The sequence below is a fragment of the Oncorhynchus gorbuscha genome, linkage group LG03 (assembly GCF_021184085.1).
Source record: "Oncorhynchus gorbuscha isolate QuinsamMale2020 ecotype Even-year linkage group LG03, OgorEven_v1.0, whole genome shotgun sequence".
Classification (NCBI taxonomy): Eukaryota; Metazoa; Chordata; class Actinopteri; order Salmoniformes; family Salmonidae; genus Oncorhynchus; species Oncorhynchus gorbuscha.
Genome location: NC_060175.1, coordinates 37756179 through 37821445, shown reverse-complemented (window position 1 = coordinate 37821445; position 65267 = coordinate 37756179). Strand labels below are relative to the sequence as shown.

Genomic DNA, 65267 nt, shown 5'->3' with positions numbered 1-65267 from the left:
GGTAGAGTCTAGTGAGTGTGTGAATGTGGCATCAATATGCATGTGTGTTTTGTGTGTGTGTCAGTGTAGTATGTGTGGGTAGAGTCTAGTGAGTGTGTGAATGTGGCATCAATATGCATGTGTGTTTTGTGTGTGTGTCAGTGTAGTATGTGTGGGTAGAGTCTAGTGAGTGTGTGAATGTGGCATCAATATGCATGTGTGTTTTGTGTGTGTGTCAGTGTAGTATGTGTGGGTAGACTCTAGTGAGTGTGCATAGAGCCAGAACAAGGGAGTCAGTGCAAAACCATTAAGGTAACAAATAATTAAGTATGTCAATGTAAATTGTCTGGTTAGCTATTTGATTAACTGTTCAGCAGTCTTATGTTGGGGTTAGAAGCTGTTCAGGAACCTTTGATCACAGACTTAGTGCTCCGGTACCACTTGTGGTCACTTGGGTGGCTGGAGTCTTTGACAATTTTTAGGGCCTTCCTCTGACACCGCCTAGTATAGAGGCCCTGGATGGCAGGGAGTTCGGCCCTAGTGATGTACTGAGCCGTACGCACTACCCTCTGTAGCGCCGTGCTGTCGGATGCCAAGCAGTTGCCACACCGGGGGTGATGCAGCCAGTTAAGATGCTCTCAATGGTGCAGCTGTAGAACTTTTTGAGGATCTGAGGGCCCATGCCAAATCTTTTCAGCCTCCTGAGGGGAAGAGGCGGTGTCGTTCCCTCTTCAGGACTGTGTTGGTGTGTTTGGACCATGATACCTCCCTAGTGATGTATTGCCCATGTTGTCTTGCCCATGTTGAGTGAGAGCTTGTTGTCCTGGCACCACACTGCCAGGTCTCTGACCTCCTGCCTATAGGCTGTCTCATCGTCGTCTGTGATCAGGCATACCACCGTCATGTCATCGGAAACTTAATGATGGTGTTAGAGTCGTGCACGGCCACGCAGTTGTGCGTGAACAGGGAGTGGAGTAGGGGATTAAGCACACACCCCTGAGGGGCAGCGTGTTGAGGGTCAGCGTGGCGGATGTTAGAGCCAACCCTCACCACCTGGAGGCGGCCCAACAGGACGTCCAGGATCCAGTATGGCCAAGACCAAAGAGCTGTCAAAGGACACCAGAAACAAAATTGTAGACCTGCACCAGGCTGGGAAGACTGAATCTGCAATAGGGAAGCAGCTTGGTTTGAAGAAATAAACTATGGGAGCAATTATTAGGAAATGGAAGACATACAAGACCACTGATAATCTCCCCCGATCTGGGGCTCCACGCAAGATCTCACCCCGTGGGGTAAAAAATGATCACAAGAACAGTGAGCAAAAATCCCAGAACCACACGGGGGGACCTAGTGAATGACCTGCAGAGAGCTGGGACCAAAGCAACAAAGCCTACCATCAGTAACACACTACGCCGCCAGGGACTCAAATCCTGCAGTGCCAGACGTGTCCCCCTGCTTAAGCCAGTACATGTCCAGGCCTGTCTGAAGTTTGCTTGAGAGTATTTGGATGATCCAGAAGAAGATTGGCAGAATGTCATATGGTCCAATGAAACCAAAATCTAACTTTTTGGTAAAAGCTCAACTCGTCGTGTTTGGAGGACAAAGAATGCTGAGTTGTATCCAAAGAACACCACACCTACTGTGAAGCATGGGGGTGGAAACATCATGCTTTGGGTCTGTTTTTCTGCAAAGGGACCAGGACGACTGATCCGTGTAAAGGAAAGAATGAATGGGGCCATGTATCGTGAGATTTTGAGTGAAAACCTCCTTCCATCAGCAAGGGCATTGAAGATGAAATGTGGCTGGGTCTTTCAGCATGACAATGATCCCAAACACACCGCCCGGGCAACGAAGGAGTGGCTTCGTAAGAAGCATTTCATGGTCCTGGAGTGGCCTAGCTAGTCTCCAGATCTCAAACCCATAGAAAATCTTTGGAAAGAGTTGAAAGTCCATGTTGCCCAGCAACAGCCCCAAAACATCACTGCCCTAGAGGAGATCTGCATGGAGGAATGGGCCAAAATACCAGAAACAGTGTGTGAAAACCTTGTGAAGACTTACAGAAAACGTTTGACATCTGTCATTGCCAACAAAGGGTATATAACAAAGTATTGAGATAAACTATTGTTATTGACCAAATACTTATTTTCCACCATAATTTGCAAATAAATTATTTAAAAATCCTACAATGTGATTTTCTGGATTTTTTTCCCATTTTGTCTGTCATAGTTGAAGTGTACCTATGATGAAAATTACAGGCCTCTCTCATCTTTTTAAGTGGGAGAACTTTCACAATTGGTGGCTGACTAAATACTTTTTTGCCCCATTGTAGGTGTTCCTTTTGTCCATGTGGGAAAAGGCAGTGTGGAGTGCAAAAGAGATGCCGTCATCTATGGATCTGTTGGGGCAGTATGCAAATATGAGTGGGTTCAGGGTTTCTGGGATGATGGTGATGTGAGCCTTGACCAGCCTTTCAAAGCATTGCAGATATGAGTACTACGGGGCAGTAGTCATTTAGACAGGTTACCTTGGCGTTCTTAGGCACAAGGACTATGGTGATTTGCTTGTAACAGACTGGGTCAGAGAGAGGTTGAAAATGTCAGTGAAGACACTTGCTAGCTGGTCAGCACATGCTCTGAGTACTTGTCCTGGTAATCCATATATACTCAAGTATCAAAAGTAAATGTAAACATATAAATAATTTTAAAAAATCCTTATGTTAACACAGGTGTGAGTGTTGACGAGGACAATGCTGGAGATCACTCTGTCATGCTGATTGAGTTCGAATAACAGACTGGACGCTTCAAAAGGAGGGTGGTGCTTGGAGTCATTGTTCTTCCTCTGTCAACCATGGTTACCTGCAAGGAAACATGTGACGTCATCATTGCTTTGCACAAAAAGGGCTTCACAGGCAATGATATTGCTGCCAGTTAGATTGCATCTAAATCAACCATTTATCGGATCATCAAGAACTTCAAGGAGAGCGGTTCAATTGTTGTGAAGAAGGCTTCAGGGTGCCCAAGAAAGTCCAGCAAGCACCAGGACCGTATCCTAAATTTGATTCAGCTGCAGGATTGGGGCACCACCAGTACAGAGCTTGCTCAAGAATGGCAGCAGGCAGGTGTGAGTGCATTTGCATGCACAGTGAGGCGAAGACTTTTGGAGAATTGCCTGGTGTCAAGAAGGGCAGCAAAGAAGCCACTTCTCTCCAGGGAAACATCAGGGATAGACTGATATTCTGCAAAAGGTACAGGGATTGGACTGCTGAGGACTGGGGTAAAGTCATTTTCTCTGATGAATCCCCTTTCCGATTGTTTGGGGCATCCGGAAAAAAAGCTTGTCCGGAGAAGACACTGTGAGCGCTACCATCAGTCCTGTGTCATGTCAACAGTAAAGCATCCTGAGACCATTCATGTGTGGGGTTGCTTCTCAGCCAAGGGAGTGGGCTCACTCACAATTTTGCCTAAGAACACAGCCATGAATAAAGAATGGTACCAACGCATCCTCCGAGAGCAACTTCTCCCAACCACCCAGGAACAGTTTGGTGACGAACAATGCCTTTTCCAGCATGATGGAGCACCTTGCCATAAGGCAAAAGTGATAACTAAGTAGCTCAGGGAACAAAACATCAATATTTTGGGTCCATGGCCAGGAAACTCCCCAGACCTTAATCCAATTGAGAACTTGTAGTCAATCCTCAAGTGGCGTGTGGACCAACAAAAACCCACAAATTCTGACAAACTCCAAGCATTGATTATTGCAAGAATGGGCTGCCATCAGTCAGGATATGGCCCAGAAGTTAATTGACAGCATGCCAGGGCGGATTGTAGAGGTCTTGAAAAAGAAGGGTCAACACTGCAAATATTGACTCTTTGCATCAACTTCATGTAATTGTCAATAAAAGCCGTTGACACTCATGAAATGCTTGTAATTATACTTCAGTATTCCATAGAACATCTGACAAAAATATCTAAAGACACCGAAGCAGCTAACTTTGTGAAAAGTTATATTTGTGTCATTCTCAAAACTTTTGGTCACGACTGTTTATATACTGAGATCATGTGACAGATCATGTGACACTTAGACTGCACACAGGTGGACTTTATTTCACAAATTATGTAACTTTTGAAGGTATTTGGTTGCACCAGATCTTATTTAGGGGCTACATACCAAAGGGGGTGGATACATATGCACACACCACTTTTCCGTTTTTTAAAATTATTTTAGTTATTTTTTAAATTTCACTTCACCAATTTGGACTATTTGTGTATGTCCATTGCATGAAATCCAAATAAAAATACATTTAAATTACAGGTTGTAATGCAACAAAATAGGAAAAACTCCTAGGGGGTGAAAACTTTTGCAAGGCACTGTATGTATGTATGGTCACTGTTGGGACAATGTCGCCAACATACGTATTAATGAAGCTGGTGACTGATGTTGCAAACACCTCAATGCCATTGGATGAATCGGAACATATTCCAGTCTGTGCTAGCGAAACAGTCCTGGAGGTTAGCATCCAATTCATCGGACCCCTTCCGTATTGAGCGCATCACTGGTACTTCCTGTTTAAATGTTTAGCTTGTAAGCAGGAATCAGGAGGATAGAGTTATGGTACGATTTGCCAAATGGAGGGCGAGGGGGAGGTTTGTATGCATCTCTGTATGTGGAGTAAAGGTGATCTAGAAATCTTATCCTCTAGTTCACGTCTCCACCTCTTTCTGTGGAGGGCTGAGAGTCTGCAGGTTTTCACTCTACCCTTGTACTTGATTGATGCATTTAGGTCACTAATTAGTAAGGAACCCCTCACCTGGTTGTTTAGGTCAGGGTTTCCCAAACTTGGTTAAATCAGTTTTGAGTGCAAGTGCAAAAACCAAAATGTGCACCTAGGGTGGGCCCCCAGGAACGAGCACACGCTTTTTCAGTTCTGCCCACAAATGTTCTAAAGGACTGAGGTCAGGGCTTTGTGATGGCCACTCCAATACCTTGAAATTGGAAGTATGCTTTGGAAGTTTGCTTGGGGTCATTGTCCATTTGGAAGAGCCATTTGCGACCAAGCTTTAACATTCTGACTGATGTCTTGAGATGTTGCTTCAATATATCCACATAATTTTCCAACCTCATGATGTCATCTATTTTGTGAAGCGCACCAGTCCCTCCTGCAACAAAGCACCCCCACAACATGATGCTGCCACCCCCGTGCTTCATGGTTGGGATGGTGTTCTTTGTCTTGCAAGCATCCCCCTTTTTCCTCCAAACATAATGATGGTCATTATGGCCAAACAGTTCAATTTTTGTTTCATCAGACCAGAGGACATTTCTCCAAAAAAGTACGATCTTTGTCCCATGTGCATTTGTAAACCATAGTCTGGCTTTTTATGGCGGCTTTGGAGCAGTGGCTTCTTGTTGAGCGGCCTTTCAGGTTGTCGATATAGGACTCGTTTTACTGTGGATATAGATACTTTTGTACCTGTTTCCTCCAGCATCTTCACAACGTCCTTTATTGTTGTTCTGGGATTGATTTACACTTTTCGCACCAAAGTACGTTCATCTCTAGGAGCCAGAACGCGTCTCCCTCCTGGGCGGTATGATGGCTGCGTGGTCCCATGGTGTTTATACTTGCGTACTATTGTTTGTACAGATGAACGTGGTACCTTCAGGCATTTGGAAATTGCTCCCAATGATGTAGCAGACTTTTGGAGGTCTACAATTTTTTTTCTGAGGTCTTGGCTGATTTCTTTTGATTTCCCATGATGTCAAGCAAAGAAGCACTGAGTTTGAAGGTAGGCCTTGAAATACATCCACAGGTACACCTCCATTTGACTTAAATTATGTAAAGCCATGGCATAATTTTCTGGAGTTTTCCAAGCTGTTTAAAGGCTCAGTCAACTTAGTGTATGTAAACTTCTGACCCACTGGAATTGTGATACAGTGAAATAATCTGTAAACAATTGTTGGAAAAATTACTTGTGTCTTGCACAAAGTGTATATCCTAAACGACTTGCCAAAACTATAGTTTGTTTATAAGAAATTTGTGGAGTGGTTGAAAAACAAGTTTTAATGACTCCAACCTCAGTGTATGTAAACTTCCGACTTCAACTGTAGCTGTACAGCATCGTCTGGCTATATATTTCATCAATACAACTTCACCTGTGTCTGTTTGATAGCCATGTTTTCTTTGATTGATTTAAATCTCTCTTTATGTAGTGTTGTGGTGTCTCTCTTGTTGTGATGCGTGTTTTGGCCTATATTTTTTATTTTATTTTGTATTTTTAATCCCATCCCCCATCCCCGCAGGAGGCCTTTTGCCTTTTGGTAGGCCGTCATTGTAAATAAGAATTTGTTCTTAACTGACTTGCCTAGTTAAATAAAGGTTAAATAAAATAAAAAATTCAACAATGATGTTTTCACAGTAAGCAGATAGAGATGCAGTACATAGCTCAACCAGGAGAGGTCACTGCTCCATTAGTAACAGGTCTGGTATGGAGTCATGGAGGTCCGTTCACCAATCTGGGCTTTGCTATCCGCAGCACTGCCTTTTCTCATTCTTCTTCTCTATTCAGACCCTGATTCAGATCAGAGCTAAATCTCAGCTTTGACAGACTGCCAAATATACAGAGAGATGTGTGTGTGCATATCCCTCAGCAGTAGATCAATAGCCTGATCAGGTGAGCTCAAACTCTGTTTCAAGTGTTTACAGAGACTTTCCACTCTGTTGTCCCAGAGAGTTATAGAAGTCCCCTCTCGATTCCTCTCTGGTCTGTTTGTAGTCTATGTCTATCCTGATGTAAAAGTGGAGAGAAAACAATAAGATAAATCAGCATTAGAAATTAGAAATAGCGTAAGCTAAATTCAATGTAAATCAATGATCAGCACTTGGCTATTCCTACAGGAGCATAGTGTCTGTATATTTAGAAATAAACTGTAAACATTTCACATTCGCATCACGCCAGAGAGGCAAAATTACCCTGGATGTTACACAAGTGTTTTCTTTCTCTTTCAGCGCGTCAGAAATTACAGAGGCGCAGGCAACGAGCGAGGCAATTTCTTCCTCATTAAAAATCTGCAGAAATGAAGCATCTGGGTGACACACACAGATGCAGAGCGACGCTGGAGAGCTTTACTCACTAACACAACCTGACGAAGTAATCATAGTCATGGACATTGATTCCCTTTCTCTCGCTTTCTTATATATCTATCATATCTTTCTCTATATCATTTCTCCTTTTTTTGTTTCAACAAATTCACTCTCATTTTCCATCTCCACTCTCTCTTCTCTCCCTCTCTCTCCTCTCTTATCCCCTCTCTCTTGCTTCTTCTCTCCCCCTTTCCCCTCTCGTCTCTCTCCCTCCCCTCTCTCTAGCCTTCTCTCCCTCCTCTCTTTCTTCATCAATCTCTCCCTCCCATCTCTCTTCATCCTTCTCTCTCTCCCATCTCCCTCTTCCACCTCTGTGTTCACATCAGATGCTGTAAGCCTATACACAGGGCATTGCAGCCCAACCCAGTTTCAGCAGCCTTCTTGTTTGTTCTTTGTTTCCTCCCTCTGTCTCCTTCTCCCTCATCCTCTCTCTCTGTGCTGTTTTCTGGGTGGGGGTGGAGAGGTAATGCGATGCAGATAGAGAGAACTGGAGCGAGACTGAGCCCTATCTCAGTCAGAGAGAACACAGAGGTTCACACAGGGCTGGGTTACACCTCCCTGAGCCTGCTCGCACACACACGCACACACACATATACATTACATACTGTATAAATATACAGACACACATTCATTGGCGCTAGCAATTTCCATTTTCCTTTTGTGTGGATACAGTGCATTCCGAAAGTATTCCTACCCCGTGACATTTTCCACATTTTGTTTTGTTACAGCCTGAATTCAAAATGGATTAAAAAAAAAATAATTCTCACCCATCTACACACAATCCCCCATCATGACAAAGTGAAACATGTCATTTTTAAAAAGTTTTACAAATGTATTGAAAATGAAATATAGAAATAGATAATTTACATCAGTATTCACACCGCTGCGTTACTACTTTGTAGAAGCACCTTTGGCAGCATTTACAACTGTGTGTCTTTCTGGGTAAGTCTCTAAGAGCTTTCCACACCTGTATTGTATAATATTTGTCTATTATTCTTTTCAAAATTCTTCAAGCTCTGTCAAATTGGTTGTTGATCACTGCTAGACAACCATTTTCAGGTCTTGCCATAGATGTTCAAGTAGATTTAAGTCAAAAGGAACAAACACTGTCTTGGTAAGCAACTCCAGTTAAGATTTGGCCTTGAGTTTAAGGTTATTATCCTGTTGAAAGGTGTATTCATCTCAGTGTCTGTTGGAAAGCAGACTGAAACAGATTTCCTCTAGGATTTTGCATGTGCTTAGTTCTATTCAATGTACTTTTTATCCTGAAAAACTCCCCAGTCCGTAACGATTACAAGCATACCCATACCAACTTATTATGTGACTTTTTAAGCACATTTTACTCCTGAACTTATTTAGGCTTGCCATAAGAAAGGAGTTGAATACTTATTTAGTCAAGACATTTCAGCTTTTCATTTTAAATTAATTTGTAAAAATGTAGAAAAACATAATTACACTTTGACATTACGGGGTACTGTCAGTTTCATCATAGCCCTTGGTTGTTTTTGCGGCTGCACTTGAAGAAACTTTCAAAGTTCTTGAAATTTTCCAGATTGACTGACGATCATCTCATAAAGTATTGATGGACTGTCGTTTCTCTTTGCTTATTTGAGCTGTTCTTGCCATAATATCGACTTGGTCTTTTACCAAATAGGGCTATCTTCTGTATAACCTGTTAATTTAAATGCATTGCAGGTTACAACCTCATGAAGCTGGTTGAGAGAATGCCAAGAGTGTGCAAAGCTGTCATCAAGGCAAAGGCTACTTTGAAGAATCTAAAATAAAAAATATATTTAGATTTGTTTAACACTTTTTTGGTTAATACATGATTCCATATGTGTTATTTCATAGTTTTGATGTCTTCACTATAATTCTACAATGTAGAAAATAGTCAAGAAAGAAAAACCCTTGAATGAGTAGGTGTGTCCAAACTTTTGACTTGTACTGTGTGTGTGTGTGTGTCTGTGTGTGTGTGTGCATTTGTTTCTGTGTGTATATATTAAACACCTGCTGCAGTTCTGCCCATCTGTGAAAAGGTAAATTGAATTTTACAGGCACAAAGCAGAGTTCCCTGTGGTCCTTTGGAAAAAGCCCACGTTGTGAGTGTAAAGCTTTCTAAAGCTTTTCTCTCTCTGGAAATAGGGGTGTGAGAACAGCTGATCGATACGCTCATTAAAGAGCTCTGTCTTTCTAAGGCTCCGTCTCAATGCAGCTTGGCAGGAAACTCAACACACAGAGGAAAGAGAGGGAAAAATGACCACAAAGAGCTTTAGAAAAAGTTCCTTATCTTAAAACTTCCCCATCACACCTCTGATGATGAGTTCCAAATAACTAGTCAAAAGGAGTTTCTCGTCTAAAAGGACGCCAACACAGTTCAGAGTTACCAGTGTAAAACAGGTGGCAGGTAGCCTCGAGGTTAGAGTGTTGGACTAGTAACCAGCAGGTAGCCTCGAGGTTAGAGTGTTGGACTAGTAACCAGCAGGTAGCCTCGAGGTTAGAGTGTTGGACTAGTAACCAGCAGGTAGCCTCGAGGTTAGAGTGTTGGACTAGTAACCAGCAGGTAGCCTCGAGGTTAGTGTTGGACTAGTAACCAGCAGGTAGCCTCGAGGTTAGAGTGTTGGACTAGTAACCAGCAGGTAGCCTCGAGGTTAGTGTTGGACTAGTAACCAGCAGGTAGCCTCGAGGTTAGAGTGTTGGACTAGTAACCAGCAGGTAGCCTCGAGGTTAGAGTGTTGGACTAGTAACCAGCAGGTAGCCTCGAGGTTAGAGTGTTGGACTAGTAACCAGCAGGTAGCCTCGAGGTTAGTGTTGGACTAGTAACCAGCAGGTAGCCTCGAGGTTAGAGTGGGGAATTGAAAGACAGTTGGACTAGTAACCAGCAGGTAGCCTCGAGGTTAGAGTGTTGGACTAGTAACCAGCAGGTAGCCTCGAGGTTAGTGTTGGACTAGTAACCAGTAGGTAGCCTCGAGGTTAGAGTGTTGGACTAGTAACCAGCAGGTAGCCTCGAGGTTAGAGTGTTGGACTAGTAACCAGCAGGTAGCCTCGAGTTTAGAGTGTTGGACTAGTAACCAGCAGGTAGCCTCGAGGTTAGAGTGTTGTGCCAGTAACCAGCAGGTAGCCTCGAGGTTAGAGTGTTGGACTAGTAACCAGCAGGTAGCCTCGAGGTTAGAGTGTTGGACTAGTAACCAGCAGGTAGCCTCGAGGTTAGAGTGTTGGACTAGTAACCAGCAGGTAGCCTCGAGGTTAGAGTGTTGGACTAGTAACCAGCAGGTAGCCTCGAGGTTAGAGTGTTGGACTAGTAACCAGCAGGTAGCCTCGAGGTTAGAGTGTTGGACTAGTAACCAGCAGGTAGCCTCGAGGTTAGAGTGTTGGACTAGTAACCAGCAGGTAGCCTCGAGGTTAGAGTGTTGGACTAGTAACCAGCAGGTAGCCTCGAGGTTAGAGTGTTGGACTAGTAACCAGCAGGTAGCCTCGAGGTTAGAGTGTTGGACTAGTAACCAGCAGGTAGCCTCGGGGTTAGAGTGTTGGACTAGTAACCAGCAGGTAGCCTCGGGGTTAGAGTGTTGGACTAGTAACCAGCAGGTAGCCTCGGGGTTAGAGTGTTGGACTAGTAACCAGCAGGTAGCCTCGAAGGTTAGAGTGTTGGACTAGTAACCAGCAGGTAGCCTCGAGGTTAGAGTGTTGGACTAGTAACCAGCAGGTAGCCTCGAGGTTAGAGTGTTGGACTAGTAACCAGCAGGTAGCCTCGGGGTTAGAGTGTTAGACTAGTAACCAGCAGGTAGCCTCGAGGTTAGAGTGTTGGACTAGTAACCAGCAGGTAGCCTCGGGGTTAGAGTGTTGGACTAGTAACCAGCAGGTAGCCTCGAGGTTAGAGTGTTGGACTAGTAACCAGCAGGTAGCCTCGAGGTTAGAGTGTTGGACTAGTAACCAGCAGGTAGCCTCGGGGTTAGAGTGTTGGACTAGTAACCAGCAGGTAGCCTCGAGGTTAGAGTGTTGGACTAGTAACCAGCAGGTAGCCTCGAGGTTAGAGTGTTGGACTAGTAACCAGCAGGTAGCCTCGAGGTTAGAGTGTTGGACTAGTAACCAGCAGGTAGCCTCGAGGTTAGAGTGTTGGACTAGTAACCAGCAGGTAGCCTCGAGGTTAGAGTGTTGGACTAGTAACCAGCAGGTAGCCTCGAGGTTAGAGTGTTGGACTAGTAACCAGCAGGTAGCCTCGAGGTTAGAGTGTTGGACTAGTAACCAGCAGGTAGCCTCGAGGTTAGAGCATTGTGCCAGTAACCAGCAGGTAGCCTCGAGGTTAGAGCATTGTGGCAGTAACCAGCAGGTAGCCTCGGGGTTAGAGCATTGTGCCAGTAACCAGCAGGTAGCCTCGGGGTTAGAGCATTGTGCCAGTAACCAGCAGGTAGCCTCGAGGTTAGAGCATTGTGCCAGTAACCAAAAGGTTGAATCTGGGGTTTGAATCCCAGAGCCGACAAGGTAAGAAATCTGTCGCTGTGCCCACTTAATCCTCTATTGCTCCAGGGGTGCTGGACAATGGTGACCCTGGCCGTGACCCCACTCCCTGCAGGTGTCTCAGGGTGAGTTGGGATATGTATGAAACACATTTCCATGAAACACTTTTACAAGTGTTTAACAGGATCAATATATTAAGCACCCCATAAATGATGATTAAACTACAATATACTAAACAATGTAGAGATGAGATGAATTGGGGAAGAGATACCAGTAGTGATTCTTTGTTCCAGATTGGATCCACCTGGGATATTTCCTGCATATTGTCATTGTGCTGAGGGTTTCTACAATCTGTTAATAACATATATTTTTAGCAGCCTGTATCTTCTGTTGTGCTGTAACATGTCACTCCACTGAATTAACCCACACACGGCACACGCACACACACGGTTTCGTGATGTGTTGTTCTTTCTCTTCTAGTTGTTATTATAGGCTCATACAGCATGGTGTGTGGTAACACTCAGAGGAGGTCAACAGCGGGGCAGAGAGTCTGCCCACACAATTAACTCACTGTGTGAGGGTGTCAGGTAGAACACAATTAACTCACTGTGTGAGGGTGTCAGGTAGAACACAATTAACTCACTGTGTGAGGGTGTCAGGTAGAACACAAGAGAGAAACTCACTGTGTGAGGGTGTCAGGTAGAACACAATTAACTCACTGTGTGAGGGTGTCAGGTAGAACACAATTAACTCACTGTGTGAGGGTGTCAGGTAGAACACAATTAACTCACTGTGTGAGGGTGTCAGGTAGAACACAATTAACTCACTGTGTGAGGGTGTCAGGTAGAACACAATTAACTCACTGTGTGAGGGTGTCAGGTAGAACACAATTAACTCACTGTGTGAGGGTGTCAGGTAGAACACAATTAACTCACTGTGTGATGGTGTCAGGTAGAACACAATTAACTCACTGTGTGAGGGTGTCAGGTAGAACACAATTAACTCACTGTGTGAGGGTGTCAGGTAGAAACACAATTAACTCACTGTGTGAGGGTGTCAGGTAGAATAATATAATAATAACACAATTAACTCACTGTGTGAGGGTGTCAGGTAGAACACAATTAACTCACTGTGTGAGGGTGTCAGGTAGAACACAATTAACTCACTGTGTGAGGGTGTCAGGTAGAACACTAACTCACTGTGTGAGGGTGTCAGGTAGAACACAATTAACTCACTGTGTAAGGGTGTCAGGTAGAACACAATTAACTCACTGTGTGAGGGTGTCAGGTAGAATAATATAATAATAACACAATTAACTCACTGTGTGAGGGTGTCAGGTAGAACACAATTAACTCACTGTGTGAGGGTGTCAGGTAGAACACAATTAACTCACTGTGTGAGGGTGTCAGGTAGAACACAATTAACTCACTGTGTGAGGGTGTCAGGTAGAACACAATTAACTCACTGTGTAAGGGTGTCAGGTAGAACACAATTAATGGATAAGAGCGTCTGCTAAATGACTTAAATGTAAATGTAATTAACTCACTGTGTGAGGGTGTCAGGTAGAACACAATTAACTCACTGTGTGAGGGTGTCAGGTAGAACACAATTATGTGTGTGTGTGTGTGTGTGTGTGTGTGTGTGTGTGTGTGTGTGTGTGTGTGTGTGTGTGTGTGTGTGTGTGTGTGTGTGTGTGTGTGTGTGTGTGTGTGTGTGTGTGTGTGTGTGTGTGTGTGTGTGTGTGTGTGTGTGGAACAAAGTTATGGCAGGTACTCAATTCTTGACAGTCTTGCAGAAGAGTTTTCAACTAGATTTAACCTCAATTAGTGGAGATAAAGGAAAGGTAACAATTAGAGGAGAGGAGACCACTATAGACTGTTGAGATACACCCTAGTACACCCTAGTAGGAGTCCTGTTATTTTGCTTGGTTCAGTGGCTGGACTGACCAGTTCTGGTTGCCAGGGTTACCAGGTCCATATTGAGGGCCAGTGTTCTTTTGCTATGCTAATGTGACTGGACCAAAGTGACCAGTATTAGCCGGTTACTTTGATCCTGTGTGTGTGTGTGGTGTGTGTGTTTGTGTGTGTGGGGGGTATGTGTGTGTGTGTGTGTGTGTGTGTGTGTGTGTGTGTGTGTGTGTGTGTGTGTGTGTGTGTGTGTGTGTGTGTGTGTGTGTGTGTGTGTGTGTGTGTGTGTGTGTGTGTGTGTGTGTGTGTGTGTGTGTGTGTGTGTGTGTGTGTGTGTAAATGTTGATTAGAGATTGGTCAAGATACACATTTAAAAGGTAGGTATCAGCCTTATTCTAAAATTGATTAAATAGTTGTTTTACCCTCACCAATCTACACACAATACACTACAATGCCAAAGCAAAAACTGTTTTTTGCTAAATTTTGCAATTTACTGTTCATAAAAAACCTCTGAAATATCACATTTACATAAGTATTCAGACTCTTTACTCAGTACTTTGTTAAAGCACCTTTGGCAGCAATTATAGCCCCAAGTCTTATTGGGTGTGACGGAAGAAGCTTGGCACACCTGTATTTGGGGAGTTTCTCCCATTCTTCTCTGCAGATCCTCTCAAGCTCTGTCAGGTTGGATGGGAGCGTTGCTGCACAGCTATTTTCAGGTCTCTACAGAGATGCTTGATCCGGGCTCTGACTAGGCCACTCAAGGACATTCCAGGACCTGTCCTGAAGCCATTCCTGCGTTGTCTTGGCTGTGTGCTTAGGGTCGTTGTCCTGTTGAAAGGTGAACATTCGCTCTAGTCTGAGGTCCTGAGCACTCTGGAGCAGGTTTTCTTCAAGGATCTCTCTGTACTATGCTCCGTTCATCTTTGTCTCGATCCTGACTAGTCTACCAGTCCCTGCCGCTAAAAATCTTCCCACAGCATGATGCCACCACCAAGCTTCACCATAGGGATGGTGCCATGTTTCCTCCAGACGTGACGCTTGGCATTCAAACCAAATAGCTCAATCTTGGTTTCATCAGACCAGAGAATCTTGTTTCTCAGGGTCTGAGAGTCTTTAGGTGCCTTTTGGCAAACTCCAAGTGGGCTGTCATGTGCCTTTTACTGAGGAATGGCTTATATCTGGCCACTCTATCATAAAGGCCTAATTGTCCTTCTGGAAGGTACTCCCATCTCCACAAAGGCACTCTAGAGCTCTGTCAGAGTGACCATCGGGTTCTTAGTCACCTCCCTGACCAAGGCCCTTCTCCCCTGATTGATCAGTTTGACCGTGCGACCAGCTCTAGGAAGAGCCTTCCATTTAAGAATGATGGAGGCCACTGTGTTCTTGGGGACTTTCAAATGCTGCAGAAATGTTTTGGTATCATTCCCCAGATCTGTGCCTCGACACAATCCCGTCTTGGAGTGCTACGCACAATTCCTTCAACATCATAGCTTGGTTTTTGGTCTGACATGCACTGTCAACTATGGTGTTGTTGTTGTGTGCCTTTCCAAATCATGTCCAATCAGGTGCATCCTGTTTCTGTTGATCATCCTTGAGATGTTTCTACAACTTGATTGGAGTCCACCTGTGGTAAATTCAATTGATTGGACATGATCTGGATTCAGACTGCTGGACTTTTTCCACATTTTGTTAGGTCAAAGCCACCCACCCCCCATCAATCTACATACAATACACTATAATGAAAGGAAATTATACTTTCTTTTACAAATTATACATTTTTTTTTTGCTTTGTCATTATGGGGTATTGTGTGTAGATTGCAGAGGAAATAGTTTTATTTAATCCATTTTAGAATAACGTAACAAAATGTGAAAAAAGTCAAGGGGTCGGAATCACTTCTGAAGGGACTGTAGTATGTCTGGATGAGGGTAGGACTGACGTGGGTGTGGGTGGGTGATTATGTATCAGTTTTCAAGGTCTGTGCCGTTTGCGTGAATCGAGGGTGTGAAGTAAGTTGAGGGTACAGTGTTATCTGTGTCATCACCATGCTGCTTATGTGATTATCACAGGGTCACATAGAGGTAAGAGGTCTTAATGGGAAGTGTTGAGGCATCCATCAAATTGTGAAATTTACCAAATAACAGCAACTTAGCATTTAGTTTTATAGGATGGAGAATAATTTAGCCTAAGGGCTCTCGATTGTGTTCACTTGATTGGTTCTGCTTATGTTTCCTTCTCTTTCTATACCTGCCTCTCTTCCATTCTCCTTTGTGTCTCCAGTCCCTCCCTCATCTCTTCATATTCCCATATTTCCATCCCTTATATATCCTCTCCTTTCCTCTCCCACCCTTAAGCTCTTTTTCTTTTTCTTTCTTTCTTTCTTTCTTTCTTTCTTTCTTTCTTTCTTTCTTTCTTTCTTTCTTTCTTTCTTTCTTTCTTTCTTTCTTTCTTTCTTTCCCCTTGCCCTCTCCCTCTCTCCCTTGTTCTTGTTGTATGAACTCTTGCCTTGGTGAAGCAGTGTGAGTGCAATCATCTGCTTTAGAATAGAGGAGAAGGAGGGCTGTATATTTAGAAACAGAACAATTTTATAAAAGAATCTCAGAGCAGTTGTGAAAAACCATACAAATGCAAACATCAGGGAGTCTCAGCGCAAAACAACAGAGCTTTAGATTTCATTGACTGGAACAGAAACGGGAAAGAAATTGCAAGAAGAAAAAATATCTGTTTATTCATCGGAGAGGCATGAATTACAATATAATTTCATCATGGGTTCCTGGCAATATGGCTTCTTTAATAATCAGAGTGCGTAGGAATCTATTATTTATTCATAAGCACAGATTTAAAAGGCACACATATACACCATAGGCAATCTCCGCGGAGTTGACACAATCAAATATACATGAATAGGAGAACATAGTTTAAGGACAAAGGAAAGATCATAGAGGACAAGAGCAGAGAAACATTCACTCACACTCAAACGTTGTGTGATACCACAGCAACCTGAGAAAGATTCTTTATATCGTATTTCATATGTGTGTCTGTGTGTGTGCTTTAAGTGTTCCTCAGTGTCTCCCTCAGCATCTCCCTCACTCTCTCTCCCTCTCTCTCTCTGTGTGTGTGTGGTCTGGTCTGGCTGTAGATAGCTGTGTTAAGATGAGCCTACACCTCTTTAATGAGGCTTTTCTGCAAATAAAACTCCACAGACCTCTGACGTGCTCCGCATCCCAAGCATACAGCCCACTACCCTACACATACACACTACTCACCCCTCCACGACACACACAAACTCTGTGTGTGTGTGTGTGTGTGTGTGTGTGTGTGTGTGTGTGTGTGTGTGTGTGTGTGTGTGTGTGTGTGTGTGTGTGTGTGTGTGTGTGTGTGTGTGTGTGTGTGTGTGTGTGTGTGTGTGTGTGTGTGTGTGTGTGTGTGTGTGTGTGTGTGTGTGTGTGTGTGTGTGTGTGTGTGTGTTTGTGTGTGTTAATGATGGGTGTCAGACAGTGTCAGACATAACTGGGTGTTTGGGTTATAGCCTGTCAATATTTTCTGATCCGAGGACCAGTCTCTCTCTGAGGATCCATACCCAGCCCTTCCCTCTCACTGTCTCTTCTCTCTGCCTCACTCCAGGCATCTGGGTGGGCATTTAATACAATTCTCAGGTTAACTAACACCTGTATGTTTAAAACATAAATCTGCCTAATACTCTGTACTCAGAAATATCTGAGATCTCTCCCATGAAGGTCACTTTGATTTTCTAAGCTGGGTTTTAGAAGATAATCAGTGTAGCACTCTCTTTTCATCTAGAAATTATGTGAATACAAGCCTTCTCCTCCAATCACAAAGCAGCTGGTCTGTGATTGCCATAGACACCTCGTTAGGCACCAAGAGCCTGTCCAATCAACTCCATCCTTCCCCTGCATTGAATGCGAGTGTGTGTTTTATATGTGTGATGTCTGGAGACGGACACAAATTGGCAATCAGGTAATCCTGCCATGGATATAGGACTCTCCTCAGAGGGATCCTGACTCCAATCCCCTATTTCATTCCTCTCCTCCATCGCCTCCCTCGCTCCGGAGCCGCTTCAGCTCGACCCTGACAGGTGCTCCTGACAAACCCTATTACCATCACAATTACACCATCTCTCTCCCTCTCTCTCTCTTAACCTATTGCTCTTTCTCTCCTGCTCTCAAAATATCTCTCTAACTTTACTCATCCCGTCTCATCTCCCATCACCCTATCTGTCTCTCAGTCACATAAAAGCTCCTCACTTTCTCTCACTTCCTTTCCTGCTCTTCTTTCTACCTCAAATCCTGCCTCTCTATGCCTCTCTATATCTTAATCCTCACTCCCTGTCTGTCTCTCCTTTCTTTATCACTATATCTCAATCCATCTCTATCAATCTCTATCAGTTCCCATCTCTTATTGCCGAATTAGAGTAGAAAGATCACTTTAGTCTTCATTAGGAAAGAGAGGGGGATGAGGAGAGGAGAAGGTTTTCATCTTCTTTTCCCCTTCCCTCCCCCTATATTGCAGGTGTGAGATAGTGAGGTATTGAGTAGAGAGAGCAAGAGCGAGAGAGATGGGGGGAGGGACAGAGGGATAGAAAGCGGTAGTGAGACAAAGAGAGAGTGAGAAAGGAAAAGAGATGAATATCGTCCATATGTAACACCCTCTGCCCCACTGGCTCTTCCCTCCTTTTCTGACCCAAATCTAATCTGACAGCACTCCTTTTCTCTCCCTCTCCCTTTTTCCTTTGCTCCTGCTTTCATAGGAGTCGCCAGGCCTCGATTTTCCCGGGGGCATTTGACGGCCATGCCCACTTGTGTGGCCGTAATGCCCCCTAAAATAATCCATGCCTTGTGGACAGTTCCCGTTGTGCCCTTGGGCTGAATATAATAGGCTAATTACAATTCCCTTCTCCCAGCTGCCAATTGCCGTACTCCGGAGCACAGGTCCGATGCACCTCTCACATATGGCTCGCTCAGATATCTTCATTCTTATTAGCCAATGCCTTTCACATGATCGGGTCCTTCTTACAACCACCGCAACTCCAAAGCAGGATAAACTATTAGGCTATTTCGTCACATTATAAGCACAGCAATGCGCACATGGCAGTGGGCTATAAAGGTGAATGTTCCAAGTTCCAGGTGAATGTTACTAGTTTCAATGACATATGGGGAAATGTTCATAAAATAATCCCCTTAACATTCATATGGTTGGGACATGGTAAGACATGCCTCATAGAATGACAAAAAACTTCCAGGTTTTAAACAATTATGTTTATGGTTCAACAGTTTCAAAATGTTGACTGCCTCCACTCAGATTGCAAGATGGGTGATGCAGTGTGCATCAGGAACTGGCCATTCTCTTCTATCTGAATGAACAGTGCCTCAAGTATGTCGACAGAATCAATCCTTTTCATATTAATAAGGATCCTACGTTATATTCGTCAAACATGACTGGCGTTTAGCCGATATATGTAAGTAAAAGTCATACATTTACCTGCGACTCCCTCGTGTCAGCATCTGTCTAGACTTGACAGGCTGCAGCCAATATGCATAGGCTATCACCTACACTATTCAATTGCCTATTTTGGTTAATGGCATTGGTTCCCTAGCAGATGACCTTGTTGCCCTGGCAGATTGGGCACCTCTTGAAGGAAAAATGGCTTAGCCCCTAAAATCAGTACATTTCCAGGCCTGGGAGTCACTATATAGTCAATCCCATCTATTTTCAGCTATTTGTCTTTGATTAAGGCTCCATATGCATGGTATGGATATGATCCTTAGAAGACTGTATCAGCTCTCACAGTCTCATGTCAGAATTAGACGTTCATTAATGTTTCTCAAACATCAAATGTCCAATTGTTTAAGGTTAAGTTCAGGCAATAACTTTACATTCTTAAGGTTAGACGTTAACTCCAAATGGTTAAGGTAAGGGTTAAGGCTGGAGATATCAACTACAAAAATATCAACTACTTTTTATTACTGGATTTAAATTTGGAATCAGAGGCAGATGCTTACACCCATCCACAATGTCCTTACAAAACCGAAACCTACTTGAAGATAACAGCGCTCACTGTTGCCCCTAGTGCCCGTTTCTATGTCATCTCCCAACGTCCTCAGACATGGATGGACGTCGAATACTGACTTGTATCACGGGTGACCTGGCTGAGAAGACGACACATAGTCACTCAGGTGAAAAACAGCCCTCCCACTGCTAATAACACCCTGTTATTCATTTCAGCTTCTCTGCATTATTCAAGCGAATCGTATCTTTAAACAAGTGTAATGCCGGGATCAGTCTGTGCTTCTTTAAACCTCCTCTCGCCTCACAGAGTTAGCAACTGTAGCCAATTAGCATGAGTGCCGAGTATTAGCTTCCTCTTCCATTTCCATCCCTCTCTCATTAACTGTTCTCTCTCTGCCCCTCTCCCTATCATTTTCTCTCTCCCTTTCTTGTTAAAAAGCCTTTCTGTAACATGGTGGCTCATAATAGCTGCTCATCTCTGTGAAATGGCTTAGCTTTATCCTATTTCACTGTTCTCAATGGTAGAATAGGAAAATACTCAACCCTATCGCTTTATCTTTTCTTATAAACTCACACGTATACACACACATGACCACCACACACACACTCATGCACACACACTCACGCGCATGTAGGTGCACACACACACACACACACACACACACACACACACACACACACACACACACACACACACACACACACACACACACACACACACACACACACACACACACACACACACACACACACACACACACACACACACACACACACACACACACACACACACACACACACACACTATCCCTTCATCTGTTGTAAAGCAGCTTTTGTGGACTTGGCGAGAGGGCTCCCTGAGCGAGTGCTGGTGTCAATCTATGGAGGTGCCAGCCAGGCAAGGCCATGCTCACTGCCCAGAGAACGTGTTTTACTGAGAGATAAAGAGATGAACAGAGGGAGAGGGAGCAGGAGAGAGAGGGATGTGGGCAAGGACGTTGAGAAAGGAGAAATAGGAGACAGAGACAGTCAGAAGGGAAGAGAGAAAGAGGTTTGTGTAGCCAGACACAGACAGACACAGAGACATTGAGAGTGAAGGAGAAAGAAAGTCAGAGAAGGAGCTGGGGACAAGAAGAGGGAGAGAGAGAAAGGGTGGAAGATAAAGGGAGAGGAGAGGTAATCTGACATTAATAGTTTAAACCTCGGATGTAAATATGCGTGAGGGGATTATCATTGAATGCCAGACGTCGTCTTTGACGCTCTATTTCCGTGACACCAGACGTGTGTGTGTGTGTGTGTGTGTCAGACGTCCAGACTGCTGTTTCCTGCAGGAAAAGGTTAATTACATCTCCACTGGCCAACTGGATGTGCCATGCATAATTACACAGGCTAATGAGAAGGTGTGTGTGTGTGTGTGTGTGTGTGTGTGTGTGTGTGTGTGTGTGTGTGTGTGTGTGTGTGTGTGTGTGTGTGTGTGTGTGTGTGTGTGTGTGTGTGTGTGTGTGTGTGTGTGTGTGTGTGTGTGTGTGTGTGTGTGTGTGTGTGTGTGTGTGTGTGTGAAGGCCATTCTGCAGCATATGAATATCTAGGTGCTGAAACTCTCTATGCTCCAGTTGCAATGAAGTTTCAATGCTCACACAATCACATTCACTACTTCCATATTAAACAGGTGACAGGTGACAGGTGTCCCAACGCCACTAGTGGCATTTATAAACCGTTTCAAGAAGCTAGGCGTATGTTGCACGTCACTACTTCACAGGAGAGGCATTAGGCATTTAAAAACAAATCGAAATGCCTTCTGGAACATAATAACTTTCATGTGCCTTAATAACATAAACGGCATGCAATTGGTAAATACGGATAAAATTGTTAAATTAGGATCCTAGTTGGTTTCGCCATGGAAAAAGGACGGATTGGCTTAGATAATGGATAGGCAGGACATGCTGAGAGATGAGATCGGATTGGTCAGCCATGTAGCGTGCTTCTGTTTATAACATGAGCTGCTTCGTATGTGAATCCTGGCTACCGCGGCTTTTTTGAAAGATATAATGTTGGACTGCTCTCAACAATATTGCTGCCCTGAATTATAGCAGGCGCTATTGACAAAGATCAGTGGAAAAAAGTTTAGATGGACTACTACTACCTACAGTGTGAACTGGAGTGACTTGACACAACGCAGGCCAAACAAGCTGTAACTACAAACAAAACAGAGTTAAAGGGGTAGCAGTCTGCCATGAAGCGATATTCTGAGTTTCTAATTTAGCTAGAAAGTTGTATTCATTGCAAGTTAAAGCGAACTGTTAGGAGGCTAGCGAACGTTAGCTTGTTGGCTCACTAGCTAACGTTATGTGTATGATCTGTGTAGGAATATTATTAGTATATCAGAAATCCATTTGCATTATTAGTTATAGGCCAATGTTAGCTAGCTAGCTAACATTGAACATAGTTGATTAGCTTTACTTACCTGCAGATTCATGCATGGTGGCTAGCTATGACAATCAGTTTGTATTGCTATTACTGTATGGGCTGGGAATTATGGTTCATTGCGGAGTTACAAGTTTATCTACTTTCAAATATCATTACTTTCCCATTGTTCCTCAACTGCAGTGTATGATATACAATTTTCTACCTCTGAGACTTTTATCTAATGTAAAAAATATATACAGTGGGGCAAAAAAGTATTTAGTCAGCCACCAATTGTGCAAGTTCTCCCACTTAAAAAGATGAGTGAGGCCTGTAATTTTCATCATAAGTACACTTCAACTCTGACAGACAAAATTAGAAAGAAAAATCCAAAAAATCACATTGTAAGACTTTTAATGAATTTATTTGTAAATTGTGGTGGAAAATAAGTATTTGGTCAATAACAAAAGTTTATCTCAATACTTTGTTATATACCCTTTGTTGGCAATGACAGAGGTCAAACGTTTTCTGTAAGTATTCACAAGGTTTTCACACACTATGGGGTTGAGATCTGGAAACTGGCTAGGCCACTCCAGGACCTTGAAATGCTTCTTACGAAGCCACTCCTTCATTGCCCGGGCGGTGTGTTTGGGATCATTGTAATGCTGAAAGATCCAGCCACGTTTAATCTTCAATGCCCTTGCTGATGGAAGGAGGTTTTCACTCAAAATCTCACGATACATGGCCCCATTCATTCTTTCCTTTACACGGATCAGTCGTCCTGGTCCCTTTGCAGAAAAACAGCCCCAAAGCATGATGTTTCCACCATCATGCTTCACAGGAGGTATGGTGTTCTTTGGATGCAACTCAGCATTCTTTGTCCTCCAAATACGACGAGTTGAGTTTTTACCAAAAAGTTATATTTTGGTTTCATCTACCATATGACATTCTGCCGAATCTTCTTCTGGATCATCCAAATGCTCTCTAGCAAACTTCAGACGGGCCTGGACATGTACTGGCTTAAGCAGGGGGACACGTCTGGCACTGCAGGATTTGAGTCGCTGGCGGCGTAGTGTGTTACTGATGGTAGGCTTTGTTACTTTGGTCCCAGCTCTCTGCAGGTCATTCACTAGGTCCCCCCCGTGTGGTTCTGGGATTTTTGCTCACCGTTCTTATGATCATTTTGACCCCACGGGTGAGATCTTGCATGGAGCCCCAGATCGAGGGAGATTATCAGTGGTCTTGTATGTCTTCCATTTCCTAATAATTGCTCCCACAGTTGATTTCTTCAAACCAAGCTGCTTACCTATTGCAGATGCAGTCTTCTCAGCCTGGTGCAGGTCTACAATTTTGTTTCTGGTGTCCTTTGACAGCTCTTTGGTCTTGGCCATCGTGGAGTTTGGAGTGTGACTGTTTGAGGTTGTGGACAGGTGTCTTTTATACTGATAACAAGTTCAAACAGGTGCCATTAATACAGGTAACGAGTGGAGGACAGAGGAGCCTCTTAAAGAAGAAGTTACAGGTCTGTGAGAGCCAGATATCTTGCTTGTTTGTAGGTGACCAAATACTTATTTTCTACCATAATTTGCAAATAAATTCATTAAAAAATCCTACAATGTGAATTTCTGGATTCTTTTCTCATTTTGTCTGTCATAGTTGAAGTGTACCTATGATGAAAATTACAGAAATTACAGACCACAGTTTTAAGTTAAATTGAGTAAAAATCAGTGGTACTGAGTATGTTTGGTGAAAATATCCTGCCTTCATTCCCAAGGACTGAGGTACACAGGAAGGGGTTTCAACCACTTTTCAACTATGACCAAAACAGTCTCTGAGAAGATGAAGAGGAGGGTGAAGTCCCTCCAGACTTCCTTCACACCTCTGTCTCCTGATCCCTCTGTTTCTCCTCCATCTCCACTTGTTCCTCCCTTTTCTTATTTTTATTCTTTGTCCGTCTCCGGCAGAAGCCGTGCAGACCACAGAAACAGGCAAAGGTGAACTGGGGCATGGTTTGATTGAGACACATGTAGTACCTGCAGAGAGAGAGAGAGAGACAGAGGCCCAGAGAGGTGGTGTTAAAGTAGACTGAACACAAATACAAATGCAACATGCAACAATTTCAATGATTAATACACGGAAATCAGTCAATTGAAATAAATAAATCAGGCCCCAATCTATGGATTTCACATGACTGGGAATACAAATATACATCTGCTGGTCACAGATACCTTAAAAAAAAAGCTAGGGGCGTGAAACAGAAAAATAGTCAGTATCTGGTGTGACCATTTGCTCATGCAGTGTAATTAATCTTCTTCGCAAAGAGTTGATCAGGCTGTTGATAGTGGCCTGTGGAATGTTGTCCCACTCTCCTTCTATGGCTGTGCAAAGTTGCTGTATATTGGCGGAAACTGGAACACACTGTCATACACATCGATCCAGAGCATCCCAAACATGCTCAATGGGTGACATGTCTGGTGAGTATGCAGGCCATGGAAGAACGGGTTCATTTTCAGATTCCAGGAATTGTGTACAGATCCTTGCGACATGGGGCTGTGCATTATCATGCTGAAACATGTGATGGCGGCAGATGAATGGCACGACAACAATCACGGTATATCTGTGCATTCAAATTGCCATCGAGAAAATGCAATTGTGTTTGTTTTCCATGGCTTATGCCTGCCCATACCATACTATAACCTTACCGCCACCATGGGGCACTCAGTTCACAACGTTGACGTCAGAAAACCGCTCGCCCACACAACACCATACACGCTGTCTGCCACAGTTTCATCAGATGTCCGGGTGACTGGTTGCAGGCAATCCCACAGGTGAAAGGCCGGATGTGGAGGTCCTGTTCTAGCCTGGTTACACATTGTCTGCAGTTGTTGCACATACTGCCAAATTCTCTAAAAACGGCATTGGAAGTGGCTTATGGTACAGAAATTAACATAACATAACATTCACTGGCTCCCTCAAATCTGTGGCATTATGTTGTGTGACAAACCTGCACATTTTAGAGTGGCCTTTTATTGTCCCCAGCACAAGGTGCACCTGTGTAGTGATCATGCTGTTTAATCAGATATGCCACACCTGTCAGGCGGACTGGATAAGCTTGGAAAAGGAAAAATGCTCACTAACAGGGATGTAAACTAAATTTGAGAGAAATGAGCTTTTTGTGTGTATGGAACATTTCTGGGATCTTTAATTTCAACTCATGGAGCATAGGACCAACACTTTACATATTGCGTTTATATTTTTGTTCAGTCTAGAATCAGATTTTTATGTCAGTAAATATTTCTGCACTTAGTCAGTAGGCAAACGTCTTATCCTGTAGACAAACTTCTATTCCAGAAGGCAAAAACACTCTAGAGATTTTTAAACATTAAAGCTCAAATTAAACTTTTCAAGGGGATGTTGAGCCGTGAAAAGTTTAGAACATAATAGATTCCTGATCTGTTGTGTGGGAAACTCTGAAAGTTACTGAGTGGCAATCCATAGGTCAGCCTATAATTCTGCCAACGTCCGCACACACACACACACACACACACACACACACACACACACACACACACACACACACACACACACACACACACACACACACACACACACACACACACACACACACACACACACACACACACACACACACACACACACACACACACACACAATGCGGTAAAGAATAAATAGACAGTTTATCGATCTCTGGGACTCAAGCCTATTTTTTATCCCACTCCAAATACCAGCTATTCTCCCTACAGCATTACAGGAAAAATGATTATCGGGAGTTAAGCCAGAAATAATGAATTATGACAGACTGAAAAAACAAGTGATATGCAGCACTAAACACTGGTTTCTTGATTGACATTTCAGTCTGTCTATTATTTGACAGCCTCTTTGTAGACCGTGTAGCCCATGGATATGTCATGGGGAATGCGTTCGCACATCTTGGTGAACATTTTAACTGTCAGAATTCTCTTACTCTCACACATGGATTGACAGTCACAGTTACAGTATGGTTTTTTGTTGGGATAGAGAAAGTACCACGTTAACAGTTCTTCCTCCCTGTCGTTAGCCAATCACATGCTGCTTTGAGATTAAGAGCCAGGTGGTTAAACTGAGAGCTTCATTAGATACCAGAGTCAGCACGAACAAGCGTCAACTAGCGTGTGTGTGGGGTGGATGTGTGTGTTGTGTGTATGTGTCCTAAGGAAGTGTTCATCTAGAACAGTTATCTCTGACCCAGAGCCAGGGCTGCCTACAGGCACACTGTGTGCACGTGTGTTGACTTTCGCAGTTTAGTTGCAACTTCTCCTTCCTCAAGCCCTGACAACCTCACCCCATTCCTCTCCTCCTCTCCCCTTCTCCCCCTTCGTTAGCAGATGTTCCACTTCGGAGCCGATGGCTTTAGTCCCTGCAGTGTGAATGTGTGTGTGTGTGACATAGCAGAGGTTCCACTCTGTACCCAATGACTTTGGACCCTATGTGACAGTAGAAAAGAAATCACATAGGAATAGAAAGCCATAGAAAACAGCAGCGAGTTAGTTAACGAGACACCCACCTCCCCAACCCCCATTTGGACTGTGTGTGTGTTCTGTGAGCATCCTGTCCTCTTAACCTGAGCGTTTCTGTCTATATAAATGTTGTGTGTAGCGTTCTCACTCTCTCTGAAATTAAAATGTTCAGCTTGTCTGACAGCTCATAACACCACAGCAGGGAGTTACAGTAATACTGGAACAACACTCTATCGCCAGCCAGGTCACCCGTGATATGAGTCAGTATTCGACATCCACCCATGTCTGAGGATGTCGGAAGATGACGTAGAAACCGGCCACTAGGGGCAAAAGTGAGTGCAGCTACCTTCAAGTAGGTTTCGGTTTTGCTAGGGCATTGTGGACAGGGATGGGGGATGGGCACAATAATCTGCCTCTGATTCCAAAGGTTGCCAGTTTTAATCTAGATAGAAAGTTGTTTTTGAGATTTTAGTTTTAAGCCTATCCTAAACCTTAACCCTTACCATAACCATTCAGAGTTAATGCCTCACTTTACGATTTCAGAGTTAGTGCCTCAACTGAACCTTAAACACCTTGAAATTGGACTTTTGCAACACCTTTGAAACGTAGCATTTGATGACATAGATGAAGGTCTAATTCTGATGTGAGACTGTGAGAGCTGGTACAGCTAGATGCTATCACATCCACCACTGTCTTTTATTCTGCCGTATCGTCAACTCAACCAATGTCCCAATGCCCTTCAACTCTTCATCTCACTCAGTATCTTTACTGCTGTAACTAATGCTCCAGCTTTATTCTGACTATACGATCATTTGTGAAACCCTCTGCTATGGCCACTCTTTAATCTTCAACTCTATCCAAGATCTGACATAATGATTTAATCCTGCAAATACATTATGCCTATATCTTCTACACTCCATCTCTCATGCTCACTCTCTCCCCTCCTCCCACCCTTCTTCTCTTATAAACTTGCCGATGTATCCATCTGTCCTCTCCTGCACTCTGTCCTTTCATCTTTTCACTATTTGAGTCATCGTCTTCTCCTTCTATCTTGTTTAGAGGGAGGTAATTATTGGAGCTATGTTACAGGCTAGGCAGAAGATGAGAAAACCCTGTACATTATTAACAGGTTGAATATGGATGAGTCAATGATCAGAGGCGTAGGAGAGGTAATACCACACACATACGCATGCAGGCATACATGCCTGAGCACACACACACACACACACACACACACACACACACACACACACACACACACACACACACACACACACACACACACACACACACACACACACACACACACACACACACACACACACACACACACACACACACACACACACACACACACACACACACACACACACACACACACACACACACACACACACACAGGACGCCTTCTGTGATCCCACAGAACAAGGAGTTGTTTTGTAGTTTGGGAGCAAATCTTCTTTTTAGAGCTCCTAGAGTTTCAGGATAGAGTCGAGGGGAAAGAGGAGGGATAGAGAAAGGGAAAGAGGGAGTAGAGGGGAGAGAGTAGGGATAGAGAGAGAGAAGTGGGCAGGGACGGATTTACGAACGGGCACGTGGGGCCCCTGACCTCTACCTCCTAACCCAAATCCGGCTCTGGTAGAGCGGAGAGAGAAAAGGACGGGAGGAAGAATGACCTAAAATATCATTACCTAAAACAGAAAGTGGTTAAGAGAGACGGACTGAGAAAGAGGAGGGATGATGCTGGCAGTGAGAGAGGGAAATGGGGTGTGAAAAACAGATAGGAAAAGTAGAGTGAGAGAGACAGAGGGACTGAGAGAGGAACAGTGCATAGTAAAACTTTAATCAAAGATTGTTTTTGTGATGTGAACAGGTCGAATTGCATATACACTTTTGTGACCAACCGGTTCCAATCGGTCTTATGTAGAAAATTTTGAAATTGTGTTTTTTACATTGCCTAAAAGTAGAGACTCAAAGCTACAAAATGGTATGTCATACACTACAGTTGAGGAATAATGGGAAAGAAATGTAGCTTTACAAGTTGATAAACTTGTAAACTCACTTTTGAGAAAATGGCCTTTGAATGTTTTGGTACTACTATTGGAGAGACCTTCTTTGTCTACACCCACTCAGCATCATTCACACCCTCTTAAGCTTTAGCCCCACCCATCTCTTTACGGGTTGATCAGAGTGTTCTGTACTAACAGCAGTAGTCAAGCACCCAAGATTACTTTCTAGCTACTTCCAGACATCTAAGTGAGAGAGAACAGCTCACTGAACATTACTCGCCCTAGCAGAGCTGGTTAGGTTGTTATGTTTTCCAGAGCGTTGGTGACTGCAGCTGTGGTTCATACATTCAGAGCATTTCATGTTCAGAGCGCACACTGGACACTCTGGTCAATGAGTTTTTTAATATATATACATATATTTTTTAAATTTAACCTTTATTTAACTAGGTAAGTCAAATTCTTATTTACAATGACTGCCTATTGGGGAACTGTGCATTAACTGCATTGTTCAGGGGCAGAAAGACAGATTTTTACCTTATCAGCTTGGGGATTCGATTCAGCAACCTTTCGGTTACTGGCCCAAAGCTCTAACCAATAGGCTACCTGCTACCTGAGTAGGGTTGATCCGAATGTTTTGACCTCACAATGGCAATCAATCACCCAAACTAACTGGCTAACATTAGCTAGCTTGCTAGCTACTTCCAGATACAAATGAGAGAACACCTCACTCTGACCATTTTACTCCCCTAGAAGAGCTGGTTAGGCTGTTTTCATGTTATCCCGTGCGTTGGTGACTGTAACTGTGCTGCTGGCAACAATTCAATTACGCTTTTTTGCCAACGTTTATTGTCACTAGCGATATTCAACGGATGTTGAGCGTTCATAAATTCATCAGTTATTCTGCGCTCTCGCACACTAAGATAAGAGTCTTTGTTAAGACATGTAGCTAGCTAGCTGGGTAGAAAATTAACCATTATCCCTATGTTACTACCCAGCATGAATCTGCAGGTAGCTAACCAACCAGGTTGAATGTTAGCTACCTAACATTAGGCTATAACTAGTCAAGCAAATGCATCAGAGATACGAAGAATAAGATCATACATGTAATGTTAGCTAGCGAGACAGCCAGCTAATGTTATCTAGCTAACAGCACACTTTAACTTGAAATGAAATCACTTTCTGTCAAAATTAGAAACGTGTAATATCTGTAAATGTAGCTAGCTAGACTATCTTACATCATGGATGGACTTGCCTCCTGTGAGGATGCCATGGTTACCCTTAGTTTGAAGATGTAATCTGGAGACAGGTGTTTTCTCCATCTCCTTAGCTATCATACTCAAATTCCACTGATTTCAAAACTCGGTCCTCCAGAAAGTGGAGAGCATACACGTAACATTAGCTTTTTGAGCCAGTCAGCTTGCTAACAGTACACTTTAACTTGACATTAGGTTTATGCGGTTTTAATGCGCAAAAGTTTTTAAAAAAAAAAGCAGTGTTAGACAGGATTACCTAGACATACTGACTAGCTAAAATGGACAGAAGCGTGCTATATGGCTGACCAATCAAAACCAATCTCTCAGTATGTCCAGCCCACTCATTTTCTTAGCAATCATGGCTAGCGGGAAGGTTGCAGACTTTTTCTGTGGCTAAACCAACTAGGCTCGTAATTTAACAATTTGATTTATTTTTATAGATGGCATACAAGTTTGCTATTAAGGCACATTAAAGTTCACATTTTCGAGAAGGCATTTCTGCCAAAAAAGTATGTTCAAACGGTATGTTTAAACCCGCGACATATGCCTAGTTTTCTGAAATGGGTCACATTTATCTGTGTGTGTGTGTGCATTCACGTGCATGTGTATGTGTGCTGATAAGCAGAGGCATTGACTTTGAGTGACAGAATCCTTAAACTGATCCCTATGGTCAACAGCCAGGCAAGTTTAACAGAATACGGAAAGCGTATTAGCTTATTATACATTATTTATACACACGGACACAGATATAATCCAGACTCTGCTGCCTTTGTTAGGCAAACTGGCTGTCTGAGTCCACACGCATGACAGCAGTGATAAGACTGAGAAATGTGTGTGAGTGTCTGTGTGTGCATGTTTGTGCAGATTTATTTCCAGAACCCGTTGTGACATTCTAAAATGGATTGATTACATTGGTACAGCCTGCGTCAATGCCCCTTCTAAATACAACAAATCAAACTAAAAAAAGAAAAGGAGGCTCTCCAGACAGGTCCAATGTCTCCTCCCCCCTTCCCTTTATCCCTCCCTTGGTTAAAAAATGGATTACTTTCTTGCGAAAGGGGGAGAGAAGTGAGGAGTGCCCTGGCTGCAGTGATAACAGGGCTATGAGTGATGTAAAGACCTCTAGATAAGTCACCTAACGATCTTTGCCCCCGGAGAAAGAGGAGGCAGGTGAAGAAAGGGGGATAAGTGAGAAGGGAGAAGAAAGGGAGAAAGGAAATTGAAGTGAGGGGCAGACAAGGGGGTGGGGGGAGCAAGGGGTGTTATGAGTCATCCCTGCGGGTCCCTAAATAACTCCGGTGGCACGTTGGGATCAAATGTGACGTCCTGTCTTCCAGACGGATTCCAACCAGCTTCATTACTTCAGAGAAGTCAGAGATTACTGCAGTCTCCTGTACCCTCCACACACACAAACATGCACACACACACACACACATTGGACCTTTCCCTTGTTGAAGCCCCTCCTTACATATAGACAATACTGTCCCTGTGTTCTCCGGCCTAAGCCATTCACATCCAACCATGCAACATTGTTTATGTCATATCGGCTGTTTCATAGGGTATGGGCTATACCTTAATCAATTCTAAGTTCAAATTAATGTTTGGCCATTCATCTAATAATGATATGAGTTAGGACATGTAATACTCTGAACAGAACAGTTAGCCTCAAATGTACAACATAATTTAAAAGACAGAAAACTAGGGAAATCACTTTGTGAGTCACTGACGGTCTATGAGTCACCGATGGCGCTGGTGTACCACACATCCCCGCAGCCACGGAATGGTGTGTAGAATTGCAGGAAATTATATTTAAAAAATGCTAAATTCTGTCAGCCTCATTGCAAAATGTGTAGAATAGCACAAGATTACCAAGAAAACTGCAAAGTTTTCTCTCTGCCTCATGGAAAATGTGTAAAATAGCATGAGATTAACTACAAAACTTCACATATTAATCTGTGCCCCATTGCAATAAAATATGTGCAGAATTGCAGGGAATTAGCTTTAAAACAGCAAAAATGTGCTTTAAAACAACAAACCTGTGGTACGCCACTGACTGCCGTTCTACGTTTGCGATAGAAGCGAGAACAGTGAGACAAGGGAAGATAGGAGGGAGAAGGAGAGAGAGATATACTGGAAGTCGGGAGAGTGAAAAGAAAGGATAGAGGGGGAGGTATGATGTCTTCTGCACACTAAATCTACAATCAGATCCACACTCAAAAATCATAAATTCCATATGCATCAGTCAATAAAACAGACAATACCCATGTAACAGACCACACCAGATACTCTACCTCTCCGCCTTCTCCTCTACCACTCCGTATCTCATACTGTATTCACCCTCTTCTCCATGTCTTTCCACAGGAAATGATAAAGGAAGTCTTGTGACTGTCTGAGAGTTTGCATTCCCATTCCTGTAAAAACCTATGTGCCTTTTGTTAAGACTACTCAGGAAAACATAAAAGAGTTGCCGTTTCTGATATCTACTGTCCTAAACCCCTTCTTTCTGTATGCACCTGTTTTTGCTCTCTCTCTTTCCCTCTTCTCCCGCCCCCTCTCTTCTCACACACAGTGCTCCCTGTGTATTAGCCCCAGGTAAGCCAACAGCCCCCTCTTCCCCTCCACCTGGTCAGATAAAGCAGAGGGCCAGGAACAGGAAAACAGTTTCAGTTGTTCAAACACAAAGACAGAAAAAAGAGAGAGGGGGATGTAGAGGGAAAGAGAAGAATAGCTAAAGAGGGAGCAACGTAGAGAGGCGGTAGAGAGTTAGGCATAGAGAGACGGGGGAAATGTGTTATAGCACAGGATGAGGTGTTTCAGGTGTGTGTGTGTAAATGTATGTTTGTATGAGAGTGTATGTGTAGATTCGGGTCACAGGGTTGCTTGGGTGATAGGGGAGAGAGGGGGGTTGTCAGGTAATACTGTGTGTCCGAGTCTCTCTCACGGTTCACTGTCTCTCAGCTCTGCTAACAAAGACCCCATTCACACAACCACACAGGGGCTCTCTCTCTCTACTGGACACACATGCACGCACACGTGCACACACACACCTCCTTCCTGCACTCGGAGTCCATTTACTGTCCCCTATATACACCATAGACTGGCTCAACTCTTCCTTCCTATGAGTAGAGGATAGAAACACAGAGAACAAGAGCTGTTCTACCCTCAATTACAGAGGATTAAGCACACACTATCAAAGAGTATTACAAGTGGCCCTACTGCAGCTGTAAGCTCTGTTTCACCTTGATCCTGTCCCTTATAATTGATAGCTGATAGGCTACTCAATATCGTGCTGAATATAGGCTGGTACCAGTAATGACTGGGGCACTATGAGTCAACCCAACCTTTTGTCCGTCACCCAGCTCAACTCACAGACACCAGCCGCAGAGGAAAGGGCAAGAAGGAAAGAGAAGAATGTGTAAAAAGAGCAGAAAGAGAGAGAACGAGTGTCAGAGCTAAGTATATGGGCTGGAGGGATTACCTCCGTCTGGGAAGAGAGAGAAAGAAAGAAAGAGATAAAGGTCACAGTGATCTCAGAAAGCGAGGGGAGAGAGGGAGGAGGGGAGAGAGGAGTCAGGGAAAATAAAATGACTATTGAATGAGGAATTGATGTCAGCTCAGCATAGATCTCTTTAAGCAGGCACGAAAAGAGAGAATAAGAGAGCAGCAGAGCTAGACCGAGGGAGGGAGAGAAGGAGAGAGGGCAGCCTGCCCCAGATAGCTCTCTGTAAGCTGCTCACAATGTAGACGTGGCAATGGGCCATGCAGAACGAGAGAAGAGAGGACAGGAGATGGACAGAACCAGAAGAAAGAGGGATAAAAAGACTGGCTAGAGAAAGGATTAGTGATCAAAGGATGTCGACGTGTAGCCCCGACCCCTTACACACACACACACACACACACACACACACACACACACACACACACACACACACACACACACACACACACACACACACACACACACACACACACACACACACACACACACACACACACACACACACACACACACACACACACACACACACCTGCTCTGTACCCCGAATGAGGACTTTGGAGAGAAGGATGGAGAAATTTTGAGAAAGACAGAGAGGGATGATGAAATAGCCAGCTAAGGAGGGCAGCCAGGTTGTTCAAGATTGATGTTGAAATTGGACGTCAGGAAATGCCTTCAAAACCAGCAACTAGGGGCAACAGTGAGAACTATTACCATCAAGTAGGCTTGGGTTCTGCTAGGACATTGTGAACGGGTTTGGTGGATGGACGGAATCCCATGACTCTGGATGAGAAGGTTGTCTATTTAATCCCGGAGGGGGGAGTTAACCCTATCCTGAACATTAACCCTTACCTTAACTATTCATAATTAATGCCTTAACTTAACCATTTCGAAATGTGACGTTTGGAGCAACAAAAACACTTCAAAATGTGATGTTTGCAGAACGTGGATGAATGTCTAATTCTGCAATGAGACTGTGAGAGCTTGTTGAAGGATGGAGGGAGGGAACACGCTTGAGGAGGAGGAGAGAACTTTAAAAAGCTCACTGCTAATCAGAGCATCCTCCCTCTCAATCTCTCACAGCAACCCTTTCCACGCAATCACACACCTACTTTCATACACACATGAATGCACACACACATGCATGCAAACACACACACAAACATGCATGGATGCACGCACACGCACACGCACGCGCACGCACACACACACACACACACACACACACACACACACACACACACACACACACACACACACACACACACACACACACACACACACACACACACACACACACACACACACACACACACACACACACACACACACACAGCATTGACCTACACTGGCTCACGCTGCTTTTTGGTATTCCGTAGCCCTCCCACCGGCTGACCTGATTAGCTGATGACAGCTCATTAATCTTGTTGCACATGCAGTGGAACTGGAAGCTTCCTCAATTTTCATCCCAATGAGTGTGTGTGTGTGTGTGTGTGTGTGTGTGTGTGTGTGTGTGTGTGTGTGTGTGTGTGTGTGTGTGTGTGTGTGTGTGTGTGTGTGTGTGTGTGTGTGTGTGTGTGTGTGTGTGTGTGTGTGTGTGTGTGTGTGTGTGTGTGTGTGTGTGTGTGTGTGTGTGTGTGTGTGTGTGTGAAGGCCATTCTGCAGCATATGAATATCTAGGTGCTGAAACCCTCCATGCTCCAGTTGCAATGAAGTCTCAATGCACACACAATCACATTCACTACTTACATATTAAACAGGTAACAGGTGACAGGTGTCCCAATGCCACTAGTGGCATTTATAAACCGTTTCAAGAAGCTAGGCGTATGTCGCACGTCACTACTTCACAGGAGAGGCATTAGGCATTTAAAAACAAATCTAAATGCCTTCTGGAACATATTAACTTTCATGTGCCTTAATAACACAAACGGCATGCAAATGGTAAATACAGATAAAATTGTTAAATTAGGATCCTAGTTCATTATTCATATCTCTGACGCATTTGCTTGACTTGTTATAGTCTAATGTTAGGTTAACTAACATTCGACCTGGTTGGTTAGCTACCTGCAGATTCATGCTGGGTAGTAACATCATGAGTAGGGATAATGGTTCATTTTTTACCCAGCTAGCTAGCTACATGTCTTAACAAAGACTCTTATCTTAGTGTGCGAGAGCGCAGAATAACTGATGAATTTATGAACGCTCAACATCTGTTGAATATCGCTAGTGACAATAAACGTTGGCAAAAAAGCGTAATTGAATTGTTGCCAGCAGCACAGTTACAGTCACCAACGCACGGGATAACATGAAAACAGCCTAACCAGCTCTTCTAGGGGAGTAAAATGGTCAGAGTGAGGTGATCTCTCATTTGTATCTGGAAGTAGCTAGCAAGCTAGCTAATGTTAGCCAGTTAGTTTGGGTGATTGATTGCCATTGTGAGGTCAAAACATTCGGATCAACCCTATTCAGGTAGTAGGTAGCCTATTGGTTAGAGCGTTGGGCCAGTAACCGAAAGGTTGCTGGATCGAATCCCCAAGCTGATAAGGTAAAAATCTGTCTTTCTGCCCCTGAACAATGTAGTTAATGCACAGTTCCCCAATAGGCAGTCATTGTAAATAAGAATTTGTAAATAAGAATTTGACTTACCTAGTTAAATAAAGGTTAAATTTAAAAAATATATATATATTAAAAAACTCATTGACCAGAGTGTCCAGTGTGCGCTCTGAACATGAAATGCTCTGAATGTATGAACCACAGCTGCAGTCACCAACGCTCTGGAAAACATAACAACCTAACCAGCTCTGCTAGGGCGAGTAATGTTCAGTGAGCTGTTCTCTCTCTCACTTAGATGTCTGGAAGTAGCCATAACGTTATCTTGGATGCTTGACTACTGCTGTTAGTACAGAACACTCTGATCAACCCGTAAAGAGATGGGTGGGGCTAAAGCTTAAGAGGGTGTGAATGATGCTGAGTGGGTGTAGACAAAGAAGGGCTCTCCAATAGTAGTACCAAAACATTCAAAGGCCATTTTCTCAAAAGTGAGTTTACAAGTTTATCAACTTGTAAAGCTACATTTCTTTCCCATTATTCCTCAACTGTAGTGTATGACATACCATTTTGTAGCTTTGAGTCTCTACTTTTCGGCAATGTAAAAAACACAATTTCAAATTTTTCTACATAAGACCGATTGGAACCGGTTGGTCACAAAATCTATATGCAATTCGACCTGTTCACATCACAAAAACAATCTTTGATTAAAGTTTTACTATGCACTGTTCCTCTCTCAGTCCCTCTGTCTCTCTCACTCTACTTTTCCTATCTGTTTTTCACACCCCATGTCCCTCTCTCACTGCCAGCATCATCCCTCCTCTTTCTCAGTCCGTCTCTCTTAACCACTTTCTGTTTTAGGTAATGATATTTTAGGTCATTCTTCCTCCCGTCCTTTTCTCTCTCCCTCCTCTCTCCCCTCTCCCAGAGCCAGATTTGGGTTAGGAGTTAGAGGTCAGGGGCCCCACGTGCCCGTTCGTAAATCCGTCCCTGCCCACTTCACTCTCTATCCCTACTCTCTCCCCTCTACTCCCTCTTTCCCTTTCTCTATCCCTCCTCTTTCCCCTCGACTCTATCCTGAAACTCTAGGAGCTCTAAAAATAAGATTTTCTCCCAAACTACAAAACAACTCATTGTTCTGTGGGATCACAGAAGGAGTCCTGTGAGTGTGTGTGTGTGTGTGTGTGTGTGTGTGTGTGTGTGTGTGTGTGTGTGTGTGTGTGTGTGTGTGTGTGTGTGTGTGTGTGTGTGTGTGTGTGTGTGTGTGTGTGTGTGTGTGTGTGTGTGTGTGTGTGTGTGTGTGTGTGTGTGTGTGTGTGTGTGTGTGTGTGTGTGTGTGTGTGTGTGTGAGAGTGAGAGTGTATTTCATCTTGCTAAACCAGCTTTATCCGTCCCAACCCTGCCTTTGCTGCATATCACACATTCTCTCACCTAGGAATAGATAGAGGAAGGGAGGATGAGGAGGAGGAGGAGAATGAGGAGAATGAGGAGGGGAGAGGAGATGGAGGAGGAGGGAAGACGATCAACTGATTCATGTTTTATTGACTCAGAATTGGCAGAACTGAAATTATTACTGTGTGTGTGCATGTGGATGTGACAGTGTCTGTGTGTATACGATGATGCAAAAGTATTACTGATCAGATGGTGGGCAGAGCTATGCAATGCCAGAGATGTTTTACCTCTCTTCCTCTATCCCTTACTTTATTCCTACAACTCTCCCCCTCTCTCCACCTCACCCTTTCCTCCCTCCCTCTACCCGATTCAGTGCTAGAGAGAGAGAGTGTGTGAATGAATGGATTTTCCTATGTCCCTCTTTCTCTCCCTCTCTGCTTGCTCCTTGGCTGCAGTAAAAGAGAGAGAGAAGGGGAAGGCGTGTGAATGAATGAGTTTTGGCTTGACTTCACTCACACACGCTTTGAAGAACACTCACTGTTGAGGCTTCACTCTCCCTCCTCCTCTGTTCTTATCCTTTTTTCTCTCTTCACTAGATATTTTCTCTTCCATCCTCTTCCTGTTTTACCACTTCACTCTCATTCCCCCTGTTCTTCCTTTTCCTCATTCCTTCTTCTTCACTACACTATCATTTCTTTGCCGTTATCCCAATGAATTGTAACTGGATCTGGCTTTCACTGCTTCTCCTAATCTCTCCCCCTCTTCCTATACCTTTACCCCCCCCGCACACACACACACACACACACACACACACACACACACACACACACACACACACACACACACACACACACACACACACACACACACACACACACACACACACACACACACACACACACACACACACACACACACACACACACACTACATGATTTGTGCGTGGTCCTGTGTAGTTCAGTTGGTAGAGCATGGCGCTTGTAACGCCAGGGTAGTGGGTTCGATCCCCGGGACCACCCATACGTAGAATGTATGCACACATGACTGTAAGTCGCTTTGGATAAAAGCGTCTGCTAAATGGCATATATTATTATTATTATTATTGATGTCGAATCTGCCAGCTCACAAGGACTTTACAACTACATCTGTGGTTGACTCAGACAGTAAAATTCCTGCTCTAATCCTCATCTCAGATCTCATTGGGATTTTAGCTGGACTATAGTAGCAGCTCCCGAAAACACCAGGACATTTGAATCAGGAACTTGAAATTTGTTGAAACACGTTCTATCAGAATGAACAAAGAACAAAATAAACAATCAAAAATGAAATTGTGCAGCAGCTAAGTTGAAATGTGTGTGTCTGTGTGTCACGTGTGCGTTTGTGTGGGTTAATTTGTGTTCATGCGTATGTGTGTGTCTGTGTGTCTCTGTGTGTGTGTGTGTGTGTGTTCCAGGGCTACAAGTGCTATGAGAGTAGTTTGGGAAACTAGCTCTCACAGTCTCATGTCAGAATTAGACGTTCATACATGTTTCTCAAACATTACATTTCGAAGTTGTTGCAAACGTCAAATTTCAAAGTATTAAAGGTAAAGTTTAAAGTGAGGCATTAACTCTGAATGGTTATGGTAAGGGTTAAGGTTTAGGATAGGCATTAACTCTGAATGGTTAGGGTAAGGGTTAAGGTTTAGGATAGGCATTAACTCTGAATGGTTAGGGTAAGGGTTAAGGTTTAGGATAGGCATTAACTCTGAATGGTTATGGTAAGGGTTAAGGTTTAGGATAGGCATTAACTCTGAATGGTTAGGGTAAGGGTTAAGGTTTAGGATAGGCATTAACTCTGAATGGTTAGGGTAAGGGTTAAGGTTTAGGATAGGCATTAACTCTGAATGGTTAGGGTAAGGGTTAAGGTTTAGGATAGGCATTAACTCTGAATGGTTAGGGTAAGGGTTAAGGTTTAGGATAGGCATTAACTCTGAATGGTTAGGGTAAGGGTTAAGGTTTAGGATAGGCATTAACTCTGAATGGTTAGGGTAAGGGTTAAGGTTTAGGATAGGCATTAACTCTGAATGGTTAGGGTAAGGGTTAAGGTTTAGGATAGGCATTAACTCTGAATGGTTCGGGTAAGGGTTAAGGTTTAGGATAGGCATTAACTCTGAATGGTTCGGGTAAGGGTTAAGGTTTAGGATAGGCATTAACTCTGAATGGTTCGGGTAAGGGTTAAAGTTTAGGATAGGCATTAACTCTGAATGGTTAGGGTAAGGGTTAAGGTTTAGGATAGGCATTAACTCTGAATGGTTCGGGTAAGGGTTAAGGTTTAGGATAGGCATTAACTCTGAATGGTTCGGGTAAGGGTTAAGGTTTAGGATAGGCATTAACTCTGAATGGTTCGGGTAAGGGTTAAGGTTTAGGATAGGCTTAAAACAAAAATCTCAAAACAACTTTCTATCGCTGTATTCAAACTTGCAACCTTTGGTACCAGATGCAGATGCTTACGCCCATCCATCATCCCCGTCCACAACGCCTCAGCAAAACCCAAACCTATTGAAGGTGACAGTGCTCAGTGTTGCCACTAGTGGCCGGTTTCATCCTCATCTCCCAACGTCTTCAGGCAGGGATGGACATTGAATAGTTACTTGTATCACGGGTGACCTGGCTGAGTTTGAGCACCAGCTCTCTTCTCAGTCCTGATTTAGAATTAGGTCTATTCTTGTTCACCCCTGGGAAATACTTAAATCTGCCATGGAATGTGGTGTGTGCGTGTGTGTGTCTACATGCTTAATGTGAATTAACAGGGAGTGAAGCTAAAGCCATGGTCAGTAATTCATAAGCAGAGATGGTATAGTCCCAGTCAGTCTCACCTTGGGGTGCCACACACACACACACACACACACACACACACACACACACACACACACACACACACACACACACACACACACACACACACACACACACACACACACACACACACACACACACACACACACACACACACACACACACACACACACACACACACACACACACACACACACCTCGTATTCCACATAACATTCCATGGGGACTAAAGTGAAGTGCCACAATTATCGCCTTTGACACACCATTAATGATAATATACACAGAAACAGAAAAAACTCACACAGAAACACAAATAAACGCAGACACACAAAACACGCAGACACACAAAACACACAGACACACACACAAAAACACACACAAAACACACACACACTGCCCTCAGGTGACACCAAACACAGAGGTGTATATGATATGGGTAAGGATCGGTGCGTACTCACCTCAGGCTCCCCTGTGCTCCGTGGCTCCACTGCAGAATGGATTGGTTCCCCCGGACGGACACACACTAACACTGCTGTTTGTGAAGACAATGAGACCGAGCAAGTGAGGGAGCGGTAGGAGAAGAGAGAGGGAGTGAGGTGTGCCGAGGGGGGCAGGAAAGCAAAGGAGAGTGAGGGAGAGAGACAGAGAGAGAAAAGGAGAGAAAGAAGAATGGTGAGAAAAAGAGGTAAAGGGAGAGGAAGAGAAGTAGAGATATGTAGAAGGGAGGAACTGAAAGACCAATCAATGTAAGAATCAGGAAGTGTAGAGGTCTGTGTAGTGGAGATATGGTGTTCTCAGAGTCTATATGGAGAGATGGAGGAGAGATGGGAGAGAGAAAGGGAGAGAAGGGGGCAGAGAGAGGGAAAAATGGGTACTAGAAAAATAAATAATTTGGAAAAGAAAAGGGTCCCAGACGAAGCCAAGGTTATTTTGTGTCTGTGTATGAGTGTGTGCATAAGTGTGTGTATGAGTGAGTGTGTGTGTGAGTATAATATATAATAATATATGCCATTTAGCAGACGCTTTTATCCAAAGCGACTTACAGTCATGTGTGCATACATTCTACGTATGGGTGGTCCCGGGGATCGAACCCACTACCCTGGCGTTACAAGCGCCATGCTCTACCAACTGAGCTACAGAAGGACTGAGTAAGTGTATGTGTGTGTAGGGCGCTGTACCCTAACAGAGATGGACCAGAATGCGATTGGGGTCGGAGGGCTGACTTGTCTGTGTGTTTGTCCATCCGTTCTCTCCTCAGTCTTGTGCATTCTTCTCAGTGTCGGTGTTGTATGAGCAGGGACCGATGAGCAGGGACCGATGTCTTACTCTGTCTATCCACAGCACTGGTTAGACCTGAGGTGAAAATAGTATTTTCCTTTCTTTCTTCCCTAACACCACTCTGGGAAATACTTATTTCTAGTAGACTCCACACTATTATGTTTTATCTCTCACGTTCATTCTCTCATTTCCCTGTACACCCACTCCCAAACCCCCTAGGGATGTCAGAGAGTTTTTGTATGTTTTTTTCTTTTTCTTTTTCTTTTTCTTTTTGAGTGGCAGCCTACAGGTACAGTATGTGTGGAAAAAACAAATGGAAAATACTGATATGAACAGAATATGAAATTATTGCCCTCAAAGAGAAAGGCTCTTTGAGTGTTTGCATAGAGGGCAATTAATTAGAATGAAAAGAAAGAGAAAGCATCTCTCTCTCCTCCGCTGGAGTCCTGAGAATACTCCACAATTAGCCCGAGTCCCAAGCACAGCCTGCAGACAAGACTGAGGTGGGAGAGAGGGAAGGAGGGAAAAGAGAGCAGGAAAGAGAGGGAGAGAAATTAAACTGAAATAAAAAACACCAAAGGGACATAAAGGAGCTGAAGTTGTTAGGAAAATGATTGAAGTTATTTTAACCATACCCTTTAGGCGACCTGGCTGTCCAGAGCTCTATTCTTGTCTGCACTCTTCCTCTAGTGGTCTTTTTCCTTTCTCCTCCACTCCTCCTGTCCGCGGGGCCGGCGATAATCCATCAGGGAAACGGGAAAGTCTGGATTGTTTTGAATGGACAGAGTTCACTCTTCCTCTCCTTCTCCTCTCTCTGTCCTCTCCTCTACCTTTTCCAGCTCGTTCGCCGATCATTTTCTTCACCACGTTGGTGACACAGAGCGTGTGGGTTAGAAGGGTGTGGGGGCTGGAGAGAAAGACAGAGCAATAGAGCGATAGATGGGATGATGGGATGGGGTGAGAAGGAATGAGACAGAGCTGGAGGTAGTAATGAATATGGGAGAAGGGAGAGGGATGGAGGCAGGTGGAAGGGATTAGGAGCAGTGGTCTGTTTGTGTGTGGAGGGAGGGTTTCCTTTCCCACACACACCTCCACTACCCCGTCACTGAAGCAGAAGAGGAGAAAGAGAAAGAAGGGATGGATGGAGGGGTGGTGAATCAGCCGACTGCCTTGTTCCCTCTCTGTCTGCTCTCCCTCTCTCCGCTCTCGTTCCTCTATCTGCTCTTCACCCTCTCTCTGCTGGCTCTGCCCTCATACTCACGGAATACTCCCTCCTTCTCTGAGACACACACCCTCACCACCACACACAAACACACACACACACAGTTCATTACCATGCACTGGTTCTCACTGTGACATGCTTGGCTAACCCACTCACAAAGACTGGGCTGAGCAAGGAGTAGAATCCTAATACAGGGAAGAGAGAGGGAGGGAGTTAGGGAGAGGTCATAGGGCTAGGGAGAAAAGAAGTGAGTGAGGGAAGGAGTGGAGAGGAAAAGAGAGAAAGAAAGTGAGTGAGGGAGGGAAAGAGAGGTACTGAAGTAGGGAGAGGAAAATAAAAAGAGAGAGAGAGAGAGAGAGAGAGAGAGAGAGAGAGAGAGAGAGAGAGAGAGAGAGAGAGAGAGAGAGAGAGAGAGAGAGAGAGAGAGAGAGAGAGAGAGAGAGAGAGTAAAAGAAGGATGGGGGAGTATGAGGAGGGGTATATCAGACTAGCAGGAGTCCTCTACAGTCTGCTCATGTCAATGAATAGACTGTCCATCTTGGCTGGTTTGCATTGTTCTCCCTCTGTGTGTGTGTGTTGCCAGTCACTCTCTACTAAGCTGGACTCAAGGGATCACTAGAAAATCATTATTTTTCCCTAAATATTCATATTTATAATCTCATTTATCTCAAGAGATCCCAAGACCAATAGGTTTGGTGTTGTCTCACATTTACCTCACTAACACTTTCTGATTCAATTCCTATTGATTCCAGGTTTAACTTCATTGCTTTCTATACACACTGACACTGATATCATTACATTTCCTCTGAATCACAAAGAATCTGTCAGTGTTCTTGATAATAATAACGATTCTCTATTGTTTGTCATCATCTCTGTGGTTATGAAAAACAAATTGTGTGCGTGTGTGTTTATGGAAACTGCCTTTCTTAAATGTCAGGTAGAGCATGGCCGTCACCATCCCTCCCCCACACCTCTGGAGAATCATGGGTAATATTGTTTACAGATCATGGTGAGTGGCTGCTGAGAAGCCAGTGCCCTTTTCCACTGCTATGATTGACAAGAGTGAGGGGGTTCTAGGAACAAATGTTGTGGGGTGATTTGTGTGAGTAGGAGCATGTGTGTGTGTCTTTCCTCCAAAGTGTTGTGTACTCAGAGATTATAAATGCAATAAGCCTATCAAAAAGAAAATGGTTCTGTGTTTCTGTCACACTGTCACCATTCTGTCCCCAGTAGGGTGTCCTCATAGTGATACAGGGTAAGTGAGACTGTCTCCTTTTTTCAATAGGGGAACAGTCAGTGAGTTTCCACACAAATTTCCTTGGGAGCCACAGACTTTTGTATAGTCTATGTGTGTGTGTGTGAGTGTATATGTGTGTGTATGAGTGTGTGTGTGTGTGTGTGTGTGTATATCACAGGGCTTTGTCTGGCCCCTCTGGGACTGAAGGGTCGACTCCAGCGGCCATGTCCATCGGAGCCATTCGTCACACCTAAGGACTGTGTGTCTGTGTCATGGCCGAGCAATGTTAGACCCCCAGACACGGAGAATGAGTTAGCCTCCACCCTGGTTGCCATGGCAGTGGCTAGCTTTATTAGAGTCCCACTTTGAATACCACACACACACAAACACGCACAAATACCAGCCAGGTCACATCAGATCCCCACTGCAGTATTAGATGTTTGTCCAGGTTTCCAGGATGACGAGAGATGCCTTCAATACCGTCCACTAGGGGCATTGCGAGTGCCTATTACAATCTAGTAAGCTCGTGGCTTGCTATGGCTGTGGCTCTGAGGATGGCGGGTCCAATCCCAGTGCTAGGCACTTGTTTTACATTTTATTTTTTAACCATTACCTTAAAGGTTAGGAAGCATGCGTTTTTACTCACCAAAATAACAACACAGACATTTACATTACATTTACATTTAAGTCATTTAGCAGACGCTCTTATCCAGAGCGACTTACAAATTGGTGCATTCACCTTATGACATCCAGTGGAACAGCCACTTTACAATAGTGCATCTAAATATTTTAAGGGGGGAAGGGGGGGGGGTGAGAAGGATTACTTTATCCTATCCTAGGTATTCCTTAAAGAGGTGGGGTTTCAGGTGTCTCCGGAAGGTGGTGATTGACTCCGCTGTCCTGGCGTCGTGAGGGAGTTTGTTCCACCATTGGGGAGCCAGAGCAGCGAACAGTTTTGACTGGGCTGAGCGGGAACTGTACTTCCTCAGTGGTAGGGAGGCGAGCAGGCCACAGACTTAGTAACTTAGTTGAAGTAATGATCTGGTTAACTATAACTACAAACATAGTTATGTTTTTGGGTAATTACATATGCATTAACTTGTTTCCGAATATCTTTGATTAAACTACCCACAATGCACTATTTCTCAACATCATATGGAGAATCTACTCTGTGCTCCCAAGTTCGTATGCTAGATCGGTAGCTAGCTCAAGCTGGATAACGGCGGCGGACTGGATGGCTGCTGTTTTACGGGATCCTAACCAACTGAGCTATTTTGTTTGTTTTCTCGCATTGTTTGTAACTGATCTTGTACATAATGTTTCTGCTACCATTTCTAATAACCGAAAAGAGCTTCTGGATATCAGAACAGCGATTTCTCACCTCGGACTGGACGAAGATTTTTTCTTTAATGAGTTCGACGCAAAGAATATACTGCTTCCCCGAGACCAGGCCCAAATCCCCATCATTCTTGTGAAGAAAATACGGAAATACATGGGGTAGAGATCGGGGTGCCTTGTGAGAATTTGTCAGCGAGTGGGTAACCAACCTCTACTATCCATTCTATTGGCCAACGTTCTATTACTGGAAAACAAACTGGATGATCTCCGCTCGAGATTATCCTAACTACGGGACATTAAAAACTGTAATATTTATGTTTAACCGAGTCATGGCTGAACGACAACACAGATAATATAGAGCTGGCTGAGTTTTCCATGCATCGGCAGGAAAGAACAGTTACGTCTGGTAAGACGAGGTATGGGGGTGTGTGTCTATTTGTAAATAACAGCTGGTGATCAATGTCTAATTTTAAATAAGTCTCGAGGTATTGCTCACCTGAGGTAGAGTACCCCATGATAAGATGTAGACCACACTATTTACCAAGAGAGTTTTCATCTATATTATTCATGGCTATCTATTTACCACTACAAACTGATGCTGGCACTAAGACTGCACTCAACGAGCAATATAAGGTCATAAGCAAACAAGAAAAATGATCATCCAAAAGAGGAGCTCCTATTGCAGGCAAGCTTAAATCCGTTTTACCTCATTTCTACCAGCATGTCACGTGCAAACAGAGGGAAAAAAAACTCTAGACCACATTTACTCCACACACTGAGACACATACAAAGCTCTCCCTCGCCCACCATTTGGCAAATCAGACAATAATTAAATCCTCCTGATTCCTGCTTACAAGCAAACACTAAAACAGGAAGTATCAGTGACTCACTCAATACAGAAGTGGTCAGATGACGTGGATGCTATGCTACAGACTGGAATATGTTCCGGGATTGATCCAACGGCATTGAAGAGTATAGTCAGGCCAAAATCCCCATCAAAATGGCGCCGGAAGAAATGGCAGCAGTTTTACGGGCGCCCAACCAATTGTGCTATTATGTGGGGGTTTTTCACGTTATTTGTAACTCATTTTGTACATAATGTTTCTGCAACCGTATCTTACGGCAAAAAATAGCTTCTGGATATCAGGACAGCGATCAATCACCTCGGATTAGATTAAGATTTTTTCTTCAACAAGCAAGACGCACAGGACATTCTCCAAACACCCGACAGGGCCAACATCCCCATTATTTGCAAGATGAAGCGAAGCAGGTACAGAGGACAAAGAGCCGGATGCCTGGTCAGGACCTGGAAAAGGTGAGTGGGAAAGCTACCATTACCGTCAATACTACTCTCCTACGTGCAATCATTGGACAATAAATTAGACGAGGTACGATCACGAATAGCCTACCAACAGGACATCAAAAACTGTAATATCCTATGTTTCATGGAATCGTGGCTGAATGATGACATGGATATTCAGCTAGCGAGATATACGTTGCACCAGCAAGATAGAACAGCACATTCTTGTAAGACGAGGGGAAGCGATCTGTGCATATTTGTAAACAACAGCTGGTGCACGAAATCTAAGGATGTCTCTAGATTATGCTCACCTGAAGTAGAGTATATTGTGATAAATTGAGGGCCACACTACTTCTCTAGAGAGTTTAGCTATACTTTTTGTGGCTGTTAATTTACCACCACAGACAGATGCTGACACTAAGACCGCACTCAGTCAGCTCTATAAGGAAATAAACAATCAGGAAACCACTCACCCAGAGGCGGCACTCCTAGTGGCCGGAGACTTTCATGCAGGGAAACTTAAATCAGTTCTACCAAATTTCTATCAACATGTTAAATGTGCAACCAGAGGGTAAAAATTCTAGATCACCTGTACTTCACACACACAGTGTAGTGAGGTGCGTTCTGGCGGCAGAGAAGTCGCAGGAGAGCAGGAGAGCGAAAACTGATCTACAATGGTGTTGTTTAATATCCATAAACCACCATCAACAGAACAATACAAATAAATAGGTCAAACAAAATCCGGTAATACCAGCATACCGTGCAAAAGCACTACAAGAAACAATTACGTACAAGGACATGGGGGGGAGAATAGAGGGTTAAATACACAACATGTAATTGATGGAATTGGAACCAGGTGTGATGGAAGACAAGACAAAACCAATGGAAAATGAAAAGTGGATCAGCGATGGCTAGAAGGTCGGTGACTTCGACCGCCGAACGCCCCCCCCCGAACATGGAGAGGGACCAACTTCGGCTGAAGTCGTGACACAGAGACGCCTACAAAGCTGGAACACCTGGTTCCATGCTTTTGTCACTTCTAGGTTAGACTACTGCAATGCTCTATTTTCCGGCTACCCGGATAAAGCACTAAATAAACTTCAGTTAGTGCTAAATACGGCTGCTAGAATCCTGACTAGAACCAAAAAATTTGATCATATTACTCCAGTGCTAGCCTCTCTACACTGGCTTCCTGTCAAAGCAAGGGCTGATTTCAAGGTTTTACTGCTAACCTACAAAGCATTACATGGGCTTGCTCCTACCTACCTCTCTGATTTGGTCCTGCCGTACATACCTATACGTACGCTACGGTCACAAGACGCAGGCCTCCTAATTGTCCCTAGAATTTCTAAGCAAACAGCTGGAGGCAGGGCTTTCTCCTATAGAGCTCCATTTTTATGGAACGGTCTGCCTACCCATGTCAGAGACGCAAACTCGGTCTCAACCTTTAAGTCTTTACTGAAGACTCATCTCTTCAGTGGGTCATATGATTGAGTGTAGTCTGGCCCAGGAGTGGGAAGGTGAACGGAAAGGCTCTGGAGCAACGAACCGCCCTTGCTGTCTCTGCCTGGCCGGTTCCCCTTTTCCACTGGGATTCTCTGCCTCTAACCCTGTTACGGGGGCTGAGTCACTGGCTTGCTGGGGCTCTCTCGTGCCGTCCCTGGGGGGGGTGCGTCACCTGGGTGGGTTGATTCACTGTTGTGGTCGGCCTGTCTGGGTTTCCCCCTTTGGGTTGTACCGTGTCGGAGATCTTTGTGGGCTATACTCGGCCTTGTCTCAGGATGGTAAGTTGGTGGTTGTAGATTTCCCTCTAGTGGTGTGGGGGCTGTGCTTTGGCAAAGTGGGTGGGGTTATATCCTTCCTGTTTGGCCCTGTCCGGGGTGTCCTCGGATGGGGCCACAGTGTCTCCTGACCCCTCCTGTCTCAGCCTCCAGTATTTATGCTGCAGTAGTTTATGTGTCGGGGGCTAGGGTCAGTTTGTTTATCTGGAGTACTTCTCCTGTCCTATTCGGTGTCCTGTGTAAATCTAAGTGTGCGTTCTCTAATTCTCTCCTTCTCTCCTTCTTTCTCTCTCTCGGAGGACCTGAGCCCTAGAACCATGCCCCAGGACTACCTGACATGATGACTCCTTGCTGTCCCCAGTCCACCTGGCCATGCTGCTGCTCCAGTTTCAACTGGCCTGGGCCCTAGGACCATGTCCCAGGACTACCTGACATGAGGACTCCTTGCTGTCCCCAGTCCACCTGGCCATGCTCCTGCTCCAGTTTCAACTGTTCTGCCTTACTATTATTCAACCATGCTGGTCATTTATGAACATTTGAACATCTTGGCCACGTTCTGTTATAATCTCCACCCGGCACAGCCAGAAGAGGACTGGCCACCCCACATATGCTCTCTCTAATTCTCTCTTTCTTTCTCTCTCTCGGAGGACCTGAGCCCTAGGACCGTGCCCCAGGACTACCTGACATGATGGCTCCTTGCTGTCCCCAGTCCACCTGACTGTGCTGCTGCTCCAGTTTCAACTGTTCTGCCTTATTATTATTTGACCATGCTGGTCATTTATGAACATTTGAACATCTTGGTCATTTTCTGTTATAATCTCTACCCGGCACAGCCAGAAGAGGACTGGCCACCCCACATAGCCCGGTTCCTCTCTAGGTTTCTTCCTAGGTTTTGGCCTTTCTAGGGAGTTTTTCCTAGCCACCGTGCTTTTACACCTGCATTGTTTGCTGTTTGGGGTTTTAGGCTGGGTTTCTGTACAGCACTTTGAGATATCAGCTGATGTACGAAGGGCTATATAAATAAATTTGATTTGATTTGATTTTGATTTGAAAGCTCTCCCTCGCCCTCCATTTGGTAAATCCGACCACAACTCTATCCTCCTGATTCCTGTTTACAAGCTCAAATTAAAGCAGGAAGCACCAGTGACTCGGTCTATAAAAAAGTGGTCAGATGAAGCAGATGCTTAACTACAGGACTGATTTGCTATCACAGACTGGAACATGTTCCAGGATTCTTCCGGTGGCATTGAGGAGTACACCACATCAGTCACTGGCTTTAACAATAAGTGCATCGAGGACGTCGTCCCCACAGTGAATGTACGTACATACCCCAACCAGAAGCCATGGATTACAGGCAACATTGGCATTGAGCTAAAGGGTAGAGTTGCCACTTTCAAGGTGCGGGACTCTAACCCGGAAGCTTACAAGAAATCCTGCTATGCCCTGCGACGAACCATCAAACAGGCAAAGCGTCAGTACAGGGCTAAGATTGAATCCTACTACACCGGCTCCGACGCTCGTCTTATGTGGCAGGGCTTGCAAACTATTACAGACTACAAAGGGCAGCACAGCCGCGAGCTGCCCAGTGACACGAGCCTACCAGATGAGCTAAATCACTTCTATGCTCGCTTCGAGGAAAGCAACACTAAGGCATGCATGAGAGAATCAGCTGTTCTGGACGACTGTGTGATCACGCTCTCCGTAGCCGACGTGAGTAAGAACTTTAAACAGGTCAACCAGCACAAGGCTGTGGGGCCAGATGGATTACCAGGATGTGTGCTCTGGGCATGTGCTGACCAACTGGCAGGTGTCTTCACTGGCATTTTCAACATGTCCCTGATTGAGTCTGTAATACCAACATGTTTCAAGCAGATCACCATAGTCCCTGTGCCCAAGAACACAAAGGCAACGTGCCTAAATGACTACAGACCCGTAGCACTCACGTCCGTAGCCAAGAAGTGCTTTGAAATGTTGGTAATGGCTCACATCAACACCTTTATCCCAGAAACCCTAGACCCACTTCAATTTGCATACTGACCAAACAGATCCACAGATGATGCAATCTCAACTGCATTCCACACTGCCCTTTCCCACCTGGACAAAAGGAACACCCATGTGAGAATGCTGTTCAGTGACTACAGCTAAGCGTTCAACAGCATAGTTCCCACAAAGCTCATCACTAAGCTATGGACCCTGGGACTAAACACCTCCCTCTGCAACTGGATCCGGACCTCCTGACAGGCTGGCCCCAGGTGGTAAGGGTAGGCAACAACACATCTGCCACGATGACCCTCAACACTGGGGCCCCTCAGGGGTGCGTAATTAGTCCCCTCCTGTACTCCTTGTTTACCCACGACTGCGTGGCCAAGCACGACGCCAAAACCATCATTAAGTTTGCTGATGGCACAACAGGCCTGATCACTGACAACGATGAGACAGCCTATAGGGAGGAGGTCAGAGACCTGGCAGTGTGGTGTCAGGACAACAAACTCTCCCTGAATGTGAGCAAGTCGAAGCAGCTGATCGTGGACTACAGGAAAAGGAGGGCCGAACAGGCCCCCATTAACATAGACTGGGCTGTAGTGGAAAAAATGGTCAAAGACTCCAGTCACCCAAGTGTAGACTGTTAACTCTTGTTGTGCGGTAGCAGAGAGAAATGAGCACCAAGTTTAGGTCCAAAAGGCTCCTTAACCGCTTCTGCTCTTAAGCCATAAGACTGCTGAACAATTAATCAAATGGCCCGGCCTATTTACGTTGACACCCCTACCCTTTGTTTTTACATTGCTGCTACTCGCTGTTAATTATCTATGCATAGTCACGTTACCCCTACCTACATGTACATATTACCTCAACTAACATTGACTCGGTACCGGTACCCCTGAATTTACTGTAGCCTTGTTATTGTTATTTTATTGTGTTACTTTTATTACATTTTTTACTTTAGTTTATTTAGTAAATATTTTTTGTAAATAACTTTATATATTGAACTGCTTAAGGCTTGAAAGTAAGGATTTCACAGTAAGGTTGTATACATTTTACATTTAAGTCATTTAGCAGACGCTCTTATCCAGAGCGACTTACAAATTGGTGCATTCACCTTATGACATCCAGTGGAACAACCACTTTACAATAGTGCATCTAAATATTTTAAGGGGGGTGAGAAGGATTACTTTATCCTATCCTAGGTATTCCTTAAAGAGGTGGGGTTTCAGGTGTCTCCGGAAGGTGGTGATTGACTCCGCTGTCCTGGCGTCGTGAGGGAGTTTGTTCCACCATTGGGGAGCCAGAGCAGCGAACAGTTTTGACTGAGCTGAGCGGGAACTGTACTTCCTCAGTGGTAGGGAGGCGAGCAGGCCAGAGGTGGATGAACGCAGTGCCCTTATTTGGGTGTAGGGCCTGATCAGAGCCTGGAGGTACTGAGGTGCCGTTCCCCTCACAGCTCCGTAGGCAAGCACCATGGTCTTGTAGCGGATGCGAGCTTCAACTGGAAGCCAGTGGAGAGAGCGGAGGAGCGGGGTGACGTGAGAGAACTTGGGAAGGTTGAACACTAGACGGGCTGCGGCGTTCTGGATGAGTTGTAGGGGTTTAATGGCACAGGCAGGGAGCCCAGCCAACAGCGAGTTGCAGTAATCCAGACGGGAGATGACAAGTGCCTGGATTAGGACCTGCGCCGCTTCCTGTGTGAGGCAGGGTCGTACTCTGCGGATGTTGTAGAGCATGAACCTACAGGAACGGGCCACCGCCTTGATGTTAGTTGAGAACGACAGTTTGTTGTCCAGGATCACGCCAAGGTTCTTAGCGCTCTGGGAGGAGGACACAATGGAGTTGTCAACCGTGATGGCGAGATCATGGAACGGGCAGTCCTTCCCCGGGAGGAAGAGCAGCTCCGTCTTGCCGAAGTTCAGCTTGAGGTGGTGATCCGTCATCCACACTGATATGTCTGCCAGACATGCAGAGATGCGATTCGCCACCTGGTCATCAGAAGGGGGAAAGGAGAAGATTAATTGTGTGTCGTCTGCATAGCAATGATAGGAGAGACCATGTGAGGTTATGACAGAGCCAAGTGACTTGGTGTATAGCGAGAATAGGAGAGGGCCTAGAACAGAGCCCTGGGGGACACCAGTGGTGAGAGCGCGTGGTGAGGAGACAGATTCTCGCCACGCCACCTGGTAGGAGCGACCTGTCAGGTAGGACGCAATCCAAGCGTGGGCCGCGCCGGAGATGCCCAACTCGGAGAGGGTGGAGAGGAGGATCTGGTGGTTCACAGTATCGAAGGCAGCCGATAGGTCTAGAAGGATGAGAGCAGAGGAGAGAGAGTTAGCTTTAGCGGTGCGGAGCGCCTCCGTGATACAGAGAAGAGCAGTCTCAGTTGAATGACTAGTCTTGAAACCTGACTGATTTGGATCAAGAAGGTCATTCTGAGAGAGATAGCGGGAGAGCTGACCAAGGACGGCACGTTCAAGAGTTTTGGAGAGAAAAGAAAGAAGGGATACTGGTCTGTAGTTGTTGACATCGGAGGGATCGAGTGTAGGTTTTTTCAGAAGGGGTGCAACTCTCGCTCTCTTGAAGACGGAAGGGACGTAGCCAGCGGTCAGGGATAAGTTGATGAGCGAGGTGAGGTAAGGGAGAAGGTCTCCGGAAATGGTCTGGAGAAGAGAGGAGGGGATAGGGTCGAGCGGGCAGGTTGTTGGGCGGCCGGCCGTCACAAGACGCGAGATTTCATCTGGAGAGAGAGGGAGAAAGAGGTCAGAGCACAGGGTAGGGCAGTGTGAGCAGAACCAGCGGTGTTGTTTGACTTAGCAAACGAGGATCGGATGTCGTCGATCTTCTTTTCAAAATGGTTGACGAAGTCATCTGCAGAGAGGGAGGAGGGGGGAGGGGGAGGAGGATTCAGGAGGGAGGAGAAGGTGGCAAAGAGCTTCCTAGGGTTAGAGGCAGATGCTTGGAATTTAGAGTGGTAGAAAGTGGCTTTAGCAGCAGAGACAGAGGAGGAAAATGTAGAGAGGAGGGAGTGAAAGGATGCCAGGTCCGCAGGGAGGCGAGTTTTCCTCCATTTCCGCTCGGCCTTCCGGAGCCCTGTTCTGTGAGCTCGCAATGAGTCGTCAAGCCACGGAGCGGGAGGGGAGGACCGAGCCGGCCTGGAAGATAGGGGACATAGAGAGTCAAAGGATGCAGAAAGGGAGGAGAGGAGGGTTGAGGAGGCAGAATCAGGAGATAGGTTGGAGAAGGTTTGAGCAGAGGGAAGAGATGATAGGATGGAAGAGGAGAGAGTAGCGGGGGAGAGAGAGCGAAGGTTGGGACGGCGCGATACCATCCGAGTAGGGGCAGTGTGGGAAGTGTTGGATGAGAGCGAGAGGGAAAAGGATACAAGGTAGTGGTCGGAGACTTGGAGGGGAGTTGCAATGAGGTTAGTGGAAGAACAGCATCTAGTAAAGATGAGGTCGAGCGTATTGCCTGCCTTGTGAGTAGGGGGAAGGTGAGAGGGTCAGGTCAAAAGGAGAGGAGTGGAAAGAAGGAGGCAGAGAGGAATGAGTCAAAGGTAGACGTGGGGAGGTTAAAGTCGCCCAGAACTGTGAGAGGTGAGCCGTCCTCAGGAAAGGAGCTTATCAAGGCATCAAGCTCATTGATGAACTCTCCGAGGGGACCTGGAGGGCGATAAATGATAAGGATGTTAAGCTTGAAAGGGCTGGTAACTGTGACAGCATGAAATTCAAAGGAGGCGATAGACAGATGGGTAAGGGGAGAAAGAGAGAATGACCACATGGGAGAGATAAGGATCCCTATGCCACCACCCCGCTGACCAGAAGCTCTCGGGGTGTGCGAGAACACGTGGGCGGACGAAGAGAGAGCAGTAGGAGTAGCAGTGTTATCTGTGGTGATCCATGTTTCTGTCAGTGCCAAGAAGTCGAGGGACTGGAGGGAGGCATAGGCTGAGATGAACTCTGCCTTGTTGGCTGCAGATCGGCAGTTCCAGAGGCTACCGGAGACCTGGAACTCCACGTGGGTCGTGCGCGCTGGGACCACCAGATTAGGGTGGCAGCGGCCACGCGGTGTGGAGCGTTTGTATGGTCTGTGCAGAGAGGAGAGAACAGGGATAGACAGACACATAGTTGACAGGCTACAGAAGAGGCTACGCTAATGCAAGGAGATTGGAATGACAAGTGGACTACACGTCTCGAATGTTCAGAAAGTTAAGCTTACGTAGCAAGAATCTTATTGACTAAAATTATTAAAAATGATACAGTACTGCTGAAGTAGGCTAGCTGGCAGTGGCTGCGTTGTTGACTTTGTAGGCTAGTTGGCAGTGGCTGCGTTGTTGACACTACACTAATCAAGTCGTTCCGTTGAGTGTAGTAGTTTCTACAGTGCTGCTATTCGGGGGCTAGCTGGCTAGCTAGCAGTGTTGATTACGTTACGTTGCGTTAAAAGAACGACAATAGCTGGCTAGCTAACCTAGAAAATCGCTCTAGACTACACAATTATCTTTATAATTGTATACCTGTTGTATTCGGCGCGTGTGACAACTAACATTTGATTTGATCCTCTTCGTGGACTTTGTGGCTGTGTTATCTAGTGGGAACCGATTAGCACAGCAGGCTCTGGTGCCTTCTTGCTGTGGGCTCAAAACGAAAAGAGAAAATCAAACCTGCTTGATCTAATTGTGAAGTACCTCATCTATTCTGATTTTTGTTTTGGTGATTTAAATGTTACGAGCTTTACATAAAGTTCAGTGGAGGCTGCTGAGGGGAGGACCGCTCATAATAATGTCTGGTGGAGTATATGGCATGGTATCAAACACGTGGTTTCCATGTGGTTGATACCATTCCATTAACTCCATCCCAGCCATCATTATGAGCGGTCCTCCCCTCAGCAGCCTCCACTGATATAGTTATATGTCTGTCATATAGAGGTGTCTAGCTATAAGTTAAACCTGATCAACCAAATGGATAGGTGTAAGCAATTATGGTCATTCCAAATGCCCTTAACTAGGTGTCTTCGCTAGACAGACACAGAGAGAGGGGGAAGGGGAAGAAAAGTGAGAAAGAAAGACGAGAGAGAGGTGGGAAGAGAGTGGAAGACAACCTGAGAGAGATGGAGAAAGACAGCAGTGCAAATGTACTTAGACTTGAGTATTTCAACAACTTTTCTCTTCCAACTTCTTAGCCAATTATTTGTACCTACGGGGAAAGGATGGCCAGCCACACAGGAAGGTGACTTTTACTAAGGAGGAGAAGAAGACCTGGCTGACCGAGATGCACTGGCCATTTTGGAGTAAAGCGCATGATTGCCAAAATCAACCTAGGTTTCTTCTAACAGGGAATTGTCAAGGAGGTGGACAGCTGGGCAAGTGAAATAACCTTTTGTTAATCAATCACATTCTACATTATATCTGAAATTATTATGATTTCAATGAATGTCATATCAGAGAGCATTTGTATTTGTAATGTATTTGTAATATGAAATATAATTGCATTTATTCCTGTTATAAATCAAGGTGAGACTGAACATGGACAAGGCGCAGGATAAACAGGAGAGCTACCGGAGCAGAATCAAGGAGGGAAAGAGAAGGGGGGATACCTAGTTAGGTGTACAACTGAATGCATTCAACTAAAATGTGTCTTCCACATTAAACCCATCCGCTCTGAATCAGAGAGATACGGGGGGCTGCCTTATTCAACATCATTGGCGCCCGGGGAACAGTGGGTTAACTGCCTTGCTCAGGGGAAGAACAACTGAGTTTACCTTGTCAGCTCAATCAATCAATCCATTTGAGTTATAAAGCCCTTTTAACATTAGCCGAAGTCACAAAGTGCTTCACAGAACCCCATCCTTAAACCCCAAACAGCCAGCAATGCAGATGTAGAAGCACGGTGGCTAGGAAAAACTCCCTAGAAAGGCCGGAACCTTGGAAGAAACCTAGAGAGGAACCAGGCAATGAGGAGTGGTCAGTCCTCTTCTGGCTGTGGTGGGTGGAGATTATAACAATACAAGGCCAAGATGTTCAAATGTTCGTAGATGACCATCAGGGTCAAATAATAATAATCACAGTGGTTGTTGAGGGTGCAACAGGTCAGTAACTCAGGAGTAAAGGTCAGTTGGCTTTTCATAGCCTAAAATTCAGAGTTAGAGACAGCAGGTGCGGTAGAGAGAGAGAGAAAGTCGAAAACATCAGGTCCGAGACAAGGTAGCATGTCCGGTGAACAGGGCAGGGTTCCATAGCCGCAGGCAGAACAGTTGAAACTGGAGCAGCAGCACGACCAGGTGGACTGGGGACAGCAAGAAGTCATCAGGCATGGTCCTAAGGCTCAGGTCCTCAGAGAGGAGAGAGAGAGAGAGTCACTCGTTGGAATGAATATCGGGCCAGCGTATGTTGAGTTCCACATAATTTTAATGAATAAAGTGTAACTTAGCAAAAACAGAAAACAAAATAAACAATAAACTATCAACGAACCTTGACTACAGAGATGCCATGTGCAATAACTCAAAACAATATCCCATAAACACAAGTGAGAAACACAGCTACTTAAATATGATACCCAGTTAGAGACAATGATTACCAGCTGCATTTAATTGGGAATCATTACACAAATACCAACATAGAAAATCAAACCTAGAACCCCACATAGAAATAATAAACTAGACTAACCCCTAGTCACACCCTGACCTACTCTACCATAGAAAATAAAGGCTTTCTATGGTCAGGACTTGACAGAGAGAGAGAGAGAGAATTAGGGGGAGCGTACTTAAATTCACACAGGAAACCGGATAAGGCAGGAGAACTACTCCAGATATACAGACTGACCATAGACCTGTTTACGTTCTGCTGTGCGGTTTGTTGCTAACCTTATTTTGCTACCTGCCAACTTTACGGTTTTTACCTTTTAATTACCGTTTATATTTAAACATTTTCCCTAAACTTTTTCACCCCAGATGCTATCTGGTTGTGGTTCGTCAGGACCTACACTAGCCGAAGCTAAGTAGTAACATTAACATTATGCCTTCTAATTACAGTCGCTGTAATCATAATATACAGGAGAACGATCGCCTTATGGCAAGGATAACTGTGCTGCAAGCCCAGCTTCAGATGCAATCGTTAGGCAAGGGTAATTTAAGTGTAGGAAAGGATGAAACAGTGTCTGTGCCACCAAAAAGTACAGACAGTAGTATAAATCCTCTCGCACAGTCCCTGCAGCCGGACAATTCTCTCATGGCTTCTGGAAGGAAATGCTGTAGGAATGCTCAACCGGTGTCGCTCATTCAGCTGACAGAAATGTTCAACCGGTTCTCCCCACTAAGCAACGGGTTGGAGTCAGAGGCCGAGCCTTCTCTGGTCTCTCCTCCTCCCGTTATGAGGTCTGAGACACCGAAGCCTCCCACCATTAGCTCTGACAAATTGAAAACCCTAGTCATTGGCGACTCCATTTTCCCGCAGTATTAGACTTAAAATGAATCATCCAGCGATCATACACTGTTTACCAGGGGGCTGTACTACCGACGTTAAGACTAATCTGAACATGGTCTGGCTAAGGCTAAAACTGGCGAGTGTAGAGCGTATAGGGATATTGTTATCCATGTCGGCACCAACGATGTTAGGTTGAAACAGTCAGAGGTCACCAAGCTCAACATAGCCATCAGTGTGTAAATCAGCTAGAAAGATGTGTCGGCATTGAGGATTTGTCTCTGGCCCCCTCCCAGTTAGGGGGAGTGTTGAGCTCTACAGCAGTCTCACAACTCAATCGCTGGTTGAAAAAAGTTTTCTGCCCCTCCCAAAATATATAATTTGTAGATAAGTTTAGACTTAGTTTTAGACTTAGCCAGCACCATGTTCACATTAGCCATAACATCTGTAGCCCTGCCCCCGGTAAACAGTGTATGATCGCTGGATGATTCTTTTTAAGTTCTATACTGTGGGTAATCGAGTCGCCAATGACTAGGGTTTTCAATTTGTCAGAGCTAATGGTGGGAGACCCCGTAACGGGTGGAGAAGAGACCAGAGTGTCACGCCTTGGTCATTGTATCTTGTGTTTTTGTTATATGTTTGGGTAGGCCAGGGTGTGACATGGGTTTATATGTTGTATTTCGTATTAGGGTTTGTATTAATTGGGAGTGTGTATTATTAGGGGTGTGTCTAGTTAGGCTTGGCTGCCTGAGGCGATTCCTAATTGGAGTCAGCTGATTCTAGTTGTCTCGGATTGGGAACCGTATTTAGGCAGCCTGAGTGCGCGTTGTATTTCGTGGGTGATTGTACCTGTCTTTGTGTTAGTCACCAGATAGGCTGTAATTAGTTTCACTCGTTTGTTGTTTTCGTATTTTCAGTTATTTCATGTACAGCATTTTCTTCATTAAATGTCATGAGTAACCTACACGCTGCATTTCGGTCTGCCTCTCAAATCAAATCAAATCAAATTTTATTTGTCACATACACATGGTTAGCAGATGTTAATGCGAGTGTAGCGAAATGCTTGTGCTTCTAGTTCCGACAATGCAGTGATAACCAACAAGTAATCTAACTAACAATTCCAAAACTACTGTCTTATACACAGTGTAAGGGGATAAGGAACATGTACATAAGGATATATGAATGAGTGATGGTACAGAGCAGCATACAGTAGATGGTATCGAGTACAGTATATACATATGAGATGAGTGTGTAGACAAAGTAAACAAAGTGACATAGTTAAAGTGGCTAGTGATACATGTGTTACATAAGGATGCAGTCGATGATGTAGAGTACAGTATATACATATGCATATGAGATTAATAATGTAGGGTAAGTAACATTATATAAGGTAGCATTGTTTAAAGTGGCTAGTGATATATTTATATCATTTCCCATCAATTCCCATTATTAAAATGGCTGGAGTTGGGTCAGTGTCAATGACAGTGTGTTGGCACACCTCTCTACAAACAACAGATGAAGTTCATTACAGAATCACCCACCACGATTCACAGACCGAGCAGCGTGTGAACTGGCAGGAGCTAAAGGAGGATGATATGGACGGCAGAAGCAGGGATTATACGACGTGGGAAGAAATCGACAGGTGGGCAGCCGACCCAGAGCGAGTGCAAGAGCCCGCCTGGGATTCCCTACAGCAATGCGAAGAGGGCTATACACGGATGGAATCGAGAAGGAAAGCATTGCTATACAGAGCGAAAACTGAAGGTAACAGGGGAAAGCGCAGAGAGAGAGTGGCTGAGTCAGGAAACAGACCTGAGCCTACTCTCCCTGTTAATCGTAAAGAGCAGTTGCAATGGGAGAGAATGCATCATTTGGAGATTTGGACATGGGAGGAGGAATTAGACGGTCAAGGACCCTGGGAGCAGCCGGGAGAATATCGCCGTCCCAAGGAGGAAATATAGGCAGCTAAAGCGGAGAGGCGTATGTATGAGGAGGCAGCACGGCGACGCGGTTGGAAACCGGAAAAACAGCCCAAAAAAATTATTGGGGGGGAGCTAGAAGGGAGAATAGTTATGCCAGGTAGGAAACCTGCGCATACTCCCTGTGCTCACCGTTGGGCTAGAGAGACCGGGCAGGCACCGTGTTATGCTATGGAGCGCACAGTGTTTCCAGTGCGGGTGCAGAGCCAGCTGCGACTCATACCAGCCCTTCCTATTGGCCGGGCTAGAGTGGGCATCGAGCCAGGTAAGATTGGGCAGGCTTGGTGCTCAAGAGCTCCAGTGCGCCTGCACGGTCCGGTCTATCCAGAGCCACCTCTACACACCAGTCTTCCGGTAGCAGCTCCCCGCACCAGGCTTCCTGTGCGTGTCCTCGCGCCAGTACCACCAGTTCCAGCACCACGCACCAGGCCTCCAGTGCGTCTCGCCTGTTCAGCGCAGCCAGTGCTTTTCTCCCCTCCTGCGCTGCCGGAGTCTCCTGTCTGCCCAGCGCCGCCAGTCGGCCCAGCGTCACCAGTCTGCCAGGATCCGCCAGAAGTGCCAGTCTGCCAGGATCCGCCAGAAGTGCCAGTCTACCAAGATCTTCTAGATCGGCCAGACAACCTTAATCATCCAGGTCCACCAGCCAGCCAGGATTTACCGGAGCCTACTACCTGCCTGAGCTTCCTCTCAGTACTGAGCTTCCTCTCAGTACTAGGCTCCCTCTCTGTACTGGGCTCCCTCTCAGTACCGAGCTTCCTCTCAGTACCGAGCTTCCTCTCAGTACCGAGCTTCCCCTCAGTACCGGGCTGCTTCCCCTCAGTACCGGGCTTCCCCTCAGTACCGGGCTGCTTCGGTCCCGGGCTGCCCCTCTGTCCCGGGCTGCCCCTCTGTCCCGGGCTGCCCCTCTATCCCGGGTTGCCCCTCTATCCTGAGTTGCCCCTCTATCCTGAGTTGCCCCTCTGTACCGAGCTGCCCCTCTGTCCCGAGCTGCCCCTCTGTCCCGAGCTGCCCCTCTGTCCTGAGCTGCCCCTCTGTCCCGAGCTGCCCCTCTGTCCCGAGCTGCCCCTCTGTCCCGAGCTGCCCCTCAGTTATGTGGGGATCAGGGTGAGGACTATTAGGCCATGGTCGGCGGAGAAGGTGGATTATCCTAGGACGCGAAGGGGAGGAACTAGGACATTTATGGAGTGGTGTCCACGTCCCAAGCCAGAACCGCCACCATGGACAGACGCCCACCCGGACCCTCCCTATGCTCTTGAGGTGCGTCCCGGAGTCCGCACCTTAGGGGGGGGGGGGGTTCTGTCATGCCTTGGTCATTGTATCTTGTGTTTTTGTTATATGTTTGGGTAGGCCAGGGTGTGACATGGGTTTATATGTTGTATTTCGTATTAGGGTTTGTATTAATTGGGAGTGTGTATTATTAGGGGTGTGTCTAGTTAGGCTTGGCTGCCTGAGGCGATTCCTAATTGGAGTCAGCTGATTCTAGTTGTCTCGGATTGGGAACCGTATTTAGGCAGCCTGAGTGCGCGTTGTATTTCGTGGGTGATTGTACCTGTCTATGTGTTAGTCACCAGATAGGCTGTAATTAGTTTCACTCGTTTGTTGTTTTCGTATTTTCAGTTATTTCATGTACAGCATTTTCTTCATTAAATGTCATGAGTAACCTACACGCTGCATTTCGGTCTGCCTCTCTACAAACAACAGATGAAGTTCATTACACAGAGAAGGCTCGGCTTCTGACTCTGACTCGTTGCTTAATGGGGAGAACCGGTTGAAAGTTTCTGCCGGCTGAATGAGCGACACCGGTTGACAGTACATGTCTGGGGTGAAAGAGTTGAATGAAAAAAGTTGAGTGAGGGGGAAAAAAATCTAATATAAAACAGTAATTAAAAAGTAAAAACCGTAAAGTTGGCAGTTAGCAAAGTAACGCTAGCAACAAAACTCACAGCAGCACGTAAACAAGTCCACAAGTTGTGACAGAAAACTACATCCATCGGCTCTGGGATTGATCCAGCAACCTTTTGGTCCTTGTCCCAACGCTCCTACCCACCAGTGCTACGACATCAGGGGGAATTACTTGGTTTGAAAGAAGGATGAAAGGAAGGCGAGACCTGGGAAACCTCACTGCTCTTTCACTCCTAGCTGGGGTCGCCATCTGTTAATGTGAATATAAAAAGTCTCAAATAATAACTATTGCATTTGCACAAAAAAATAACCTGAAGCTAGTTTTAGTTTCCCTAACATTGATATTTTTCTCTTTGTCTTCCTAGGGTTACCTCAGTGGAAGCAAACAATCTTCTCCAGTTGGAGCAGTTGGACGGTCAACCATTGAAAATACTGACTCCCCTACACTTCGGTGAAGCCCGATAGACAAAGTATGTTGAGCTTTGGTTAACATTTGAGAAAGCAAGAATTGGTAGTTATGCTGAGCTTGTAAATATGTACATCTTCAATTTTCCTCTTCATATTACTTTAGGACCATCGACTGTCCAAACCCCCAAGAGGTATCCCATCCTGTGGTCTGTGGTCTGAGTCAGAGGGGGAACCAGCTTGAGGTAGGCTATACCATCCTAAAGTGTTAAAAAGTACATATCTCCCATTTATAACACTGTACTAATCCATCAAATGTTCTCCCAGTATAGTGTAACCTGCGTGTTTGCTTGTTTACATCTCTGCCTCCTACCCTGTTCCCTTTTACCTCTTAAGGATCCACCCGACATACCCAAATCTAACTGCCTGTAGCTCAGGCCCTGAAGCAAGGATATTATTCTATGTTTTGTACCATCATCTTTGGAATGCAGGAGAAAGGCCATAATGTATTATTCCAGCCAATGTGCAATTTAGATTTTGGCCACTGTATGTGCAAAGTTTTAGACTGATCCAATGAACCATTGTATATCTGTTCAAAATGTTGTATCAAGACTGCCCAAATGTTCCTAATTTGTTTATTAATAACTTTTCATGTTCAAAACTGTGCACTCTCCTCAAACAATAGCATGGTATTCTTTCACTGTAATAGCTACTGTAAGTTGGAAAGTGCAGTCAGATAAACAAGAATTTATGCTTTCTGGCAACATCAGATATGTCTGTCCTGGGAAATCTTCTTGTTACTTATAACCTTATGCTAATAGCATTAGCCTACATTAGCTCAATCATCCTGTGGATGGGACACCGATCCCAAATAACATTTATAACACTGCTCCTGTTCTCCAGGACCTAGGGGTTCTTCCCAACATCCAGATGTGGATCCACCTGATGTCCTCCATTACCAACCATCCTCCAACTTTTCATTACATCATCTACAGCTACTGTTGTTGTCATTATCTGCTAAGAACGTTTTCTTGCTCTATCATACTGGGCACATAATTATGTGAGATACACAGATGAATTAAAAACATTAGCACTGCAAAGACTCAGAACAAAGAGAGCAGCAGTGCCTGGTCTCCCTCTTCAAGACCCCCTTCTAAGACTGGCTGCCTATTGAGAACAAGTGACAGGCAGAACATCCCACCCACTCAGTAACCACCTACTCTATTTTCCACACACCAGAATTCAGTATTTTAGTCTATGATTGCCATGTGAGGTTACAAAAAAATCTGTGAAAATAAATTAATGACACAACTGTACCAAAAAATATCAACGGTAATGTATTAAAATCTTAAATATTGCCAAGTTGGTTTTCACAGTTGTTTCACAAGTTGTTCATTGTATGTTGTAAGATATCATTTGATGGTATGTATTGATGGTGTTGTATCCCAGGACCTACAATAGATACCTAAACAGTATATTCAAGCATAAGGGTGTACTAATGAGCAATGCGAGCTGGAAAAAAAAGAATGATAATAGAAGATTACTGAAATTATATTATTTCAGTGTAGATAAGGGCAGGTGAAATAAAAACATATGCATATGAATGGAGTGGAAATGATCTGACTGTGATCTGTAAGGAAAGTAACTTTAATGTGTCAAGTAGATTACACATCAGATGGCTTTATGTATTTCCAAGACTTTAATGTACAGACTCATGCTGTGCTGGTAGGGCTAATGTTAGCAGACTAGTTGGCTAGCAACCTTGCAAGATGATTTGTAACTATACATTCATAAAGTATTTGCTTGCAAGTTGGCTGAAAATTTAATTGAAACCAATAGTCATAAGTGCAAATGATTTGGATTAATTTGCTATACGGTACCAGTCAAAAGTTTGGACACACCTACTCAGTCAAGGGTTTTTCTTTATTTGACTATTTTCTACATTGTAGAATAATGGTGAAGACATCAAAACTATGAAATACCAAAGAAGTCTTAAACAAATCAAAATATGTTTTATATTTGAGATTCTTCAAAGTAACCACCCTTTGCCTTGATGACAGCTTTGCACACTCTTGGCATTCTCTCAACCAGCTTCATGAGGTTGTAACCTGCAACACATTTCAATTAACAGGTGTGCCTTGTTAAAAGCTAATTTGTGGAATTTCTTTCCTCCTTAAAGTAATGATGACTGTCATTTCTCTTTGCTTATTTCAGCTATTCTTGCCATAATATGGACTTGGGTATTTTACCACATAGGGCCATCTTCTGTTTACCATCCCTAATTTGTCACAACACAACTGATTGGGAAAATGTCAAAAATGTTAAAAGTTTCTTCAAGTGCAGTCGCAAAACCATCAAGCACTATTGTCAGGTTCATTGTCTTCAAACTTCCTGTCATAAATGAGCCAAGGCGCAGAGTGCATGTAATTCCACATTTATTAATCGTAGTGAAACCTTCACAAAAACACAGGAAAACAGAAACCGAACGAGACACAACCGTGGCGCACACAAACACACACCGAAAATAAATAATTATCCACAACATTAGGTGGGAAAAGGCTGCCTAAGTATGATTCCCAATCAGAGACAACGATAGACAGCTCCTCTGATTGGGAACCACACTCAGCCAAAACAAAGAAATAGAAAACATAGAATGCCCACTCAAATCACACCCTGACCTAACCAAATAGAGAAATAAAATGGCTCTCTACCATCAGGGCGTGACAACTATGATGAAACTGGATCTCATGAGGACCACCACAGGAAAGGAAGACCCAGTTACCTCTGCTGCAGAGGATAAGGTCATTAGAGTTACCAGCCTCAGAAATTGCAGACCAAATAAATGCTTCACAGAGTTCAAGGACCAGACCCATCTCAACATGAACAGTTCAGAGGAGACTGCGTGAATCAGGCCTTCATGGTCAAATTGCTGCAATGAAACTACTACTAAAGCACACCAATAATAAGAAGAGACTTGCTTGGGCCTAGAAACACGAGCAATGAACATTAGGAAATCTGTCCTTTGGTCTGATGAGTCCAAATGTGAGATTTTTGGTTCCAACCGCAGTGTCTTTGTGAGACACAGAGTAGGTGAACGGAGGATCTCTGCATGTGTGGTTCCCTGTCATACCCTGATCTGTTTCACCTGTCTTTGTTCTTGTCTCCACCCTCCTCCCGGTGTCGCCCATCTTCCCCATTATCCCCAGTGCATTTATACCTGTGTTCTCGGTTGGTCTGTTGCCAGTTTGTCTTTTCTCATCAAGCCTCCCAACGTTTTTTCCCATACTTCTGTTTCTTGTTAGTTCTTGTTTTCTAATTCTCCCAGTTTTGACTATTCTGCCTGCCCGGACCCTGACCCTGCCTTCCGTTCTGTACCTCTTGACACTGCCCTGGATTACTGACGCCTGCCTGCCCTGACCGTGAGCCTGCCGTTCTGTACCTCTTGACACTGCCCTGGATTACTGACGCCT

General features: G+C 44.7%; 2 long non-coding RNA genes across 2 annotated transcripts; one reads left to right on the top strand and one right to left on the bottom strand.

The window, feature by feature from the left end:
- Nucleotides 1–23789: 23789 nt before the first annotated feature.
- LOC124020077 lies at nucleotides 23790–42376 on the bottom strand. Its single transcript, XR_006835900.1, has 3 exons — nucleotides 41869–42376; nucleotides 40414–40487; nucleotides 23790–23937 (listed from the first exon to the last, which is right to left on the bottom strand). It is a non-coding gene; the product is annotated as an uncharacterized LOC124020077 (long non-coding RNA).
- A 19040-nt stretch (nucleotides 42377–61416) lies between these two features.
- On the top strand, nucleotides 61417–62955 carry LOC124020072. Its single transcript, XR_006835899.1, has 4 exons — nucleotides 61417–61650; nucleotides 61758–61862; nucleotides 61964–62042; nucleotides 62701–62955. It is a non-coding gene; the product is annotated as an uncharacterized LOC124020072 (long non-coding RNA).
- Nucleotides 62956–65267: the final 2312 nt, after the last annotated feature.